The sequence below is a fragment of the Triticum urartu genome, chromosome 1A (assembly GCF_056163025.1).
Source record: "Triticum urartu cultivar PI428250 chromosome 1A, HENAU_Tu73, whole genome shotgun sequence".
Classification (NCBI taxonomy): Eukaryota; Viridiplantae; Streptophyta; class Magnoliopsida; order Poales; family Poaceae; genus Triticum; species Triticum urartu.
Genome location: NC_141873.1, coordinates 407,756,032 through 407,828,120, shown reverse-complemented (window position 1 = coordinate 407,828,120; position 72,089 = coordinate 407,756,032). Strand labels below are relative to the sequence as shown.

The following is a 72,089-nucleotide window of genomic DNA, read 5'->3' as shown; positions in this document are numbered from 1 at the left end:
GCGCCAGAATGCAGTCTTCCTCCAGATCTAACCAACAGACGAACCGATCGACAACCGTACTAATCGTGTGCATGTCGCCTTGAAGCAGTGGCTTCCGAGACTCCGGGAAGATCTGCCACTTCATGGCGTGAGATGAGAAGACGGCCACGCGCGCGCACGCCCATTGGAAATCGTGACGGACACAGACCACACGGGATGGGCTCTGGTGCTCTTGGTCGGGAGGGAGCGTGTGGAACTCAAGGTAGGGTTCATCGTGAGGCTTCTTGGGGAAGATAGCCAGAGACGGCATGTGGGGGTTGTAGGAGACAACCCGCTCGGTGCTCCGGTTGACGAATTGGACGAACTCGTCGGAGTAGGGGATCTGAGAATATGTCCACCACTCGGACGCGTCGTCGTCTCGGAGTAAATCAGCGAAGGCGCCGGCGATGGCCGGGTCGGAGCTGCGGCTTGCGGCAGGGACGACAGCGCTCATGTCGGGTTCGCGAAAGAGGGCGAGCAGGGGCGGTGCGTGGAGATCGCGGAAGCGGCGGCGGAAGGGCGGAGAGGAGCGGACGGCGCGGAGGAAGGCGCGGCAGGTGAAGGCCGCGCACACAAGGCTCGGGAGGTCAGGGAGGCGGAGAAAGACCTCGCGGAGGAGGTCGTCCGTGAGAGCGCTAATGGTGGTCGGAACGGATAGCGGCGGCGAGGGTGGTGGCTGCTGCGAGGCCATGGCTGTGAAGTGGAGGATGCGCGTCTCGTGGGCATTTTTAGTGGTCGGAACAGACAAAGCATGCGCTGCGCGTCTCGTGCTCTTCTTTTTAGTGAGCATTTTTTTAAGGACATCTTTTTCTTAGCAGAAATTCGTGCTAGTGGGCTACGGCCTGTGGGTAATACGGCGGGAACACATTAGTATGCGCTGTATGCCTGTCACCCTTATTTGCAAAGCTCACTTAAACCTTGCGTTCAAATCTCGTATAATTTTCATCACTGGATTACTTGTATCAAGATCTTCAAAACTGAATTTCATGTTGATAGATCTCGACGAACTATTTTTTTCAAAAAAAAAGGACGAAAAAACTCCAACCGAAAGTATGTTTTTTATACTTTTTCCCTTTTTGAAGAGGCACAAATACATTTCTCGCGAAAGTAAATTTGTGCCTCAACGAGAAGCAAATCTCTAGCTCTCGCAGAAGAAGAAAAAAATATTTTTACCTCACATGAAAGCAAAAAATCCAAACAATTCAGAGGCACAGTTCACATAAGTAAATCTGTGCCTCTTGTGAAAGAAAAAAATGTAGTTTTTTCCTTTTTCCGAGAGGCACAGCAAGGAAACAAATATGTGCCTCCACGAGAAGTAAATATGTGCCTCTCATGAAAGAAAAAAAGGAAAACACGTCTTTTTCCTTTTTCTAAGACTAGTCAATGTGTACATGCAATGCACGTTAATTTAAAAGTATATTAAGTTCATGCGGATATTAAGTAGGATATTATGTGCGTGTTATTATGTGATTAGCACTATTTTTTGTATGAAATTAACTGCACGCTAAACGTGTTGAACGCTCGACATTGAAGCAGTATAGGTTGTTGGATTAACATGATTTGATGGCCGAGATTAATTGGATCTGTCCATTTAGGTCTTTTTATATTGATATAGATATAGATATAGATGTGCCTCTCGCGGAAGCAAACGTGTGCCTCCATGAGAGTAAATATATGCCTCTCGTGGTAGAAAAAGAAATATTTTTTTCCTTTTTCCAAGAGGCACATGTGCCTTTCGCAAGAGCAAATTTGTGGCTCCACAAGAAATAAATATGTGCCTCTCTTAGAAAAAAACATGTTTTTCCATGTAATTTATTTTTTGTCAGAAACCTAAGAAAAACGGAGGGAGGGGGATGGAAAGCCGAAAAAAATGTAAAAAATCATCTAAAGGCCAAAAACATGTACAAATAAAAATAAAAAAAATCAAAGGAAGCCCCAATACGCGACATGTGGCGGCGGCTTGGTGCGCTCTCAGCCCATCAATAGTGACTCTAGTGGGGCCTCCCCAAGGAGTACTCGTTGATTAGTTGCTCTCGGTCGTCACATCATCGCAAAAGGTATATCTCGCCTTAAGCGAGACGGAAGAAGCTCTCGCTGAAAGGTGTGAGCATATGGGCCGACCTATCAGCGTAGTTCAATAGCTTCCCTCGATGTAGGTTTGCTCGCTATATGTTTTCTTCTTCTTTTACCTTTTACCTGATTTCTTTTTTTGTCGCTTCTTTTTGTTTTTTATCGGTTTTTCATTTTTCTTCGTTATAACTTCAGTTTTACATCGATTTTTTTGTTATTTTTCTCGGTTTACATGGAATTTTGTTTTCTCCCCTTTTCCTTGTTTTTTTACGGTTTTATTTGTTTCTTTCTGGTTTTTGAGTTTCATTGTTTCTTTTTCTTTGTTCTTTCTTTGGTTTTCTTTTTTTCTCGGTTTTCACTCAATATTTATTTTCTTCTATTTTATTTGGTATTCTTTGGGGTTTTAATATTCTTTTTTTTTGGGGTTTCTTCAGGTTTTTTTGTCATTATACTTTGGTTTTTGTTTCTTCTTTTCTTTTCTTTTTTTCTTTCATGGTTTTATCAGTTCCTTTCTTTCTCATTTTCTTTGGTTTTTTCTTTATTTATTAGTTTTCATTTTTTTGGTTTTCTTTGTCTCTTTATTGGTTTTCACTGTATGTTCATTCTTTTTTCATTTGTTTCTTCAATTTCTCATTTTACTTTTGTTTTATTTCTTTTTTGGTTTTCTTTTTCCTTTTGGTTTTCATTCTTAGTTTTTTATATGTCAACAACAATTTTCTAATACACCTTTAAAATTTACCAATATGAGTTTTAAATTTTATTAATACATGTTAATTTTTTACATATTTTTAACATTTTTCAAATGCTTGATTAACATTTTAAAAACATAATATTAACATTTTTTCAACACATGGTTAAGATTTTTTGTATACACAGTTTTGAACTTTTCAAATGCTGGATTAACATTTTCTAATACATTGTCAACAATTTTTTCTCCACATTAAAAAATTTCAAATTCTTGATTAATATTTTTAGTCAACATTACCATTTTTTAACACATGTTCAATTTTTTCTAAACATATTTAACATTTTTAAATTGCTTGATTAATATTTTGAAATACTTGTTCAACATTTTTTCAAATGCTTGATTAACATTTTTATATACATGATTAAATTTTCCATCATTTTTTAATATATGCTCAACATTTTTTCTATACACATTTAACATTTTTCAAAAACTTGTTCAACATTTTTTCAAATACTTAATTAACATTTGTATATACATGATAAAAAATCATCATTTTTAATGCATGGTCAACATTTTGTCTAAACATATTTAACTTTTTCCAAGTTCTTGATCAACATTTTTCTAACACTTGTTCAACAATTTTTTCAAATTCTTGATTAAATTTTTTTAAATACATGATCAAATTTTTATATACACATGTTAGTTTTTGTATACATTTTCCCGCATGCGTGATAAACATTTTCTCTATACACATTTAATTTCAAATGCTTGGTCAACATTTTTCAAAAAAAAATTATGTAGAGTGATTTTTAAAATATATTTATTTAGAATATTTGAAATAAAAAGGTAAAAAAGAAATCAAAAAACAAAAATAGAAAACATGAAAAAAAACAAAAAAAAAACAAGGTTGTGGCCTCCAACGCACGTGGGCCGATCCATCTCGCGCTGACCTACTGCGAGGGTTCCCTTCGTCTTGCCCTCACACCATTGGGTTGTGTGTGTCTCTTCTCCTCTCGCGCTCAATGTATACAAGTAGTTCCCCTCAAAAAAAAGTATACGAGTAGTTGCCGCCAAAAGAAAAATCTGCATTTTTAAAAGTCCCCTTTTGTTAGGGTTTCCCTTCCTCTCGGCGGCACCTGACCGATTTTGAGATCTCCCTCCCCCACCACCCCCCATCCACTCCCTTGATTCGGACTGGCAAAGGGGTGATCTTGGATTGCTGCCCAGTCTTGGTCTCGCTAGTTCCTCGAGGGGAGTTGTTCTAGGATGTCAACCCGATGATCTGTATTTCGTCGGGTGTGGTTTTAGCGATGGATGAAAAGGCATCAGTGTCTTGGTCTAGCGCGAAGGAGGTTGAGGTCATGATGAAGGATTTGAGGCTTATAGAGGATGATCTTTGTTGATGTGGTCTATGAAAATGAGGAAGCACTGTAGACAGAGGCGGTTAGTTAGACGGCTATAGCGAGGGTGCATATACGATAAAACCTTACAACCAATTCTAGTTGTCGCTCATGAAGTGAAGATCTTTCCTCCTAATGAAACCCTCTGCACACTATTGTTCGCTTGCCTTGGGGATTTGGAGTGTGTGATGGAAGAAAGCTCGTGGACTTACCGGGGTAACCCAGTGGTATTGACAACATATGATGGCTTTACCATGCCCCCAATGATTAGTCTCGACACTATTGATATTTGGATCCAGATACATGATCTCCCGGATGAATTTTATGAAGGAAATATGCCCTAGAGGCAATAATAAAGTTATTATTTATTTCCTTATTTCATAAATGTTTATTATTCATGCTAGAATTGTATTAACCAGAAACATAATACATGTGTGAATACATAGACAAATAGAGTGTCACTAGTATGCCTCTACTTGACTAGCTCGTTAATCAAAGATGGTTATGTTTCCTAACCATAGACAAAGAGTTGTTATTTGATTAACGGGATCACATCATTAGGAGAATGATGTGATTGACTTGACCCATTCCGTTAGCTTAGCACTCGATCGTTTAGTATGTTGCTATTGCTTTCTTCATGACTTATACATATTCCTATGACTATGAGATTATGCAACTCCCGTTTACCGGAGGAACACTTTGTGTTCTACCAAACGTCACAACGTAACTGGGTGATTATAAAGGAGCTCTACAGGTGTCTTCAAAGGTACATGTTGGGTTGGCGTATTTCGAGATTAGGATTTGTCACTCCGATTGTCGGAGAGGTATCTCTGGGCCCTCTCGGTAATGCACATCACCTAAGCCTTGCAAGCAATGCAACTAAATGAGTTAGTTGCGAGATGATGTATTACGGAACGAGTAAAGAGACTTGCCGGTAACGAGATTGAACTAGGTATTGAGATACCGACGATCGAATCTCGGGCAAGTAACATACCGATGACAAAGGGAACAAAGTATGTTGTTATGCGTTCTGACCGATAAAGATCTTCGTAGAATATGTGGGAGCCAATATAAGCATCCAGGTTCCGCTATTGGTTATTGACCGGAGACATGTCTCGGTCATGTCTACATTGTTCTCGAACCCATAGGGTCCGCACGCTTAAGGTTTCGATGACAGTTATATTATGAGTTTATGAGTTTTGATGTACCGAAGTTGGTTCGGAGTCTCGGATATGATCACGGACATAACGAGGAGTCTCGAAATGGTCGAGACATAAAGATTGATATATTAGATGGCTATATTCGGACACCGGAAGTGTTCCAGGGAAGTTTCGGATAAAACCGGAGTACCAGGGGGTTACCGGAACCCCCCCCCCCCCGGGGGGGGGGGGGTTAATGGGCCTCATGGGCCTAAAGTGGAGAAGAGGAGGGGCTGCCAGGGCAGGCCGCGCGCCCCCTCTCCCCCTAGTCCGAATTGGACAAGGAGAGAGGGGCGGCGCCCCCCTCCCTTTCCTTCCTCTCCTCTCTCCCTTCCTTCCCCCTCTCCTACTTGGACAAGGAAAGGGAGGGGAGTCCTACTCCCGGTAGGAGTAGGACTCCTCCTGCGCGCCTCCTATTAGGGCCGGCCGCACCCCCCCCCCCTTGGCTCCTTTATATACGGAGGCAGGGGGCACCCCTAGACACACAAGTTGATCCACGTGACCGTTTTCTTAGCCGTGTGCGGTGCCCCCTTCCACCATAATCCTCGATAATATTGTAGTGGTGCTTAGGCGAAGCCCTGCGACAGTTGAACATCAAGATCGTCACCACGCCGTCGTGCTGATGGAACTCTTCCCCGACACTTTGCTGGATCGGAGTCCGGGGATCGTCGTCGAGCTGAACGTGTGCTGAAACTCGGAGGTGCCGTAGTTTCGGTGCTTGGATCGGTCGGATCATGAAGACGTACGACTACATCAACCGCGTTGTGCTAACGCTTCCGTTGTCGGTCTACAAGGGTACGTAGATCACACTCTCCCCTCGTTGCTATGCATCACCATGATCTTGCGTGTGCGTAGGAAATTTTTTGAAATTACTACGTTCCCCAACAGTGGCATCCGAGCCTAGGTTTTATGTGTTGATGTTATATGCACGAGTAGAACACAAGTGAGTTGTGGGCGATATAAGTCATACTGCTTACCAGCATGTCATACTTTCGTTCGGCGGCATTGTTGGACGAAGCGGCCCGGACCAACATTACGCGTACGCTTACGCGAGACCGGTTCTCCCGACGTGCTTTGCACAAAGGTGGCTAGCGGGTGTCAGTTTCTCCAACTTTAGTTGAACCGAGTGTGGCTACGCCCGGTCCTTGCGAAGGTTAAAACAGCACCAACTTGACAAACTATCGTTGTGGTTTTGATGCGTAGGTAAGATTGGTTCTTGCTTAAGCCCGTAGCAGCCACGTAAAACTTGCAACAACAAAGTAGAGGACGTCTAACTTGTTTTTGCAGGGCATGTTGTGATGTGATATGGTCAAGACATGATGCTAAATTTTATTGTATGAGATGATCATGTTTTGTAACCGAGTTATCGGCAACTGGCAGGAGCCATATGGTTGTCGCTTTATTGTATGCAATGCAACTGCGTTGTAATGCTTTACTTTATCACTAAGCGGTAGTGATAGTCGTGGAAGCATAAGATTGGCGAGACGACAACGATGCTACGATGGTGATCAAGGTGTCGCGCCGGTGACGATGGTGATCATGACGGTACTTCGGAGATGGAGATCACAAGTACAAGAAGATGATGGCCATATCATATCACTTATATTGATTGCATGTGATGTTTATCTTTTATGCATCTTATCTTGCTTTGATTGACGGTAGCATTATAAGATGATCTCTCACTAAATTTCAAGATAAAAGTGTTCTCTCTGAGTATGCACCGTTGCCAAAGTTCGTCGTGCCCAGACACCACGTGATGATCGGGTGTGATAAGCTCTACGTCCATCTACAACGGGTGCAAGCCAGTTTTGCACACGCAGAATACTCAGGTTAAACTTGACGAGCCTAGCATATGCAGATATGGCCTCGGAACACTGAGACCGAAAGGTCGAGCGTGAATCATATAGTAGATATGATCAACATAGCGATATTCACCATTGAAAACTACTCCATTTCACGTGATGATCGGTTATGGTTTAGTTGATTTGGATCACGTAATCACTTGGAAGATTAGAGGGATGTCTTTCTAAGTGGGAGTTCTTAAGTAATATGATTAATTGAACTTAAATTTATCATGAACTTAGTACCTGATAGTATCTTGCTTGTTTATGTTTGATTGTAGATAGATGGCCCGTGCTGTTGTTCCGTTGAATTTTAATGCGTTTCTTGAGAAAGCAAAGTTGAAAGATGATGGTAGCAATTACACAGACTGGGTCCGTAACTTGAGGATTATCCTCATAGCTGCACAGAAGAATTACGTCCTGGAAGCACCGCTGGGTGCCAGGCCTGCTGCTGGAGCAACAACAGATGTTATGAACGTCTGGCAGAGCAAAGCTGATGACTACTCGATAGTTCAGTGTGCCATGCTTTACGGCTTAGAATCGGGACTTCAACGACGTTTCGAACGTCATGGAGCATATGAGATGTTCCAGGAGTTGAAGTTAATATTTCAAGCAAATGCCCGGATTGAGAGATATGAAGTCTCCAATAAGTTCTATAGCTGCAAGATGGAGGAGAACAGTTCTGTCAGTGAGCATATACTCAAAATGTCTGGGTATAATAATCACTTGATTCAATTGGGAGTTAATCTTCCAGATGATTGCGTCATTGACAGAATTCTCCAATCACTGCCACCTAGCTACAAGAGCTTCGAGATGAACTATAATATGCAAGGGATGAATAAGACTATTCATGAGCCCTTCATAATGCTAAAAGCTGCGGAGGTAGAAATCAAAAAGGAGCATCAAGTGTTGATGGTCAACAAGACCACTGGTTTCAAGAAAAAGGGCAAAGGGAAGGAGAAGAGGAACTTCAAAAAGAACAGCAAGCAAGTTGCTGCTCAAGAGAAGAAACCCAAATCTGGACCTAAGCCTGAAACTGAGTGCTTCTACTACAAGCAGACTGGTCACTGGAAGCAGAACTGCCCGAAGTATTTGGCGAATAAGAAGGATGGCAAGGTGAACAAAGATATATGTGATATACATGTTATTGATGTGTACCTTACTAGAGCTCGCAGCAGCACCTAGGTATTTGATACTGGTTCTGTTGCTAATATTTGCAACTCGAAACAGGAACTACGGATTAAGCGAACACTGGCGAAGGACGAGGTGACGATGCGCGTGGGAAATGGTTCCAAAGTCGATGTGATCGCGGTCGGCACGCTACCTCTACATCTACCATCGGGATTAGTATTAGACCTAAATAATTGTTATTTGGTGCCAGCGTTGAGCATGAACATTATATCTGGATCTTGTTTGATGCAGACGGTTATTCATTTAAATCAGAGAATAATGGTTGTTCTATTTATATGAGTAATATCTTTTATGGTCATGCACCCTTGAAGAGTGGTCTATTCTTGATGAATCTCGATAGTAGTGATACACATATTCATAATATTGAAACCAAAAAATGCAGAGTTGATAATGATAGTGCAACTTATTTGTGGCACTGCCGTTTAGGTCATATCGGTGTAAAACGCATGAAGAAACTCCATACTGATGGACTTTTGGAACCACTTGATTATGAATCACTTGGTACTTGCGAACTGTGCCTCATGGGCAAGATGACTAAAACACCGTTCTCCGGTACTATGGAGAGAGCAACAGATTTGTTGGAAATCATACATACAGATGTATGTGGTCCAATGAATGTTGAAGCTCGTGGCGGATACCGTTATTTTCTCACCTTCATAGATGATTTAAGCAGATATGGGTATATCTACTTAATGAAACATAAGTCTGAAACATTTGAAAAGTTTAAAGAATTTCAGAGTGAAGTTGAAAATCATCGTAACAAGAAAATAAAGTTTCTACGATCTGATCGTGGAGGAGAATATTTGAGTTACGAGTTTGGTCTACATTTGAAACAATGCGGAATAGTTTCGCAACTCACGCCACCCAGAACACCACAGCATAATGGTGTGTCCGAACGTCGTAATCGTACTTTACTTGATATGGTGCGATCTATGATGTCTCTTACAGATTTACCGCTATAGTTTTGGGGTTATGCTCTAGAGACAGACACATTCACGTTAAATAGGGCACCATCAAAATCCGTTGAGACGACGCCTTATGAACTGTGGTTTGGCAAGAAACCAAAGTTGTCGGTTCTAAAAGTTTGGGGCTGCGATGCTTATGTGAAGAAAATTCAACCTGATAAGCTCGAACCCAAATCGGAAAAATGTGTCTTCATAGGATACCCAAAAGAGACTGTTGGGTACACCTTCTATCACAGATCCTAAGGCAAGACATTTGTCGCTAAGAATGGATCCTTTCTGGAGAAGGAGTTTCTCTCGAAAGAAGTGAGTGGGAGGAAAGTAGAACTTGATGAGGTAACTGTACCTGCTCCCTTATTGGAAAGTAGTACATCGTAGAAACAGGTTTCTGTGACACCTACACCAATTAGTGAGGAAGCTAATGATAATGATCATGAAACTTCAGAACAAGTTACTACTGAACCTCGTAGATCAACCAGAGTAAGATCCGCACCAGAGTGGTACGGTAATCCTGTTCTGGAAGTCATGCTACTAGATCATGATGAACCTGTGAACTATGAAGAAGCGATGGTGAGCCCAGATTCCGCAAAATGACTCGAAGCCATGAAATCTGAGATGGGATCCATGTATGAAAACAAAGTATGGAGTTTGGTTGACTTGCCCAATGATCGGCAAGCAATTGAGAATAAATGGATCTTCAAGAAGAAGACTGACGCTGACGGTAATGTTACTGTCTACAAAGCTCGACTTGTCGCAAAAGGTTTTCGACAAGTTCAAGGGATTGACTACGATGAGACCTTCTCACCCGTAGCGATGCTTAAGTCTGTCCGAATCATGTTAGCAATTGCCGCATTTTATGATTATGAAATTTGGCAGATGGATGTCAAAACTGCATTCCTGAATGGATTTCTGGAAGAAGAGTTGTATATGATGCAGCCGGAAGGTTTTGTCGATCCAAAGGGAGCTAACAAAGTGTGCAAGCTCCAGCGATCCATTTATGGACCGGTGCAAGCCTCTCGGAGTTGGAATAAACGCTTTGATAGTGTGATCAAAGCATTTGGTTTTGTACAGACTTTTGGAGAAGACTGTATTTACAATAAAGTGAGTGGGAGCTCTGTAGCATTTCTGATATTATATGTAGATGACATATTACTAATCGGAAATGATATAGAATTTCTGGATAGCATAAAGGGATACTTGAATAAGAGTTTTTCAATGAAAGACCTCGGTGAAGCTGCTTACATATTAGGCATTAAGATCTATAGAGATAGATCAAGACGCTTAATTGGACTTTCACAAAGCACACACCTTGACAAAGTTTTGAAAAAGTTCAAAATGGATCAAGCAAAGAAAGGATTCTTGCCTGTGTTACAAGGTGTGAAATTGAGTAAGACTCAATGCCTGACCAATGCAGAAGATAGAGAGAAAATGAAAGATGTTCCCTATGCTTCAGCCATAGGCTCTATCATGTATGCAATGCTGTGTACCAGACCTGATGTGTGTCTTGCTATAAGTCTAGCAGGGAGGTACCAAAATAATCCAGGAGTGGATCACTGGACAGCGGTCAAGAACATCCTGAAATACCTGAAAAGGACTAAGGATATGTTTTTCATATATGGAGGTAAAAAAGAGCTCATCGTAAATGGTTACGTTGATGCAAGCTTTGACACTGATCCGGACGATTCTAAATCGCAAACCGGATACGTATTTACATTAAACGGTGGAGCTGTCAGTTGGTGTAGTTCTAAACAAAGCGTTGTGGCGGGATCTACATGTGAAGCAAAGTACATAGCTGCTTCGGAAGCAGCAAACGAAGGAGTCTGGATGAAGGAGTTCATATCCGATCTAGGTGTCATACCTAGTGCATCGGGTCCAATGAAAATCTTTTGTGACAATACTGGTGCAATTGCCTTGGCAAAGGAATCCAGATTTCACAAGAGAACCAAGCACATCAAGAGACGCTTCAATTCCATCCGGGATCTAGTCCAGGTGGGAGACATAGAGATTTGTAAGATACATACGGATCTGAATGTTGCAGACCCATTGACTAAGCCTCTTCCATGAGCAAAACATGATCAGCACCAAAGCTCCATGGGTGTTAGAATCATTACTGTGTAATCTAGATTATTGACTCTAGTGCAAGTGGGAGACTAAAGAAATATGCCCTAGAGGCAATAATAAAGTTATTATTTATTTCCTTATTTCATGATAAATGTTTATTATTCATGCTAGAATTGTATTAACCGGAAACATAATACATGTGTGAATACATAGACAAACAGAGTGTCACTAGTATGCCTCTACTTGACTAGCTCGTTAATCAAAGATGGTTATGTTTCCTAACCATAGACAAAGAGTTGTTATTTGATTAACGGGATCACATCATTAGGAGAATGATGTGATTGACTTGACCCATTCCGTTAGCTTAGCACTCGATCGTTTAGTATGTTGCTATTGCTTTCTTCATGACTTATACATATTCCTATGACTATGAGATTATGCAACTCCCGTTTACCGGAGGAACACTTTGTGTGCTACCAAACGTCACAACGTAACTGGGTGATTATAAAGGAGCTCTACAGGTGTCTTCAAAGGTACATGTTGGGTTGGCGTATTTCGAGATTAGGATTTGTCACTCCGATTGTCGGAGAGGTATCTCTGGGCCCTCTCGGTAATGCACATCACCTAAGCCTTGCAAGCAATGCAACTAAATGAGTTAGTTGCGAGATGATGTATTACGGAACGAGTAAAGAGACTTGCCGGTAACGAGATTGAACTAGGTATTGAGATACCGACGATCGAATCTCGGGCAAGTAACATACCGATGACAAAGGGAACAAAGTATGTTGTTATGCGGTCTGACCGATAAAGATCTTCGTAGAATATGTGGGAGCCAATATAAGCATCCAGGTTCCGCTATTGGTTATTGACCGGAGACATGTCTCGGTCATGTCTACATTGTTCTCGAACCCATAGGGTCCGCACGCTTAAGGTTTCGATGACAGTTATATTATGAGTTTATGAGTTTTGATGTACCGAAGTTGGTTCGAAGTCTCGGATATGATCACGGACATAACGAGGAGTCTCGAAATGGTCGAGACATAAAGATTGATATATTAGATGGCTATATTCGGACACCGGAAGTGTTCCAGGAAAGTTTCGGATAAAACCGGAGTACCAGGGGGTTACCGGAACCCCCCCGGGGGGGGGGGGGGGGTTAATGGGCCTCATGGGCCTAAAGTGGAGAAGAGGAGGGGCTGCCAGGGCAGGCCGCGCGCCCCCTCTCCCCCTAGTCCGAATTGGACAAGGAGAGAGGGGCGGCGCCCCCCCCCCCTTTCCTTCCTCTCCTCTCTCCCTTCCTTCCCTGCGTGCCTCCTATTAGGGCCGGCCGCACCCCCCCCCCCTTGGCTCCTTTATATACGGAGGCAGGGGGCACCCCTAGACACACAAGTTGATCCACGTGACCGTTTTCTTAGCCGTGTGCGGTGCCCCCTTCCACCATAATCCTCGATAATATTGTAGTGGTGCTTAGGCGAAGCCCTGCGACAGTTGAACATCAAGATCGTCACCACGCCGTCGTGCTGATGGAACTCTTCCCCGACACTTTGCTGGATCGGAGTCCGGGGATCGTCGTCGAGCTGAACGTGTGCTGAAACTCGGAGGTGTCGTAGTTTCGGTGCTTGGATCGGTCGGATCGTGAAGACGTACGACTACATCAATCGCGTTGTGCTAACGCTTCCGCTGTCGGTCTACAAGGGTACGTAGATCACACTCTCCCCTCGTTGCTATGCATCACCATGACCTTGCGTGTGCGTAGGAATTTTTTTGAAATTACTACGTTCCCCAACATTTTATCCTATGGTTAAACCTTTGCAGGCAAAGTAGGTGAGTTTATTTATGCAGATCCAAATTATGATGACTTCAAAGGAAATTTCTATTGTGTCCGCGTCAAGATCAATTTGCACAACCTATAAAGAATTCAGTGGCAATGGTGAAGAACAAGGAACATCACACTTTTAACATCAAGTACGAGCGCCTCCTTGACTAGTGTGTGGTATGTGGCCTCCTTGGTCATCTGTTCAAGAAACATGGGGACGTTGTTCACCCTTCCTCACTGCTTGTGTTCAAGAACCTCTGGGCATCATGGTTCAGGGGTGCATGAATAGGCCCGGGTGAAGGGCATGGTCGTGCGAGTTATGGACATGGACGTGGATCTGGAAGAGGTTTTGGCAGCTTTGAGCGAGGTCCAGGAGGAGACAAATCTGATCTCTGTGAGGAGGAAGACCCCGATGCGGATATGGAGGATGTGAACCCTAGTAGGAAATGCACCTCTTCATAGATTGGAGACCCTATGGCGGGTGTGCATAGGGTGCACCCAATGATCTATTGCCGAGCGGAAGTATTTTAGCCCTAACCCCACCTATTGTACCTCCAAGCCAGCCACCAAAGCAAGATCCAAAGAGGATGTGTGTCTCGTGCTCTTCTTTTAGTGAGCATTTTTTAACAACATCTTTTCTTTTGGGCTACGACCTGTGGAAAATATGGCGGGCTCTATCTCACTCGATGCTCGCTCTCTTTGGTTGCCAAGGCCGTATGGATGGTAGAATTCCTCGCTAGAAAAAGGACACATTGATAGGCCCGTCCATTGGGTTGTGCGTGTCTCTTCTCCTCTCATGCTTGAAAGGAATTCACGGCTTACTAGTCAACTTGCGTGGGAGCGTCGGCGGTGGTCTTCTGTGGTGTGATCGATCCGGGGGCACTCGAACTCATGGTTCAATTGAAAAATTGAAGGGGAGTTTAAAATTATGTTTCTGCAATGTTTCAATGATGTTTTAAAGAAACTTATCATTGCCCTACTGAATGAAGAGGCTACAGGTTCCATGTCGGATTGATCCTAAGATACCTGAATAGCTGAATCATAGTTTCCTACTGACACAGAGGAACTAGCGAAAAGGTTTCTGTAGTACACCAAGTGGAAAATCCAGATGAAGAAACCAGGCTTAACAATAAAAAATGAATAGATGAGGGATTCGGAGAAAAGTTTTGCTTACTTACGAATAATTTACATTGCTTACTATCTGGAATCAAATATGTTCTGTCCAAACAAACATTGGGGATGAGGTTTGCGTCCAATTAAATGATCTGATATACACACATATTCTTATTATTTTCTTGTAACTAGATATACAATCATGCAAATATATGAACATCTAATGAAAAAATCACTCTGAAACATGTACAGCAAAGTACCGCTCATACTATTCAAAATGTGCAATTCAGCATTTTGTCCATCCAAACAGGAATTTGAATTGCTTCTCCCCTTGGATTCCAAGTGCCAAATACATAGGCACCTAAACACTAGAATTGTCTTTGCGGCTCAATATCAACATGCCCTGAGATATTTGGCATTGTATCCAATTCAACGCAAGCTCCTATATACCTACTCCCTCCGTTCGGAATTACTTGTCGCAGAAATGAATGTATCTAAATGTATTTTAGTTCTAAATACATCCATTTTCGAGACAAGTAATTCCGAACGGAGGGAGTACATCGGAGAGATAACTGCTCTCCACCCTTCACGGGTGCTACAACGTCAAAGTAACTTAGCATCTCCCCACAAAGAGAAAAGTAACTTCAAGCATCTGGTGGAGCACTCTACATTGTAAAACAAAATTTCTTCGTTTGAAGAGCTCCTCAATTCGAGAGATAAAAAGTACGCAACCATTGACTAAATTCCTGCACACATACATACTCTACACACCAACTGAACTGCTCCAAAATGACATGGGGGCGGCCATTGCAAGTGAGGAAGCTGTTTTTTTTTTGAAAAGAAGGATAACTCCTGGTCTCCGCATCAATCAACGCATGCATCCATCTTTAATATTATTTAACAGAATCTGACAATATGAATACATGAATCAATCCAAAGCCACCTATCTGACGAGCAAAGTGCAACACCTACGATCTTTATAATGTGTCCGAACCGCATGAACATGCACTATCTAATCCAGTGGCCTCATGCAGCTGCCCCGCATCGGACCGAGAGCACCACCCGGACTGGCTGATCCGCAACGCGCACCGCATGCGCATGCTCTAGATCTGCTGCCGCCATCTTCCACCGTCCGATCTCCAGGATTGAAAGTCGTTCATCCTACCAATCTAGTGAAGTAGCCGATGAAGCCGTTCATCCTACCAATCTAGCATCGCCTCTTGGCGCGACGGCCAACACCTCTCATCAGAGTCCAGGTCTAACATTCCCAGTATCACCTTCGTGCACTTAATGATGAGCTTCTTCCCCCGTGAAAAATAAAAATGATGAGTTTCTTCACTTTTCTTCGAGCCAAGCTGATAAAGCCGCCCATCATCAAGTAACCATTCATATTTAATATTTTCCTTTTCTGAAAGAACTCCCGGCATCTTGAGCCACCAATGTAACAATGTAGTTGTGAAACTAATCGGCTGGAGATCAATAGTGGATCAAAAGTGGGCAGTTACTCAAGCAGACTACAAAGCAAAATAGACCTCATACAATGATTCAGAACCAAGGATGACAACCACTAGGATGAGGCTCATGACTTACATTGATGGTGACACTGAATGGTCAATCTCTGCATGTTAAACATACAAGTCTCTTGCAAACTAGATAGAGGAGGTACTGATGATGCTACACTTTGTTAGACATAGTAGTCAACTAGCACATAATGCGTTCGCACGATCCGAAAACTAAACTACCAATGCATTTCAACTGACGCTTAACTTGTGAGAAGAAAGGCACCAAGATCAATTGGCAAAGAAGTGGGAAGAAACTCTCCCCAACATCCCCTTGCACATTTCCCACCAACTCCTCCTTTCCATCCCTTCCACGTTGATATTGGAATGAGCACCTCTTCTCAGCACACAGTCTCTCCCAGCTGCTAATCCTGCTTCTAAAGTAGAGATTTTGTTCAAAAGGGAGCTAATCTCATCATCAAGTAAGAAAGCGTCCATCTCCACAAATTTTGCGTTGTCATCATCAATCAAAGCTTCTTTGAATAACTGCAATGCCGTGAAGAGGACAGGGGAAGCTTCTTCCGTGCCCACAGGACCATCATCTCCAACAGTGTCCCTGGCAACTTCAGTTTCTGAATCCCCCTGTGGCATTAGAGTATTCATGCATGTAAGAGTGTTCTATAGACAATTTTGTGCAGGACAATAGATTCTAATGATACATATTAATTTATCTGTTTTTTACATAAGCAATGAAACTGAAGATACTGCTACACTGCTGCCATCTCATAGTGATTAGCATTATAAAGTAAGTGTAAGGAGATTTTCAGGGGAGGAAGATTTGCAGTCTAAAATAACGGCAATGTAGCACTTCTTATATTATACTATAATCTGCACAAACCCTGATGCTAAATATCCTTGTGTTAACCTGATGATGAAAATTGAAAACATTGCATCATAACTGATAAAGTCAGACATGTTACTGCATGAAAACTAAAAGTCGATAGCTGATTTTCACAGCAATACAATAACCCAATGCTCACAAGTAAGGCAATTGCTCACATACAAGGAAACATCTTCATACATGGACTCACCTTGTCGTGCATCAAAGAAGGAGGCCAGGCCATGATGTATGGATCAACAGGGCAGTAAATACTGCATGTTTTCTCAAAGAGCAACTTCACCTCTGCTGTTTCCAGGCAGAAGGATAGGAACCACTTAGAAGATTGCTTACCCTTGTCATAGACAACAGACAGGTACACAAATCCATCAGTAACGTTCATATGCCCTCCAGCGTCAACATTGTCCAGGACTGAACGCTTAGTGATCTCCTTAACAATTGTGTGCAACTGAAACATCTTGTGCAGCATAAATCTCTCGACGCCGTCATCGTCGGGTGTCCAGAGCCAAACAGAAAGCGTGAATTCCTGCACATGCACGATACAGAGTTTCCCATCCTTGGTCTGACCAAGCTCAAAGCGCGGTGTACGATACATGTATGTGTATGGCCCTCTCAAGGGCGGTGGCAGATTCATTCGAGAGAACTGAAAGGTGACAGTGTTGAGAGCGAGAATGCAGTTTTCACTCTGTAACCAGCAGACGAACCCATCGACAAGCTTACGAATCGTGCGCCTGTCGCGCTCAAGCAGCAACCCCCTGGACTCTGGGAAGATCTGCCACTTCATGGCGTGAGATGAGAAGACGGCCACACGCGCGCGCGCCCATGAGCGATCGTGACGGACACAGACCACACGGGATGGCCTCTGGCCCTCTTGGTCCGGAGGGAGCGTGTAGAACTCGAGCCAGGCGTCGATGCCTTCGCGGGGCGTCTTGGGGTAGATATCCAGGGCCTGCGCCGGCGCTCCAATATTCAGTGGGCTGTAGGAGGCAGTCTGATCGGTGCTCGGGTTGACGAAGGCGACGTACCCGTCGTAGTAGGGAATTTGGGAATCTGTCCCCCACTCGGTGGCGTCGTCGTCTCCGAGTAAATCGGCGAAGGCGGCAGTGGTGTCCGGGTCGGGGCTGCGGCTGGCGGAAGGGATGACGGCGTCCATGTAGGGTGTGAGAAAGAGGGCGAGGAGAGGCGGCGCGTGGAGCTCGCGGAAGCGGCGGCGGAAGGCCGGGGAGCAGCGGACCAGGCAGAGGAAGGGGCGGCAGGTGAAGGCCGCGCGGACAAGGGTCGGGAGGTCCGGTAGGCGGAGGAAGATCTCACGGAGGAGGTCGTCGGTCAAAGAGCTAATGCTGGTCGGCTCGGGCGGCGGCGGCGGCGGCGAGGGTGGCTGTTGGGACTGGGAGACCATGGCTGTGGAGCTCGAAGAATGGGGAATGTGTGCGAAGTCTGGTGCTGTGCTTATTTTATTTTCTTCTTTTCTGGTACTCCCTCCTTCCATTTATACAAGACCTAATCTCAAATTTCATTTTTTTCATATATACAAGGTCAAATTAGCTAATTGATCCATGCAGCCTTTAATTCTCTCTCGTAAGGAGTGAGTGAGCCTTTAAGTATAGAGACACTTAATGGCATGCATGCATGCAAGCCGTTTTCTTTTGGTCTCCACGCCAATGCATGTCAGATTTGACCCGTAAGAGGATAAAAATGCAATACGTGTAGCGTAATTATAGGAGTGAAATTAATATGAGGAAAGAGGAAGAGATCGATGCTTTGATGATGGGTGAATCCCTAAATTTTCTCTAGTTTTCATAGAGTGCCTTGGTATGATATTCAAAAGTTAAGCCCTCTAAAAGTGGATGGAGGGAGTAGCATTTTTTAGAAAAAAAATTAGGATTATTTTCTAGAACTTTTTATAGACCCAGTAGAACGTTTTTTTTAGAATGTCACCTAAATTTATTCAACTAAAATGTTGCGTGGCACACCAATAAAATTAGAGGATCTAACAACCACACATGACGCCCTAAAGTAAGGGTAACATAAGCTTTTACAAACACTCTGAAAAGGGTGCTTGAGATATATTGTTCTTACCATGACAAATTGTCAAATTATGAGTAATGCTAAGTCCAGTATCTTCTTCAGTCCAAATACTAGTGTCATCACAAGGGGGAATTGATGTAGAGAGCTTAATATTGTGACTGAAGCATTTTCAGATACTTATTTGGGTCTACCAACAATGGTCGGGCTGGACAAATCAAATTATTTTCAACACCAGATTGACAGAGTATGCCAGAGATTGAAGGGATGGAAAGAAAAAAAACTTTGTCCATGCAAGGTAAAAAAAAATACTAATTAAGTCCATTGCCCAACCTATTCCTTCATATGTTATGTATGCCTTCAAGCTGTCAAAAGGAATTTGTAAGGCAATTACATATGGATTTTTTTTTATTTTTTGTGGGGAGACAATGAGGATCAAGAAAATGCATTGATTTGCATGGTGAAAGTTGTGTACCCCGAAGAAGAAATTGGGATTGAGGATTAGGGACCTTCACAGTTTTAACCTAGCTATGTTAGCAAAACAGTGCTGGCGACTTCTCTAGAACCAAGATTCTTTATGTGCACAAGTTCTTCGTGCTAAATATTACCCAAATGGAAATTTACTTAAAGCTGGTCCTAAGAAAGGATCATCTTACACTTGGCAAAGCATTGTGGCAGGCATTCAAACATTCCAGCGATTATGTATTTGAAGGGTTGGTTCTAGAACACACATTAACATTTGGCAGGACCCTTGGATCCCAACCAGTGCAACTCAGAAGGTAATACCCCAAGAAGGACAATAATGTTGTCAAAAGTGGAGGAGCTTATTGATCCTTACACTGAAAATTTGGATGATGTGCTTTTGAGAGACTATTTCTATCCAGTAGATGTGCAAAGGATATTGCAAATTTCACTTAATACACATATGACAAAGGACTTTGTTGCTTGGAACCATACAAGGTCTAGTACCTTCTCAATACGATTAGCTTATTACAAGGAGTTGGAACACCAATTTGGTCCTCGTCCTATAAGAGCCGATGGGCATGATAATGTCCATATGTCCATATAAATAAGGTATTGAAAGATGCATGGAAACTTAAGGTGCCTGGCAAAGTAAAACACTTCGCAAGGTGTTGACTGACATATCCCCATATCGCCACAGTGTTCTCGATGCTCAATTGATGCAGAAGATGTGCAACACACACTCTTTGGTTGTTGTAAGGTAAATGAACTTTGCAAATGCTTAGGCCTTGATACGTCTCCAACGTATCCATAATTTTTGATTGCTCCATGCTATATTATCTACTGTTTTGGACAATATTGGGCTTTATTACCCACTTTTATATTATTTTTGGGACTAACCTATTAACCGGAGGCCCAGCCCAGAATTGCTGTTTTTTTGCCTATTTCAGCGTTTCGAAGAAAAGGAATATCAAACGGAGTCGAAACGGAATGAAACCAACTGGAGAAGTTATTTTTGGAAGGAAAGCTACCGGAAAAGCTTGGAGTGCACGTCAGGAAAGGAACGAGGGAGCCACGAGGCAGGGGGGCGCGCCCACCCACCTAGGGCGCGCCCTCCACCCTCGTGGGCCCCTCGTGGCTCCCCTGACGTATTTCTTTCACCCATATATACCCACGTACCCTAAAACTATCGAGGAGCAAAATAGATCGGGAGTTCCGCCGCCAGAAGCCTCCGTAGCTACCGAAAGCCAATCTAGACCCGTTCCGGCACCCTGCCGGAGGAGGAATCCCTCTCCGGTGGCCATCTTCATCATCTCGGTGCTCTCCATGACGAGGAGGGAGTAGTTATCCCTCGGGGCTGAGGGTATGTACCAGTAGCTATGTGTTTGATCTCTCTCTCTCTCTCTCATGTTCTTGAGGTGTTACGATCTTGATGTATCGCGAGCTTTGCTATTATATTTGGATCCTATGATGTTTTCTCCCCCCTCTACTCTCTTGTAATGGATTGAGTTTCCCCTTTAAAGTTATCTTATCGATTTGAATATGTCTTGTCGTGCGTATCTGTGGTGACAATGGGATATCACGTGATTCACTTGATGTATGTTTTGGTGATCAACTTGCGGGTTCCGCCCATGAACCTATGCATAGGGGTTGGCACACGTTTTCGTCGTGATTCTTCGGTAGGAACTTTGGGGCACTCTTTAAGGTTCTATGTGTTGGTTGAATAGATGAATGTGAGATTGTGTGATGCATATCGTATAATCATACCCACGGATACTTGAGGTGACATTGGAGTATCTAGGTGACATTAGGGTTTTGGTTGATTTGTGTCTTAAGGTGTTATTCTAGTACGAACTCTAGGGCTGTTTGTGACACTTATAGGAATAGCCCAACGGATTGATTGGAAAGAATAACTTTGAGGTGGTTTCGTACCCTACCATAATCTCTTCGTTTGTTCTCCGCTATTAGTGACTTTGGAGTGACTCTTTGTTGCATGTTGAGGGATAGTTATGTGATCCAATTATGCTATTATTGTTGAGGGAACTTGCACTAGCGAAAGTATGAACCCTAGGCCTTATTTCAACACATTGCAAATACCATTTACGCTCACTTTTACCATTACTTACCTTGCTGTTTTTATAATTTCAGATTACAAATACCTTTATCTACCATCCATATTGCACTTGTATCACCATCTCTTCGCTGAACTAGTGCACCTGTACAATTTACCATTGTATTGGGTGTGTTGGAGACACAAGAGACTCTTTGTTATTTGGTTGCAGGGTTGCTTGAGAGAGACCATCTTCATCCTACGCCTCCTACGGATTGATAAACCTTAGGTCATCCACTTGAGAGAAATTTGCTACTGTCCTATAAACCTCTGCACTTGGAGGCCCAACAACGTCTACAAGAAGAAGGTTGTGTAGTAGACATCAGGCCTCTTGGACACTATGAAGAAAGCAATGGCAGAAGATAGATCTGGCGCCATCAGCTTGGAAATACTACTCAAACTTACAGAGATAGTCGATGGTCTCCCGGTGGCAGAACTGGCAACAATTGCAGCGTGGTTTATATGGTGGCAACGATGCCAGCTTGTGAAAGGAGTGGAGATCCAAGGCCCAGATAAAACGGCGTTGTCAATAAAGTCCTTGTGGCAAACTATATCGATTTTGATGCCCAAGTTGCCAATGAGGAGTGGTAATCATTTTGTTGAAAAAAACCTCATGGTGTGGTGAAGGTGAACGTTGACGCATCTTTTCATGTGGACACACCGTTGGGAGCTAGTGGTGCAGTTCTACATGATGACCGTGGCAATTTCATCGTTGCGGCATCCTCATTCTTCCCACATGTCCATGATGTTGATGCCGCTAAACGATTAGCAATGAGAAATGGTATGTTCCTTCTGGCAAGTATGGATGCAATTCGGCAGAGGTGGAATCGGGCAACTATTTTGCAGTTGAATTAGTTAATTGGATAGATGAATATTTGGGACCTGATGCCGCCGTTGGTGCTTAATGTAAGCAGTTATCTCTCGATTTCTCAAAGTTACCTTTCAAACATTGTTTCAGAGAAGCGAATCAGGTGGCTGACTAGTTAGCAAGACACTCCTTTAGTACTAGATATCTTGATTTTTGGGATGTTGTTATCCCTGATTTTATTTCTCATTTCCTTGTAAACGATATGACTATTATGTGAGAAATAAAGTCTAGTTATTGTAAAAAAAGCTTTAGCAATGTCATGAGCCTCCAGACATGCTCTCTTTTTTCATGATCGAAAGTATGTTTGGAGTTCTTGTACCCCTTTGTCTCTTGTGTCTCACGCGAGGGTGTAGGGATTTGACGCCTCCTGTCGGCGGCGTCGCAGGTTGGCTTCGTCTTCTGTGGTCTTAGGGTCATGAAGGTGTGGTGGATCTCGGCCCTTTCCGGTGGGAGGGCTCCTGCTTCCTTTTTAGGTGTTTTTTGTTTGTTTAGGTTTTGTGTCCTGCTTAGGAAGATGAGATATCAGCGGCTCTTTGCAATTGGAATAAGATTCTTCCCATCCATCCTTCATTCTAGTGGCATGTCTTGTGCCATCGGAGGGCGCATGGAGGTGTCTCTTTTGTGGATCTCATGAGATTCGATTGGCGTTTGTCTTCGATGGATCCACTTGGATCCGGTCTTTATTTGTCTTTTTTCGTGTGTCTTCAGATTGGATCCTTCCGATCTACACTTCTCTTCGTCGGGGGAGGTTGTTGTTTTGTGTTGGGGAACGTAGTATTTCAAAAAAAATCCTACGATCACGCAAGATCTATCTAGGAGAAGCAAAGCAACGAGCGGGGAGAGTGTGTCCACGTACCCTCGTAGACCGAAAGCGGAAGCGTTTAGTAACGTGGTTGATGTAGTCGAACGTCTTCACAATCCAACCGATCCAAGTACCGAACGTACGACACGTCCACGTTCAGCTCAATGATGTCCCTCGAGCTCTTGATCCAGTTGAGGCCGAGGGAGAGTTCCGTCAGCACGACGACGTGATGACGGTGATGATGAAGTTACCGGCGCAGGGCTTCGCCTAAGCACTACGACGATATGACCGAGGTGTGTAACTGTATGGGGGGGCACCGCACACGGCTAAGAAAAGACTTGGTGTGCCTTTGGGGTGCCCCCTCCCACATATATAAAGGAGGGAGGAGAGGTGGCCGGCCCTAGGGGGCGCGCCATGGGGGGAGCCCCCCTTTCCTAGTTCAAGTAGGAGAAGAAGGGAAGGAGGAAGAGAAGAGAAGGAAGGAGGGGGGTGCCGCCCCCTCCCCTTGTCCAAATCAGACTGGGCAAGGAGGGGGGGCGCCACTGATACGTCTTCGTCGTATCTATAATTTTTGATTGTTTCATGCCAATATTATTCAACTTTCATATACTTTTGGCAACTTTTTATACTATTTTTAGGACTAACATATTGATCCAATGCCCAGTGCCAGTTCCTGTTTGTTGCATGTTTTTTGTTTCGCAGAATATCCATATCAAACGGAGTCCAAACGGGATAAAAACTGGCAGAGATTTTTTTGGAATATATATGATTTTTGGGAAGAAAAATCCACGCGAGACAGTGCCCGAGGTGGCCACGAGGCAGGGGGGCGCGCCTGCCCCCCCGGGCGCGCCCCTGACCCTCGTGGGCCACCCGTAAGGCGGTTGATGCACTTCTTTCGCCGCAAGAAAACTAATATCCGGATAGAGATCGTGTTAAAATTTCAGCCCAATCGGAGTTACGGATCTCTGGAAATATAAGAAATGGTGAAAGGGAAGAATATGGGAACGCAGAACCAGAGAGAGACAGAGAGACAGATCCAATCTCGGAGGGGCTCTCGCCCCTCCCGTGCTATGGAGGCCATGGACCAGAGGGGAAACCCTTCTCCCATCTAGGGAGGAGGTCAATGAATAAGAAGAAGGAGGGGGGCTCTCTCCCCCTCACTTCCGATGGCACCGGTGTGCCACCGGGGGCCATCATCATCACCGCGATCTACACCAACACCTCCGCCATCTTCACCAACATCTTCATCACTTTCCCCCTTTATCTATAGCGGTCCACTCTCCCGCAACCCGCTGTACCCTCTATTTGAACATGGTGCTTTATGCTTCATATTATTATCCAATGATGTGTTGCCATCCTATGATGTGTGAGTAGATTTTCATTGTCCTATCGGTGGTTGATGAATTGCTATGATTGATTTAATTTGCTTGTGGTTATGTTGTTGTCCTTTGGTGCCCATCATATGATTGCGCACGTGGTTCACACCCTAGGGTTAGTTGTATGTTGATAGGACTATGTATTGGAGGGCAAGAGTGGCAGAAGCTTCAACCTAGCATAGAAATTGATGCATACGGGATTGAAGGGGGACCAATATACCTTAATGCTATGGTTAGGTTTTACCTTAATGAACATTAGTAATTGCGGATGCTTGCTAATAGTTCCAATCATAAGTGCATAGAATTCCAAGTCAGGAATGACATGCTAGCAGTGGCCTCTCCCACATAATAATTGCTATCGGTCTAGTAAAGTAGTCAATTGCTTAGGGGCAATTTCACAACTCCTACCACCACTTTTCCACACTCGATATATTTACTTTATTGTTTCTTTACTTAAACAACCCCTACCTTTTATTTACGTACTCTTTATTATCTTGCAAACCTATCCAACAACACCTACAAAGTACTTCCAGTTTCATACTTGTTCTAGGTAAAGCGAACATCAAGCTTGCGTAGAGTTGTATTGGTGGTCGATAGAACTTGAGGAAATATTTGTTCTACCTTTAGCTCCTCGTTGGGTTCGACACTCTTACTTATCGAAAACTGTTGCGATCCCCTATACTTGTGGGTTATCAAGACCTTTTTTTGGCGCCGTTGCCGGGGAGCAATAGTATGGGGTGAATATTCTCGTGTGTGCTTGTTTGCTTTATCACTAAGTAATTTTTATTTGCTGTTCTTAGTTGTTTTCTATCTTTAGTTATGGGTAGGAAATGCAAAATACCAAAAAAATTAGTTGTACCTACTAAACCAATGGTTGAAAAACCACTCAAAATCTATCACCCTGTTGAAGCTTATTACTTGGATCATCTTTGATCCCTATGTGCTCGTGCTGAAACCCCAACTAACTTAGTTAAGGAAAAATCTTTAGATGAGCATGCTTGTTATGTGCAACACCGAATATCTGAAAAAGAAAAACTTTTACTGGATCAAATTCATCGTTCGCAATGCTATGCTTGGAATTTATGTGAAATATATGATTATACTTGTTGTTCTGAAGACCCTAAGAAACACCTTCCCTAACAATGTTGTTTAATGATAACTAGATGACTCATTGCGCCAATGACGCAAAGGCCAAGAGGGAGGCAAGTATTGTGAAAATATTTAGACACCCACGTCAAAAACCAAATGTGGCCAACACTCCCGCATCCTCTGCTTGGAAGCCGCCTTTTCTCACCGGATCTAACATAGATACATGATTCACCACTAACACACCCTCTTCCACCCCCGCTTCGTCGCCCTCTTCCTCGGCCTCCACCCCATGTCGTCACCCTCTTATTTAGGCAGCTCTCGCAGCTTCCAGCTTCCGTGTCGTCACCCTCTTATTTAGGCAGCTCTCGCAGCTTCCAGCTTCCGTCGTGATCCAGGATGCCTGATTCGCTCCCAGACCATGAGACCATGACCATGCTCTTGATCTATGCCACGGTCGTCGTCGCGCCGTGCCTCCGTCCTCCTCGATCTGTTGCTTGCTTGGATAGGTTGTGTTGGCAGCGAGGATGTCTAAATAATCAGCACACGACAAAAACAAATCTCAGAGAAAACGGATGTTCGAGACAAAACTAAACCGGCTGCGGGAAACAATGGCTAATCAGTCAAAGGAGATATGTGTTGCAATTGGCGCCAGGAAGGGGACTCGACACTATTGGAGATGATGGCAAGAGAAAAAACAGTGAGCTGCACAACATGTCCAATAAGGCAAGCGCGCCACCAAGAATCTCTCTTCCTCCCGCCGTCTCCTTGCTCATCCTCCCCGCCACCTCCTACTGCTCTTGCTGGCCAAGAAAAAAACGGAAGCATAAAGTTAGAAACTAAAGAAGATGATAGGAAACATACCACCATGAGAACCAAATCGGACTACCAAACTCTTTTTTTAACAAGCACCATACTCTGAAGAACCATATGGCTGCAGCAAGCTCATGCTATCATGGTGCAGAACAGATATTTGTGGGTACGACACAACACGTACACTACCAAAAAAATCTACAGCCCCCAAGAATCACAGACTGAAGAAGACTCCTAAATTCATCTCTCTTTTCCCCCAAATTAGGTACGGACGAGATTTACTTCTGCTTGTCTGTACAAGGCTACAACTTATGGTTTATCGTGTCTAGAACTGATTGTGTCTTGCTTTCTCTCTATCTATTCTCAGCTAGAAAGTGTAGGATTCATACTCTTAATCTGCAAATCTTCTCTCTATTCTAATTTCTTTACTCTCTCATTCTTTTTACTCTTAAAACTATGACTTGCTGTTCTATTCTATTCTTCGCTGCTTCTTACCTTAGTGCTCTCTCTTCTAAACACGTTTAATCTCTTATTACTGCATATTTCAATAGTCCAATAAGGAGCGCGTCCCAAGATCCTCTCTTCCTCCTGCTGGTCTACTTCCTCATCCAAACACGGAGCAAATCATGGCACAAGCAATCAGGGCAGGAGGGGGGTTAAACGGGATCTTACCTAGATCGGGGAGAGAGGAAGAGGAACTCGTCGCGGAAGCAACAATGAGACCATATTTCCTGGCAAAATATTTACAGTGAAAGATTTACACAAAGCAGAATGGAAGTCATAGTAACTCAATTGATTTTAAATTAAATTAAATATGATTCTGTAAATAGTTTTGCTGCAAACCAAGCTATCTAAGAATCAAGCAATCACATTTACATTACCATAATAATTACATCAAAAAGGCAGGCACAAGCTTGAATGTGTTCAAAAGCGAGAGATATGACCTTGTTCTTCTTCACCAAACTCTTCTGCTGGATTATCCATCTTCTTTCTCAGATCTGCCCACATCGTATTCAGCAAAGCCACATATCAGAAATCAAATCAGTGCTATAGGATGCAAGAGGTGAGAGAGGAGCACCTAGCAGAGGTTTGTGGACTACCTCTTTATGCCACACCATATCCACATCCCTAGCGCTTGACGTACTTGCTGCTATTGCCGTCTCTACCTTATTTCCTCCATTGCCGGTTCGTGGACTACCTCTTCAGGACACTCCGAATACATATCCTCTCCCTCACCAGCTGGTAGTCTCGCCCTTCAATCATGCCGCTAACAAATAAAAAGAGAACACTATGATCAAGTTGATAAGGCTTACAACTGTATGTGAGGACAACAAATAATTCATGCTTATCAACACCATAGTGTACAATTTTAGCAGAAAGCACATCATCGTTCTGGAAGAAAATAGGTGGAAGCATAAGAAAGCAATTAAACAATCTCTCCAGAGGCACTCACATGGTAAAATCCAAAACATCGAAAGGAATATATTATTTTTGCGAAATGTACAGGATTAAAGAAACTGAGTACCATGAAAAGTAGTCTGCTATCCATATCCAGAACTCCAATTCTTACATACTCGCTAAAAGTTTTATTGGTTGAGATCATTTTTGGATCAGCCACCAGCAAGTATGCATGGTTCATATGTGAAGAGAAACTGACAATTACAACCAATAACCAATTAGCCAACACATGAAAAACTATCCTAAACCACTATGACTACTATTCACCAATACCATAGATGATAGAACTATGCTATAAGTTTCTTCATGATTCACCATATATAAAAATTATACCTCTTCTACATAGCATCACAAGAGGTTTAATTTACACAAGGAAGGAAAAGAGTAAGTATAATTTCTTTTCACCTATTTCTTATCAATGGAGATGGAAAATGCTCTAGTCTATTTTAATGTTTTATCTTGTCCACCTATTTGTAGATAGGCCTTTTTGTAACATGACAACCTGAAATTTATTAAGAGACAAGAAACTTCTGTTATCTGATCGAAAGAACAAAAGTTAGTAAATATTTGCTACAAGTACCTGACAGGAACAAGTGCAGCCTCAGTCTTTTTCAGAAGGCTAGTACATATTACAAACCAGGAAACGATGGTTGAAATATGTGCTATGATGCAGTTTCTGAAACACGGTTTCATGGTTGGCCACGATAAGTGTCAAATGTTTTCTCCTTTTTATTTGGGGTCCATTAGGGTCATAGCTGATGGTACCTTATAAACAGAATTTTTAGAATAGATTGCAGCTTGTATAAGATAGACAGGATTAGTTAGTATCATATTTAATCGAAAAGCAAAATAATCATTTAACTATTTACATGTCTAGATCCAAGGTTTGAGAAATCAATAAAGTGCCCTCCCCAGAAATCATAGTGGAAGCAAGTAAATAACCCAAGTTTGGTGTCGCACCACAATAAAGAGGATCATAAAGGAAAAAATAGAAGATCATACAGAATAATCAGGAATCTGTACACACAGCTTACTACAGTTTACTCATGCTTCAGAATCAATCAACATGCTTGATGCCGCACCACAATAAGTAGCACATGGATATTCTAACTCACAGGACAACCTATATAATGTCGTCTTGCCTTGCATTTGCACCTCTCATTGCATCGACCACCAAGGTAACATAAAAAAGCACGCCAACCAAGATAAACCAAATCATGGACTTGGACAGGAAAATCAAAGAGTAGGAAAACCTGTGGATGGGTTAGATAGCAAGTCGCCGGCGAGGGCGCCCAGGTCTGGCAGACAACACCCGGCCCCACACACAGTTCCGAAGCACTCTACCACATAATCAGATGGCATGGAAGTACCAGCAGCGACCAACCAAACCGAAGAAACCACATGAATGGTTGTGAATGAAGCCAGAATCATATGCATCTCACAACTAACAAATTTAACTGATAATTCAAGATACTAAAGATCTGCTCTGCATTTTCGACAGTGAAAATAGTAAAGATCTCAAATGCAATAAAACAACAAGGAAGCAAACAAGTTGCACATGGTTTAAATTACATCGCGTAACTTCTAAAGTTTTCCCCTTACATGACAACCTTCTTCCCAGCAAGAGTAATTACAGTATTTAGATATCTTGTATAAAAAAGATCAAGAACTAAAAACTACATTCGACAAGACATCCTCTCTACAAAAGGAAATTCCCAGAGCAAACATTAGCCGATTCAGTGCATATCTCCAAGGCTCAAGTAAGAAAATTGTCAAAAAGGAGTAAACTGGATTGGAAGGAGCTGCAATACCTAAGGATGGGTTGGAGACTGCGAGGTCGACAAGGACGCCTATCCAAGCATGTTTCTTCTGTCATAAGCTTTTATTTTAGTTCGTCATGAAGCTGTGAAAAAGCCATCTCGGTATGAGCTTTCGAGCTTTAAACCAACCATTTTCATGAATAAATTAGTTGCTTCAGTTCTGTTGGGATGTATCATATAACAAAGAACATAAGAAAATAGAAGTTTCTCTACCAATGTTGTAATTCTTGAGTAAATGGAAGTTAAGATAAATGAGAATCCTTGAGGCAAACACAAATTAAAAAAATCAGCCACCGCAATTCTCAATGTCCGTTGTTCCTCTCTCTATGGTCAGGCATTACAACCAAAACAGAAGGTATCACAACTCATAGGCACCTAAAGTTCTGAACTGTAAGCAAAGCATAGCTAGCCATCAACGTCTTATCTGACACACCAAAACTATCCAAAGACCAGCTCCAAATTATACCCCATAAATAATGAAGGCCCACCAAAGAGAAAAAGCAATGCAGCTAGCAATAAGATATAATCCAGGAACAACAAAACTATTGAGACCATGGATCTAAAGCCGGTGAAGCCACTCTGTAATCCAAACACATTCTGACAAGATGGACCAACCCGGTGAAGCACGACAGGAGGTAACGGCTATGTCAGCATGTCACCAGACATAATTATCGTTGCATCCTTACAATTCATATTCATATGGAGTTATTTATGTTAGAAAGCCGATTCCAAAGTCAACACCTCTCCTTTCACATCTGTATCTACCACCTCTCCTTTTGAATATGTATCGACCATCAACCAAAATAGCTAAAAGGGTAGATTGAGCACATTGCACACCCAAGGAGCATAAACAAAAGTGTGGGTTGAGCAGAAAAATCAAAGAACAAGCAGGAAGAAGTTACAATACCTGCTGGCGGGTCGAAAGCATCAGAATGAGGGGAGGCATACTGGGATGGCGGGCACCATCTACACAAATATAATGCCTCTTGATTCAGTTTTAATGAGGTGTGTACAAAGCAAAGGCAACATAAATTTGAGCTAAAGAAAATAGTGAAGATTAACCTGGGAAGAATGTGAAAACCAAGCTGCAAGTAAAACCATAGCTTCGTTCTGCTTTTGTTTTTCTGAAAAGTTACAACTTCACATTAGCATGTGTTGAATCGAAGGACACAATTGAACAAAATTTAAAAGTATCACTCATGCTATTAGCATATAAAAGCAGATCATTCCAATGGCAACAAACTATCACGTCATACTAACCATTATCCATTCCAACAGCAACAAATCTGCACTGGAGATCCATAATGAATTAACCATACAAGGCAAGTTGGGAATATTTTCCAGGGGTACCAATATCGAACAGGTTAAACACGACCTGAAAAAGAAGAGCGAGTCTGGACAAAACATACCTGCTCCCAATGTATTGTGCCAAAAACAGGGTCCACGAGAGAAGTTTCACCTTGTTCCGGACTCCTCCTTAAGATCCTCCCTCTTCTCTTCTTCATAAGATCTGCACATATCATGTTCAGGAAAATTGTAAATCGAGAAATCAAAATCAGGAACCAAAGAAATCAAGAGGCAAAAACTTGGGAGGAAGAAGAAGATGGAAGGGCCAAACATGTACAACCTAGATTGGGGATGAGGAACGACAACCAGTGGTCGGGAGTGATGGTCGGCCCCACACCACCGCGACCCGAGCGCCGCTGGATCTCCGGCCTCGCAGCACCTTCCCCATGTCCGTCCTGCTCACCCTCCCCCTGGTCCTCGTCCTCCATACCCATCACGGAAATCACACCGCCCCTGCTCTACCATAGTGTGACCTACCCACAGCAACACCAGATCAAGAACATGGGGAGGTGAAACCACCGTGCACGGCAACGCCGGATCGAGAACGTGGGGAGGCACTGCGTTGCGGGGATGGGATAAAGAGGTAGGGAGATGGTCAACGATGCGGCTGGAGGAGAGACAGTTAGAAGAGGGGAGGAGCAGGGGCGTGGGGACGAGCAGGGGCATGGCGGCGGCGAACTGCACGGGCGGAGATGGAGCGGGGCGTGGGGCGCGGGGCTCGGGGCAGAAGGGGATTGGGGGCTAGGTTTGGACCGCTCGCTCGCTGTGGCGCCCGCCTCCCGATTTATACCCTGCACGTGAAAAGACCAAAATGCCCTCGGCGGGGAACGAAAATTACGGGCGGTGGCAGTTCGTTCTGACTACCACTCTAGGAGGGTTTATATGTTCAATGGAATCATATCTTCACATGCTAAAGGTGTTTATAATTACTAATATGTTTAACAAATTGAAGAATTTGTTGTTTTTAAAGGTGCTTATGAAATTGCTTTTTTAATTGAAAAGTATGATGCTATTCTTTATAAATCTGAAAATTTTGCCATACTTAAATACTGCTATGATAATTATGCTTCTAATGCCTATGTTGAACCATATATTGAGTACTACTCCGCTGTCCAAAAAGAGACTAATATTTTGCAGAAGTCTATGAAAGAAGAAATTGATGAAACTGTGAGCTCATTGGATGAAAAAGATGACGAGGAGAGTGAAGAACAAAAGGAGGAAGAGCGGATTAGCTACCCGTGCCCACCTTCTAATGAGAGTAACTCTTCAACTCATACATTGTTTAATTTCCCTTCGTGCTTACCGGAGGATGATTGTTATGATCCCGTTGATTCTTTTGAAATATCCCTTTTTGATGATGGTTGCTATGCTTGTGGCCAAGATGCCAATATGAATTATGCTTATGGAGATGAACTTGCTATAGCTCCTTATGTTAAACATGAAATTGTTGCTATTGCACCCACACATGATAGTCCTATTATCTTTTTGAATTCTCCAAACTACACTATATCAGAGAAGTTTGCTCTTATTAAGGAATATATTGATGGGTTGCCTTTTACCGTTGCACATGATGATTTTGATGAATATAATATGCATGTGCTTGCTGCTCCTACTTGCAATTATTATGAGAGAGGAACTATATCTCCACCTCTCTATGTTTCCAACATGATAAAATTGCAAGAAACTGTTTATACTAAGCATTGGCCTTTACTTTGTGTGCATGAATTGTTCTTTTATGACATGTCGATGCATAGGAAGAGAGTTAGACTTTGTTATTGCATGATATATGTTACTTCGTGCTCACTACTAAATTATAAATCATTGTTAATTAAAATTGGCTTTGATATACCTTGGAATCCAGGTGGATTCATTACTTGAGCACTATATGCCTAGCTTAATGGCTTTAAAGAAAACGCTGCCAAGGAGACAACCGGGAAGTTTTAGAGAGTCATTTATTTCTGTTGTGTACTTTTATGAGGTTTAAAAATAAAAATAATGTGCCAAGGTTTGCCTTTAGGATGTTTACTTTGCTTGTTGGTTTGTACGGCGCAGGACAGAAACTTTGGCTGTAATGCGCGATTTTACATTTTTTACTGAAACATCAAATGATTCTGATTCTTTTACAATGTCTTTATATACGAATTGTTTATTTTTAATAATTTTGGCAGAATTTTTTAAGTATCAGAAGTATGGTGAATGTTCAGATTATTACAGACTGTTCTGTTTTAGACAAATTCTATTTTTGATGCATAGTTTACTTGTTTTGATTAAACTATCAATTTGTATCAGTGGATTAAGCCATGGAAAAGTTATATTACAGTAGACACAATGCAAAAACAAAATATGAATTGGTTTGCAACAGTACTTAGAGTAGTGATTTGCTTTATTATACTAACGGATCTTACCGAGTTTTCTGTTGAAGTTTTGTGTGGGTGAAGTGTTCGATAATCGAGAAGGTCTCTATGTGAGGAGAATGAAGAGAGGCAAGAGCTCAAGCTTGGGGATGCCCGAGGCACCCCAAGTAAATATTCAAGGAGACTCAAGCGTCTAAGCTTGGGGATGCCCCGGAAGGCATCCCCTCTTTCTTCAGCAAGTATCGGTATGTTTTCGGATTCGTTTCATTCATGGGATATGTGCAATCTTGGAGCGTCTTTTGCATTTAGTTTTCATTTTTTTTATGCACCATGCTGGTATGAGATAGTCCTTGATTGATTTATAGAATGCTCTATGCACTTCACTTATATCTTTTGAGTGTGGCTTTATAGAATGCTTCATGTGCTTCACTTATATCATTTGAAGTTTGGATTGCCTGTTTCTCTTTACATAGACAATCGCCATTTGTACAATCCTCTTTTGCTTCATTTATATTTGTTAGAGTGTGGGCATATCTTTTATAGAAAGAATTAAACTCTCTTGCTTCACTTATATCTATTTAGAGAGATGACAGGAATTGGTCATTCACATGGTTAGTCATAAAATCCTACATAAAACTTGTAGATCACTGAATATGATATGTTTGATTCCTTGCAATAGTTTTGCGGTATAAAGATGGTGATATTAGAGTCATGCTAGTGGGTAGTTGTGGATTAGTAGAAATACTTGTGTTGAGGTTTGTGATTCCCGTAGCATGCACGTATGGTGAACCATTATGTAACGAAGTTGGAGCATGAGGTATTTATTGATCGTCTTCCTTATGAGTGGCGGTCGGGGACGAGCGATGGTCTTTTTCTACCAATCTATCCCCTAGGGGCATGCGTAGTAGTACTTTGCTTCGATGGCTAATAAACTTTTGCAATAAGTATATGAGTTCTTTATGACTAGTGTAGAGTCCATGGATTATACGCACTCTCACCCTTCCACCATTGCTAGCCTCTCTAGTATCGCGCAACTTTCGCCGGTACCATAAACCCACCATATACCTTCCTCAAAACAGCCACCATACCTACCTATTATGGCATTTCCATAGCCATTCCGAGTATTTTTTCATCATCATCATATACATGACTTGAGCATTCATTGTCATATTGCTTTGCATGATCATAAGATAGCCAGCATGATGTTTTCATGGCTTGTCTGTTTTTTGATGTCATTGCTATGCTAGATCATTGCACATCCCGGCACACCAGCGGAGGCATTCATATAGAGTCATATCTTTGTTCTAGATATCGAGTTGTAATATTGAGTTGTAAGTAAATAAAAGTGTGATGATCATCATTATTAGAACATTGTCCCATGTGAGGTTATCAAAATAAAAGTGGCCAAAGAAGCCCCCCCCCCCCTCAAAAAAAGAGAGAGGCCAAAGAAGCCTACAAAAAAGAAAAAAAGAAAAAAAATGAGAGAAAAAGAGAGAAGGGGCAATGTTACTATCCTTTTACCACACTTGTGCTTCAAAGTAGCACCATATTCTTCATATAGAGAGTCACTTGAGTTATCACTTTCATATATTAGTGGGAATTTTCATTATAGAACTTGGCTTGTATATTCCAACGACGGGCTTCCTCAAATGCCCTAGGTCTTCATGAGCAAGCAAGTTGGATGCACACCCACTTAGTTTTAGTTTGAGCTTTCATATACTTATAGCTCTAGTGCATCCGTTGCATGGCAATCCCTACTCACTCACATTGATATCTATTGATGGGCATCTCCATAGCCCGTTGATACGCCTAGTTGATGTGAGACTATCTTCTCCTTTTTGTCTTTTCCACAACCACCATTTTATTCCACCTATAGTGCTATGTCCATGGCTCACGCTCATGTATTGCGTGAAGGTTGAAAATGTTGAACCGCGTTAAAAAGTATGAACCAATTGCTCGGCTTGTCATCGGGGTTGTGCATGATGTGAGTATTTTGTGTGGTGAAGATGGAGCATAGCCAGACTATATGATTTTGTAGGGATAACTTTCTCTGGCCATGTTATTTTGAAAAGACATGATTGCTTTATTAGTAGGCTTGAAATATTATTGTTTTTATGTCAAATGATAGACTATTTCTTTGAATCACTCATGTCTTAATATTCATGCCATGATTAGACATATGATCAAGATTATGCTAGGTAGCATTCCACATCAAAAATTATCTTTTTATCATTTACCTACTCGAGGACGAGCAGGAATTAAGCTTGGGGATGCTGATACGTCTCCGTCGTATCTATAATTTTTGATTGTTCCATGCCAATATTATTCAACTTTCATATACTTTTGGCAACTTTTTATACTATTTTTGGGACTAACATATTGATCCAGTGCCCAGTGCCAGTTCCTGTTTGTTGCATGTTTTTTGTTTTGCAGAATATCCATATCAAACGGAGTCCAAACGGGATAAAAACTGACGGAGATTTTTTTTGGAATATATATGATTTTTGGGAAGAAAAATCCACACGAGACGGTGCCCGAGGTGGCCACGAGGCAGGGGGGCGCGCCCCTGACCCTCCTGGGCCACCCATAAGGTGGTTGATGCCCTTCTTTCGCTGCAAGAAAGCTAATATCCGGATAGAGATCGTGTTAAAATTTCAGCCCAATCGGAGTTATGGATCTCCGGGAATATAAGAAACGGTGAAAGGGAAGAATCTGGGAACGCAGAACCAGAGAGAGATAGAGAGACAGATCCAATCTCGGAGGGGCTCTCGCCCCTCCCGTGTCATGGAGGCCATGGACCAGAGGGGAAACCCTTCTCCCATCTAGGGAGGAGGTCAAGGAAGAAGAAGAAGGCGAGGGGATCTCTCCCCCTCGCTTCCGGTGGCACCGAAGTGCCACCGGGGGCCATCATCATCACCGCGATCTACACCAACACCTCCGCCATCTTCACCAACATCTCCATCACCTTCCCCCCTCTATCTATAGCGGTCCACTCTTCCTCAACCCGCTATACCCTCTACTTGAACATGGTGCTTTATGCTTCATATTATTATCCAATGATGTGTTGCCATCCTATGATGTCTGAGTAGATTTTTGTTGTCCTATCGGTGGTTGATGAATTGCTATGATTTATTTAATTTGCTTGTGGTTATGTTGTTGTCCTTTGGTGCCCATCATATGATTGCATGCGTGGATCACACCTTAGGGTTAGTTGTATGTTGATAGGACTATGTATTGAAGGGCAAGAGTGACAGAAGCTTCAACCTAGCATAGAAATTGATGCATACGGGATTGAAGGGGGACCAATATACCTTAATGCTATGGTTGGGTTTTACCTTAATGAACATTAGTAGTTGTGGATGCTTGCTAATAGTTCCAATCATAAGTGCATAGAATTCCAAGTCAGGGATGACATGCTAGCAGTGGCCTCTCCCACATAATACTTGCTATCGGTCTAGTAAAGTAGTCAATTGCTTAGGGGCAATTTCACAACTCCTACCACCACTTTTCCACACTCGCTATATTTACTTTATTGTTTCTTTACTTAAACAACCCCTACCTTTTATTTACATACTCTTTATTATCTTGCAAACCTATCCAACAACACCTACAAAGTACTTCTAGTTTCATAATTGTTCTAGGTAAAGCGAACATCAAGCTTGCGTAGAGTTGTATTGGTGGTCGATAGAACTTGAGGGAATATTTGTTCTACCTTTAGCTCCTCGGGGTTTGACACTCTTACTTATCGAAAACTGTTGCGATCCCCTATACTTGTGGGTTATCAGACACCTCTGGCTGACCCTATCTCTTCTCCACTAAGGCCCATGGTGGCCCATTAACTTCCCGGGGGGGTGAGGGAGTCCTGGACTAAGGGGTCCTCGGGCGTTCGACCTATTGGACATGGGCCGGACTCATGTGCTGTGAAGATACGAAGACCGAAGACTCTACCCGTGTCCAGATGGGACTCTCCTTGGCGTAGAAGGCAAGCTTGGCGTCCGAATATGAAGATTCCTTTCTCTGTAATGGACCTTATGTAACCCTAGATCCCTCCGGTGTCTATATAAACCGAAAGGCTAGGTCTGTAGACAGACATCCTCATAATCATAGTCAGACAGGCTAAACTTCTAGGGTTTAGCCATTACGATCTCGTGGTAGATCAACTCTTGTAATACTCATATTCATCAAGATCAATCGAGCAGGAAGTAGGGTATTACCTCCATAGAGAGGGCCCAAACCTGGGTAAACATTGTGTCCCTTGTCTCCTGTTACCATCGACCTTAGACGCATAGTTCGGGACCCCCTACCCGAGATCCGCCGGTTTTGACACCGACATTGGTGCTTTCATTGAGAGTTTCATTGTGTTGTCGTCAAAAGGTTTGATGGCTCCTTCAATCATCTACAACGATGCTGTCCAAGGGGAAGTCTTCCTCCCTGGCCAGATCTTTGTGTTCGGCGGCTTCACACTACGGGCCAACTCGCTTGGCCATCTGGAGCAGATTGAAAGCTACGCCCCTGGCCATCCGGTCCGATTTGGAAGCTTGAACTACGTCACGGATATCCGCGGAGACTCGATCTTCGACGGATTCGAGACCACAGCAGCCGCTCCCTGCCACCACGATGAACATGACGTAAATCTGTCATCGTACCATACCCAGGAAATAGTACCTGTAGCTGCTCTGGCCCTAGATCCGGAGCAGATTGCGCCATCCTAGGAAGGGAAGCTCAACCCCGCCACGGAAGCCGCAGACTCATTGGCGTTGGAGCCGCACACAGGTCTAACTACAAGTAACATATGTGTCACTAGAACCATGGACTCGTCTCCGGCTACAGGTTCCGAACCTTGTACGTCCGCATACGCCGAGCTTGATCGACCATCAATCGCCGAATTCAGCTCCGCAGACATCTTCCGGCACTCGCCCTTGGGCGACGTGTTAAACTCGTTCAGAGCACTATCCTTAGCGGGGGGCTCACAGCCGAATTATATCTGGTTCAAACTGGAGGCCGATGACGGAGAATTTTGCTTCCCACCCACCGCCCACTTCATAGCCACTATCGAAGATTTAACCAACACGCTCGATTACGGCTCCGACGACATCGATGGTATGGACGACGATGTCGAAGAAGAAGAGGCCCAAAACCCGCCATTTACGGACACTGGACGGCCACTTTCTCATATGACGTATACATGGTGGATGCACTAAAAGAAAATAGCGGTGATGACAAAGAGAATCCAGTTGAGGATGAACCTCCCCGGACAGAACCAAAGCGCCACCGTCAGCGGCACCGCTTTAAATCACGTCGCAGCAAAGACAACAACACCGACACGGGAGACGATAACACTCCGTACGGTGCCGAAGACAGAGAAGATCCTGGCGAACGAACTGCCAAATAGGACGATCGGGAAAACGGGCAAGTTAGCCCTAACGAACTGGCCATAATCGATGACTCGGAGGACAGTAATTATCTTCCACTCTCCAAGGGCGAGGTGAGCCTCGGTAGCGAGGATTTTATCGTGCCTGAGGAACCTCAGGAGCAGGAGCGCTTTAAGCGTCGACTAATAGCCACTGCAAGGAGCTTGAAAAAGAAGCAGCAGCAGCTTCAAGCTAACCAATATCTGCTCAACGATAGATGGGCTGATGTCCTAGTAGCCGAAGAATACGGCCTCAAGCGCCCAGCCAAAATTTACCCGAAGCGCAAGTCGCCACCTCAGTTCGATGACAAGGCGCCGGAGCCCATACCATCATCGCACAATGCGGCTAACCGACCACCGCACGGTCGGGACAAAGCGGCAACTCAAGCCAAACACCAGCCCGCCCCACCTCACCGTAAAGGCAGAGACACCACAACTCATGGTCACACATATGACCTTCGGCAGGACCTGAACAATAGAGCAGGACATACCAGATCGATCTACGGATCGTGAGGACATGCCCCGACACGTGACCACGGCTATCTATTCGGACGTGACAAGCCTAGTCACACTCGGGCCGAAAACCGCAAACGGACTCCATCAGAGCTACGTCGCAATGTGGCCCAACATAGAGGTGCCGCACACCCTCTTTGCTTCACAGACAAAATAATGGAGCATGAATTCCCAGAAGGGTTTACACTCGTCAATATCAAATCATATGATGGAACAACTGATCCCGCGGTATGGATCGAGGATTTCCTTCTCCATATCCACATGGCCTGCGGAGATGACCTTCATGCCATCAAATACCTCCCACTAAAACTCAAAGGGCCAGCTCGGTACTGGCTAAACAGTCTGCATGAAAACTCTATTGGTAGTTGGGAGGATCTGGAAGACGCTTTTCGCGACAACTTCCAAGGTACATATGTCCATCCACCAGATGCCGATGACTTGAGTCACATTGTCCAGTAGCCCGGAGAGTCAGCCAGGAAGCTCTGGACTAGGTTGTTAGTTAAAAAGAATCAAATCGTCGACTGTCCGGATGCGGAAGCCCTAGCGGCCTTCAAACACAGCGTCCGGGACGAGTGGCTCGCCCGCCACATCGGTCAAGAAAAACCAAAATCCATGTTAGCCCTTACCGCTCTGATGACCTGCTTTTGCGCGGGAGAAGACAGCTGGCTCGCTCGTAGAAGCAACAACGCCAGCGATCCGGGCACTTCCGAAGTTCGAGATGGCAATGGCAAACCACGACGGAGCAAACACAAACGTCGTAATGATAAAGAAAGAACGCACGACACAACAATCAACGCCAGATTCAGCGGCCCCAAACCCGGTTAACGGAAAAAGCCATTCAAGGCAAACAGAGACGGACCATCCAATTTAGACAAGATATTGGATCGGCCCTGCCAGATTCATGGCAACCCTGATAAACCAGCTAACCACACCAACATAAGCTGTTGAGTCTTCAAGCAGGCCGGCAAGCTAAACGCTGAACACAAGGGGAAGAGGCCGCCCGGTGATAGCGATGACGAAGAAACTCACCAACCGAATACCGGGGGTCAGAAGCAATTTCCCCCTTAGGTAAAAAATAGTGAACATGGTATACGTGACACACACCCCTACAGGGGAGCATGAGAAGCACTCCTTCCGGACTGAGGATCATACTACGTTTCCTTCAGCCGAAGTACAAAGCGGTCTTATTAAACCTCATACCTTGTCGGCCATTAAGACGCCGGTCTCCATTCAGCAGGACCGACCAATTCTGGAGCTGGACTAGCAGTTCGGCTTCCGTTGTCCGCCTCATATACCCATGAAATTTGTACCACACATACATAACTATGCACTTAAAATACCATGGGCATCGGGGGAAGCACAACACGGACGGGCCTACAAGTACTCCCATACCCTCCTTCTTTTCTTTTCTAACTACTCTTTTTTTCATTATCCTTTACCGCAGGCGACTCGCAGGCTGGTCATCTCGTCGACTCTATTGGAGTCCCGGTTTGTACATTCACCCAAAGGCTACTGCTTTTAAGGAGCCCCTTTGTCTGTGTCAAAACCGGCGGATCTCGGGTAGGGGGTCCCGAACTGTGCGTCTAAGGCGGATGGTAACAGGAAGCAGGGGACACGATGTTTACCCAGGTTGAGGCCCTCTTGATGGAGGTAATACCCTACGTCCTGCTTGATTGTTCTTGATGATATGAGTATTACAAGAGTTGATCTACCACGAGATCAGAGAGGCTAAACCCTAGAAGCTAGCCTATGGTATGATTGTATGTTGGCCTACGGACTAAAACCCTCCGGTTTATATAGACACCGGAGGGGGCTAGGGTTACACAAGGTCGGTTACAAAGGAGGAGATATACATATCCGCATTGCCTAGCTTGCCTTCCACGCCAAGTAGAGTCCCATCCAGACACGGGACAAAGTCTTCAATCTTGTATCTTCATAGTCCAACAGTCCGGCCAAAGGATATAGTCCGACCATCCGGAGACCCCCTAATCCAGGACTCCCTCAGTAGCCCCTGAACCAGGCTTCAATGACGATGAGTCCGGCGCGCAGTGTTGTCTTCGGCATTGCAAGGCGGGTTCCTCCTCCGAATACACCATGGAAGAGTTTGAATACAAGGACAGTGTCCGGCCCTGCAAAATAAGTTCCACAGACCACTGTAGAGATAATAATATTTCCACAAATCGAATCTGCTGACACGTTTTGACAGCATGACATCACACCATGGCCTGGTCAAAATTTGAACCATTTTTCTTAACCAGCTCTGCACATAACGTGAGGCGGTTTTCTTGACACGTCTTGTCAAAGCAGAGATCGTGTTCCCCTTATCACGGGATTCTCATCAATACAAACATGGGTAACCCAACCGTGCCTATTGGTATGACTCCTAGATCTTAGGTAAGTCTCAAACGGCCACGAGGAGGATGCCTGATATTCACCCACTTTATAAAGGGGACAAGGCTTTTTCTTTTTCCCTCCCGCGCTCAATCGAATCCTTCCCCCGTGTCGAGTTCTAACACCCAAAGATCAGGTCAGGTGCTTCGGACCTTCAACTATGTCCGGATCCAACCTTCAAGGTCAGTGGATGCCCTCCTCCGTCACAGAGGAGGACATCAAGAAGTTGAGAGAGGCCAGATATCTGACCGCCAAAATTTCACATAGGCTGCCCGCCCGAGGGCAGGTCGTCCCTACTCCCGAACCCAACGGGAGCGTTGTGTTCATCTCCTACTTCCTCCGACGACTAGGCCTCGCTCTGGATCCCTTTGTTAGGGGTCTTATGTTCTATTACGGGCTGGATTTTCACGATCTGGCCCCGGATTCCCTTCTTCACATCTCGTCATTTATTGTCGTATGTGAGGCCTTCCTCCGCATTACCCCCCACTTTGGCATGTGGCTCAAGACCTTCGATGTGAAGCCGAAGATGATCGAGGGGCAGCATGCAACATGCGGAGGTGCTTTAATAAGAAAAATCGCTGACGCTCCATGGCCAGAGGGTTCCTTCCCAGAGGTGTCCGGATTGTGGCAGCGGGAGTGGTTTTACGTCACAGCTCCCCGAAGTGCCAAGTGGGTAGCTACCCCCACCTTTCGCTCGGCCCCCCCACTGCAACTAATGTCATGGATCGGCAGGGGGCTGAGCTGGGGTCCAGCCAAGGACGTGCCAATACTGCAAAGCCATATCCGAGATCTCTTTGAGAGAGACTTCGGTCTGGTTATGGTAATGCAAGTTATGCTAGTTCGTCGAGTCCAGCCTTGCAAACGCCGGCCCCTCCGCATGTGGGAATTCAACCCGGAAGGACCGCGTACTATTCAGCATTTCCTCGGCATGATGCATGAAGAGATGTACAAATCGTTCTTCGGACCCCAAATAGAGTGTCCGGACACCACCGAGGACGTGGGCCTGAGCTGTAACCGCCCCGCTGCCCAAGTAAGTAATCACATGACCGAACACACTGTCCTTTTATTTATCATGACATCATTCTGAAGAATCGCTCTTTGACCAGGACTGGATAACAAAGGCGAAGATGATCTGGTGTTCGGTCCCCCTTCCTGAGGGCTTGGACAATCCGGTGCTGGAAAAGATGCTCGAGCCAGCACCTTATCTAGTGCCCTCAAAGGAAGATGAAGGGGGGAATAAAGAGGGCGAAAGCGGGCCTCCTTCGATACTTATTCCAACCGAGGGAATGAGCGCCTCCGCGAGGGAGGATAACCAAGGGGAAGAATCTGACATTCTCTCTCCCCGGGGAAGGAAGAGGACTACCTCTGAAGATCCGGAAACTAAGGTTTCCAAACGGGAGAAGAAATCTCCGCCAGAGGGTCCTGCCTCGGAGGGTATTCTTGTCGCACAATGTCCGCGCGGGGATCAGCCCTCTACCGAGCTGTAAGTAATCAAAAAGTACTTAATAGTGAAGATATCCTTCCTTACTTCCGAAGACAATAACCGATGCTTATAAATTGCAGTCCGGATCATAGCCCTTCTCGACAAAGTTCATCTTCGGGGGATCTTCTTCCAGAGATGATGGAGAGCGAAACGCCTCCCCCGGACACCCCAGCTCAAGAAGCGGGCGACCTTGAAGTGTCATCGCGAAGGGTATCTCCGGATCCACTAGGGCCAGAGGATAACCCTTTGGCTGCCCGGAATCCCCAGTATCCGGCTCCGAAGGAGAGTGACAGCAAGGGTCCGTACAGTTTGCGGTCGGACGCGCTGAAGGATCTTCTGGGGCAAGCTGCCGTCTCGGAAGCGCATCGTACACTGATGGGTATGGTAATTGAAAGGATTTCATCCGCTGAAAGCGGTTTGCATGAAGCTTTTATGAGTCTGCTGAAAGGCTTTGAGGTACGTGAAATAATGTATGTTTTTAACGGTACCGCATACGTTAGGTATGCCCTATGCAGATAGTAGCCCCTGAGACTCTGGTTGTCGTCGAAAACGGCGGCAAAAAGAGGATCATAATCCCAGGTAATAACCAGACCGCATTTATGTGCAGGTGGCTGAAGCTCCGGTGGATAGCCGGACTGATGGGTTTGCCGAGCTAAAGCGGAAGCTAGATGCGGCAGATGCCGACATCGTGCTTGTCAACAAGCGGCTTGACGAGGCACAGGGTGAGTAATTGTTCTGGTGATCGTCACATAATAAGAGTAGCATGGTGCTAGTATCTTTAATATGTTATGACTGCAGATGGAGCTGCCATCGTGGAGACCCTTCGGGCGGAGCTTGCCCGAGCCAAGGAGCAAGCAAGGAGTAGCGATGCAGCCGCTTTAAAGGCGGCCAAAGAATTAAGGGCCGAACAGGCCGCGCATTGCGAGAGCAAGGAAAAAATAGCCAAGATGGTTGTAGAGTTAAAAGATGCCACTGACCGTTACCAGCTTCTTGAAGAAGAAAACTGAGCGAAGGCGACGGACCTGGAGAAGGCCCGGGTGGCTGCCAAGGAAGCCCACTCCAAAATTAGAGCGATGAAGGAGGAGCTGAATCAAGCTGCAGATATCGTGTCTGGGAAGCCCTTCTTGTTGCGGACTAAGTTCGAAGATCCGAAGTATGCTCCTCTGGACCGGCTATGGAGTTCTGCGGACGCGTACATGGATTTGGTTGCAAGTGCTACTGATGTGGCCGAGTACTTCAAGGATCAGAAAGGTCCCGAAGTGGAAAAGTTGTTCTGTTCACAGTTTCACGCGCCAGTCCATCCGCTGCTGCTGAATGAGCGATTAGCCGAGTGGGCCGAGCTCCATAGGTTGTCCGAACTTGCCATGAGGTCCGTTGTGGATCACCTGTGGCCGGGAGGGCCAGTGCCGAATAGATACTTTGGCTTAGTGCAACAATTCCTTGGTGTTGTGCTACGCATCGATGCTTTAAAGAGATCAGCGTGCATAAAGGGTGCGCGGATGGCCTTTGCCCGTGTGAAGACATACTGGGCGGAGATGGAGGTCACCACTGTTGCGACACAGGGTTCGGCCGTAGGCCGAGTGGCTGCCGAGTACTACTTTGAAGAAGTTCTTGAAGGCGCTCGTTCGAGAGAGGCTCAATGCTCGAAGAATGTTATGTTCAGTGACATGTATTCCCATTGTAAAAACAATGTTTTATTGAATTATCAAGGCTATATTTATACTTTTGCCCGAAAGTACTATGGTGCCTCTTGTGCAGTCGTATATGTATATATGTGTATAACCTGAAAGTTTGCAGTCGTCGGCTTCCGCCCCACGCATATAATGCGGGGGTGTTCGCAAAAGATGCATATCCACACTTGATCCAGCGTCTTGGTTCGTTAAGGAGGTGATAGCGTAGCGAACGAGGCAATCAGACTATATTGCTTTATGCTACCTCTTGAGCACTGCGTTGGTTTTCCCCGAAGAGGAAGGGAGGATGCAACAAAGTAGCGTAAGTATTTCCCTCAGTTTTTGAGAACCAAGGTATCAATCCGGTAGGAGGCTACGCGCGAGTCCCTCGTACCTGCACAAAACAAATAAATCCTCGCAACCAACGCAAATAGGGGTTGTCAATCCCTGTAAGGCCACTTACGAGAGTGAGATCTGATAGATATGATAAGATAATATTTTTGGTATTTTTGTGATAAAGATGCAAAGTAAAATAAAGGCAAATTAATAGCAAAGGAAATAACTAAGTAGTAGGAGATTAATATGATAAAGATAGACCCGTGGGCCATAGGTTTCACTAGTGGCTTCTCTCAAGAGCATAAGTATTCTACGGTGGGTGAACAAATTACTGTTGAGAAATTGACAGAATTGAGCATAGTTATGAGAATATCTAGGCATGATCATGTATATAGGCATCACGTCCGAGACAAGTAGACCGACTCCTGCCTGCATCTACTACTATTACTCCACTCATCGACCGCTATCCAGCATGCATCTAGAGTATTAAGTTAAAAACAGAGTAACACCTTAAGCAAGATGACATGATGTAGAGGGATAGACTCATGCAATAGGAAGAAAACCCCATCTTGTTATCCTAGATGGCAACAATACTATACGTGCCTTGCTGCCCCTACTGTCACTGGGAAAGGACACCGCAAGATTGAACCTAAAGAGCACTTCTCCCATTGCAAGAAAGATCAATCTAGTAGGCCAAACCAAACTGATAATTCAAAGAGACTTGCAAAGATAACCAATCATACATAAAAGAATTCAAAGAAGATTCAAATATTGTTCATAGATAGACTTGATCATAAACCCACAATTCATCGGTCTCAACAAACAAACTGCAAAAAGAAGATTACATCGAATAGATCTCCACAAGAGAGGGGGAGAACATTGTATTGAGATCCAAAAAGAGAGAAGAAGCCATCTAGCTACTAACTATGGACCCGTAGGTCTGAGGTAAACTACTCACACTTCATCGGATGGGCTATGGTGTTGATGTAGAAGCCCTCCATGATCGATGCCCCCTTGGCGAAGCTCCGGAACAGGCCCCAAGATGGGATCTCATGGATACATAAAGTTACGACGGTGGAATTAGGGTTTTAGCTCCGTATCTGACCGTTTGGGGGTACGTAGGTATATATAGGAGGAAGGAGTACGTCGGTGGAGCAACAAGGGGGCCACGAGGGTGGAGGGCGCGCCTGGGGGGGGAGGGTAGGCACGCCCCCTACCTTGTGGCCTCCTCTTTTCTTTCTTGACGTAGGTCCAAGTCTCCCGGGTCTTGTTCGTTGAGAAAATCACGTTCCCGAAGGTTTCATTCCGTTTGGACTCCGTTTGATATTCCTTTTCTTCGAAACCCTAAAATAGGCCAAAAACAACAATTCTGGGCTGGGCCTTCGGTTAATAGGTTAGTCCCAAAAATAATATAAAAGTGGATAATAAAGCCCAATAATGTCCAAAACAGTAGATAATATAGCATGGAGCAATAAAAAATTATAGATACGTTGGAGACGTATCACTTTAACACTTTCACTTAGCCATAGGAGTTTGACAGTGGGGCTACTATATAGCCCCTGGTACTTCTGCACTCGTCCAAATACGGGGCGCGTACGTACATGACCAGGAAACGACCCTTCGTTAATGCGGAGGAATCCCGAAGATTCCGATGAGTCATCGAGTGGTTGACCAGTCTCTCGCTATATCATGACAGTCAGTTTTCGGCTTTCTCTACTGAGGTGCTCATCCGGATGAACCAGGACACAATCGCAGTAGTTCTCCCAGTGCTACCTTAGCCGATATAACGGAACGTAAGGTACCAAAACGTGGGAGCCGGGCAAACCCAACATTTGACCAAAGACATGATTCGGAGCTGATGCATATAGGGCCAAACTCACGACGCCGAACACTCCCTAAGGTGTTCGGTCTTTATAACATATACCGGGCTAAACAATGAAGGAAATATGCCCTAGAGGCAATAATAAAGTTATTATTTATTTCCTTATAATCATGATAAATGTTTATTATTCATGCTAGAATTGTATTAACCGGAAACATAATACATGTGTGAATACATAGGCAAACAAAGTGTCACTAGTATGCCTCTACTTGACTAGCTCGTTAATCAAAGATGGTTATGTTTCCTAACCATGAACAATGAGTTGTTATTTGATTAATGGGATCACATCATTAAGAGAATGATCTGATTGACATGACCCATTCCATTAGCTTAGCACCCGATCGTTTAGTATGTTGCTATTGCTTTCTTCATGACTTATACATGTTCCTATGACTATGAGATTATGCAACTCCCGTTTGCCGGAGGAACACTTTGGGTGCTACCAAACGTCACAACGTAACTGGGTGATTATAAAGGAGCATTACAGGTGTCTCCAAAGGTAGATGTTGGGTTGGCGTATTTCGAGATTGGGATTTGTCACTCCGATTGTTGGAGAGGTATCTCTGGGCCCTCTCGGTAATGCACATCAATTAAAGCCTTGCAAGCATTGCAACTAAATGAGTTAGTTGCGGGACGATGTATTATAGAACGAGTAAAGAGACTTGCCGGTAACGAGATTGAACTAGGTATTGGTATACCGACGATCGAATCTCGGGCAAGTAACATACCGATGACAAAGGGAACAACGTATGTTGTTATGCGGTCTGACCGATAAAGATCTTCGTAGAATATGTAGGAGCCAATATGGGCATCCAGGTCCCGCTATTGGTTATTGACCGAAGACGTGTCTCGGTCATGTCTACATTGTTCTCGAACCCGTAGGGTCCGCACGCTTAAGGTTACGATGACAGTTATATTATGAGTTTATGCATTTTGATGTACCGAAAGTTGTTCGGAGTCCCGGATGTGATCACGGACATGACGAGGAGTCTCGAAATGGTCGAGACATAAAGATTGATATATTGGAAGCCTATGTTTGGATATCGGAAGTGTTCCGGGTGAAATCGGGATTTTACCGGAGTACCGGGAGGTTACCGGAACCCCCCGGGAACCATATGGGCCTTGATGGGCCTTAGTGGAAAGGAGAAAGGGGCAGCCCAAGGTGGCCGCGCGCCTCCCCCCTTCCCCTAGTCCTATTAGGACTAGGAGAGGTGGCCGGCCCCCCTCTCTCTCTTTCCCCCCTCAAGGAATCCTATTCCAACTAGGATTGGGGGGAATCCTACTCCCAGAGGGAGTAGGACTCTCCTGGCGCGCCTCCTATGGCCGGCCAGCCTCCCCCCTCTAGTCCTTTATATACTGAGGCAGAGGCACCCTAGAACACACAAGTTGATCCACGTGATCTATTCCTTAGCCGTGTGCGGTGCCCCTTGCCACCATAGTCCTCGATAATACTATAGCGGAGTTTAGGCGAAGCCCTGCTGCTGTAGTACATCAAGATCGTCACCACGCCGTCGTGCTGACGGAACTCTTCCCCGACGCTTTGCTGGATCGGAGTCCGGGGATCATCATCGAGCTGAACGTGTGCTCGAACTCGGAGGTGCCGTAGTTTCGGTGCTTGATCGGTTGGATCGTGAAGACATACGACTACTTCCTCTACGTTGTGTCATCGCTTCCACAGTCGGTCTGCGTGGGTACGTAGACAACACTCTCCCCTCTCGTTGCTATGCATCACATGATCTTGCATGTGCGTAGGAATTTTTTTGAAATTACTATGAAACCCAACAGTGGCATCCGAGCCTAGGTTATTTATGTTGATGTTATATGCACGAGTAGAACACAAGTAAGTTGTGGGCGATATAAGTCATACTGCCTACCAGCATGTCATACTTTGGTTCGGCGGCATTGTTGGACGAGACGACCCGGACCAACCTTACGCGTACGCTTACGCGAGACCGGTTCCCCCGACGTGCTTTGCACATAGGTGGCTTGCGGGCGACTGTCTCTCCAACTTTAGTTGAACCGAGTATGACTACGCCCGGTCCTTGCGAAGGTTAAAACAGAGTCTATTTGACAAACTATCATTGTGGTTTTGATGCATAGGTGAGATTGGTTCTTGCTTAAGCCCGTAGCAGCCACGTAAAACTTGCAACAACAAAGTAGAGGACGTCTAACTTGTTTTTGCAGGGCATGTTGTGATGTGATATGGTCAAGACATGATGCTGATTTTTATTGTATGAGATGATCATGTTTTGTAACCGAGTTATCGGCAACTGGTAGGAGCCATATGGTTGTCGCTTTATTGTATGCAATGAAATCGTGATGTAATGCTTTACTTTATTACTAAGCGGTAGTGATAGTCGTGGAAGCATAAGCTTGGCGAGATGACAACGATGCTATGATGGAGATCAAGGTGTCACGCCGGTGACAATGGTGATCACGACGGTGCTTCGGATATGGAGATCACAAGCACAAGATGATGATGGCCATATCGTATCACTTATATTGATTGCATGTGATGTTTATCCTTTTTATGCATCTTATCTTGCTTTGATTGATGGTAGCATTATAAGATGATCTCTCACTAAATTATTAAGAAGTGTTCTCCCTGAGTATGCACCGTTGCGAAAGTTCTTAGTGCTGAGACACCACGTGATGATCAGGTGTGATAGGTTCTACGTTCAAATACAACGGGTGCAAAACAGTTGCACACGCGGAATACTCAGGTTATACTTGACGAGCCAAGCATATACAAATATGGCCTCGGAACACGGAGACCGAAAGGTCGAGCGTGAATCATATAGTAGATATGATCAACATAACGATGTTCACCATTGAAAACTACTCCATCTCACGTGATGATTGGTTATGGTTTAGTTGATTTGGATCACGTAATCACTTAGAGGATTAGAGGGATGTCTATCTAAGTGGGAGTTCTTTAATTAACTTGATTAACTGAACTTAAATTTATCATGAAACTTAGTACCTGATTAGTATCTTGCTTGTTTATGTTTGATTGTAGATAGATGGCTCGTGTTGTTGTTCCGTTGAATTTTAATGCGTTCCTTGAGAAAGCAAAGTTGAAAGATGATGGTAGCAATTACACGGACTGGGTCCGTAACTTGAGGATTATCCTCATTGCTGCACAGAAGAATTACGTCCTGGAAGCACCGCTGGGTGCTAGGCCTGCTGCAGGAGCAACGCCGGATGTTATGAACGTCTGTCAGAGCAAAGCTGATGACTACTCGATAGTTCAGTGTGCCATGCTTTACGGCTTAGAATCGGGACTTCAATGACGTTTTGAACGTCATGGAGCATATGAGATGTTTCAGGAGTTGAAGTTAATATTTCAAGCAAATGCCCGGATTAAGAGATATGAAGTCTCCAATAAGTTCTATAGCTGCAAGATGGAGGAGAACAGTTCTGTCAGTGAGCATATACTCAAAATGTCTGGGTATAATAATCACTTGATTCAATTGGGAGTTAATCTTCCAGATGATAGCGTCATTGACAGAATTCTTCAATCACTGCCACCAAGCTACAAGAGCTTCGTGATGAACTATAATATGCAAGGGATGAACAAGATTATTCCCGAGCTCTTCGCGATGCTGAAAGCTGCGGAGGTAGAAATCAAGAAGGAGCATCAAGTGTTGATGGTAAACAAGACCACTAGTTTCAAGAAAAAGGGCAAAGGGAAGAAGAAGGGGAACTTCAAAAAGAGCGGCAAGCAAGTTGCTACTCAAGAGAAGAAACCCAAACCTGGACCTAAGCCTGAAACTGAGTGCTTCTATTGCAAGCAGACTGGTCACTGGAAGCGGAACTGCCCCAAGTATTTGGCGGATAAGAAGGATGGCAAGGTGAACAAAGGTATATGTGATATACATGTTATTGATGTGTACCTTACTAATGCTCGCAGTAGCACCTGGGTATTTGATACTGGTTCTGTTGCTAATATTTGCAACTCGAAACAGGGACTACGGATCAAGCGAAGATTGGTTAAGGACGAGGTGACGATGCGCGTGGGAAACGGTTCCAAAGTCGATGTGATCGCAGTCGGCACGCTACCTCTACATCTACCTTCGGGATTAGTATTAGACCTAAATAATTGTTATTTGGTGCCAGCGTTAAGCATGAACATTATATCTGGATCTTGTTTGATGCGAGACGGTTATTCATTTAAATCAGAGAATAATGGCTGTTCTATTTATATGAGTAATATCTTTTATGGTCATGCACCCTTGAAGAGTGGTCTATTCTTGTTGGATCTCGATAGTAGTAACACACATATTCATAATGTTGAAGCCAAAAGATGCAGAGTTGATAATGATAGTGCGACTCATTTGTGGCACCGCCGTTTAGGTCATATCGGTGTAAAGCGCATGAAGAAACTCCATTCTGATGGACTTTTGGAACCACTTGATTATGAATCACTTGGTACTTGCGAACCGTGCCTCATAGGCAAGCTGACAAAAACGCCGTTCTCCGGTACTATGGAGAGAGCAACAGATTTGTTGGAAATCATACATACAGATGTATGTGGTCCGATGAATATTGAGGCTCGTGGCGGATATCGTTATTTTCTCACCTTCATAGATGATTTAAGCAGATATGGGTATATCTACTTAATGAAACATAAGTCTGAAACATTTGAGAAGTTCAAAGAATTTCAGAGTGAAGTTGAAAATCATCGTAACAAGAAAATAAAGTTTCTACGATCTGATCGTGGAGGAGAATATTTGAGTTATGAGTTTGGTGTACATTTGAAAAATTGTGGAATAGTTTCGCAACTCACGCCACCCGGAACACCTCAACGTAATGGTGTGTCCGAACGTCGTAATCGTACTTTACTGGATACGGTGAGATCTGTGATGTCTCTTACTGATTTACCGCTATCGTTTTGGGGATACGCTCTAGAGACGGCCGCATTCACGTTAAATAGGGCACCATCAAAATCCGTTGAGACGACGCCTTATGAACTGTGGTTTGGCAAGAAACCAAAGTTGTCATTTCTGAAAGTTTGGGGCTGCGATGCTTATGTGAAAAAGCTTCAACCTGATAAGCTCGAACCCAAATCGGAGAAATGTGTCTTCATAGGATATCCAAAGGAAACTATTGGATACACCTTCTATCACAGATCCGAAGGCAAGACTTTTGTTGCTAAATTCGGAAACTTTCTGGAGAAAGAGTTTCTCTCGAAAGAAGTGAGTGGGAGGAAAGTAGAACTTGACGAGGTAACTGTACCTACTCCCTTATTGGAAAGTAGTACATCACAGAAAACTGTTTCTGCGACACCTACACCAGTCAGTGAGGAAGCTAATGATGATGATCATGAAACTTCAGAACAAGATACTACTGAACCTCGTAGATCAACCAGAGTAAGATCCGCACCAGAGTGGTACGGTAATCCTGTTCTGGAAGTCATGTTATTAGATCATGATGAACCTACGAACTATGAAGAAGCGATGGTGAGCCCAGATTCCGCAAAGTGGCTTGAAGCCATGAAATCTGAGATGGGATCCATGTATGAGAACAAAGTGTGGACTTTGGTTGACTTGCCCGATGATCGGCAAGCAATTGAGAATAAATGGATCTTCAAGAAGAAGACTGACGCTGACGGTAATATTACTGTCTACAAAGCTCGACTTGTCGCAAAAGGTTTTCGGCAAGTTCAAGGGATTGACTACGATGAGACCTTCTCACCCGTAGCGATGCTTAAGTCTGTCCGAATCATGTTAGCAATTGCCGCATTTTATGATTATGAAATTTGGCAGATGGATGTCAAAACTGCATTCCTGAATGGATTTCTGGAAGAAGAGTTGTATATGATGCAAACAGAAGGTTTTGTCGATCCAAAGGGAGCTAACAAAGTGTGCAAGCTCCAGCGATCCATTTATGGACTGGTGCAAGCCTCTCGGAGTTGGAATAAACGTTTTGATAGTGTGATCAAAGCATTTGGTTTTATACAGACTTTTGGAGAAGCCTGTATTTACAGGAAAGTGAGTGGGAGCTCTGTAGCATTTCTGATATTATATGTGGATGACATATTGTTGATTGGAAATGATATAGAATTTCTGGATAGCATAAAAGGATACTTGAATAAGAGTTTTTCAATGAAAGACCTCGGTGAAGCTGCTTACAGATTAGGCATTAAGATCTATAGAGATAGATGAAGACGCTTAATTGGACTTTCACAAAGCACACACCTTGACAAAGTTTTGAAAAAGTTCAAAATGGATCAAGCAAAGAAAGGATTCTTGCCTGTGTTACAAGGTGTGAAATTGAGTAAGACTCAATGCCTGACCAATGCAGAAGATAGAGAGAAAATAAAAGATGTTCCCTATGCTTCAGCCATAGGCTCTATCATGTATGCAATGCTGTGTACCAGACCTGATGTGTGTCTTGCTATAAGTCTAGCAGGGAGGTACCAAAATAATCCAGGAGTGGATCACTGGACAGCGGTCAAGAACATCCTGAAATACCTGAAAAGGACTAAGGATATGTTTTTCATATATGGAGGTAAAAAAGAGCTCATCATAAAAGGTTACGTTGATGCAAGCTTTGACACTGATCCGGACGATTCTAAATCGCAAACCGGATACGTATTTACATTAAACGGTGGAGCTGTCAGTTGGTGTAGTTCTAAACAAAGCGTTGTGGCGGGATCTACATGTGAAGCAAAGTACATAGCTGCTTCGGAAGCAGCAAACGAAGGAGTCTGGATGAAGGAGTTCATATCCGATCTAGGTGTCATACCTAGTGCATCGGGTCCAATGAAAATCTTTTGTGACAATACTGGTGCAATTGCCTTGGCAAAGGAATCCACATTTCACAAGAGAACCAAGCACATCAAGAGACGCTTCAATTCCATCCGGGATCTAGTCCAGGTGGGAGACATAGAGATTTGTAAGATACATACGGATCTGAATGTTGCAGACCCATTGACTAAGCCTCTTCCATGAGCAAAACATGATCAGCACCAAAGCTCCATGGGTGTTAGAATCATTACTGTGTAATCTAGATTATTGACTCTAGTGCAAGTGGGAGACTAAAGAAATATGCCCTAGAGGCAATAATAAAGTTATTATTTATTTCCTTATTTCATGATAAATGTTTATTATTCATGCTAGAATTGTATTAACCGGAAACATAATACATGTGTGAATACATAGACAAACAGAGTGTCACTAGTATGCCTCTACTTGACTAGCTCGTTAATCAAAGATGGTTATGTTTCCTAACCATAGACAAAGAGTTGTTATTTGATTAACGGGATCACATCATTAGGAGAATGATGTGATTGACTTGACCCATTCCGTTAGCTTAGCACTCGATCGTTTAGTATGTTGCTATTGCTTTCTTCATGACTTATACATATTCCTATGACTATGAGATTATGCAACTCCCGTTTGCCGGAGGAACACTTTGGGTGCTACCAAACGTCACAACGTAACTGGGTGATTGTAAAGGAGCATTACATGTGTCTCCAAAGGTAGATGTTGGGTTGGCGTATTTCGAGATTAGGATTTGTCACTCCGATTGTCGGAGAGGTATCTCTGGGCCCTCTCGGTAATGCACATCAATTAAAGCCTTGCAAGCATTGCAACTAAATGAGTTAGTTGCGGGATGATGTATTACAGAACGAGTAAAGAGACTTGCCGGTAACGAGATTGAACTAGGTATTGAGATACCGACGATCGAATCTCGGGCAAGTAACATACCGATGACAAAGGGAACAACGTATGTTGTTATGCGGTCTGACCGATAAATATCTTCGTAGAATATGTAGGAGCCAATATGGGCATCCAGGTCCCGCTATTGGTTATTGACCGGAGACGTGTCTCGGTCATGTCTACATTGTTCTCGAACCCGTAGGGTCCGCACGCTTAAGGTTACGATGACAGTTATATTATGAGTTTATGCATTTTGATGTACCGAAAGTTGTTCGGAGTCCCGGATGTGATCACGGACATGACGAGGAGTCTCGAAATGGTCGAGACATAAAGATTGATATATTGGAAGCCTATGTTTGGATATCGGAAGTGTTCCGGGTGAAATCGGGATTTTACCGGAGTACCGGGAGGTTACCGGAACCCCCCGGGAACCATATGGGCCTTGATGGGCCTTAGTGGAAAGGAGAAAGGGGCAGCCCAAGGTGGCCGCGCGCCTCCCCCCTTCCCCTAGTCCTATTAGGACTAGGAGAGGTGGCCGGCCCCCCTCTCTCTCTTTCCCCCCTCAAGGAATCCTATTCCAACTAGGATTGGGGGGGAATCCTACTCCCAGAGGGAGTAGGACTCTCCTGGCGCGCCTCCTATGGCCGGCCAGCCTCCCCCTCTAGTCCTTTATATACTGAGGCAGAGGCACCCTAGAACACACAAGTTGATCCATGTGATCTATTCCTTAGCCGTGTGCGGTGCCCCCTGCCACCATAGTCCTCGATAATACTGTAGCGGAGTTTAGGCGAAGCCCTGCTGCTGTAGTACATCAAGATCGTCACCACGCTGTCGTGCTGACGGAACTCTTCCCCGACGCTTTGCTGGATCGGAGTCCGGGGATCGTCATCGAGCTGAACGTGTGCTCGAACTCGGAGGTGCTGTAGTTTCGGTGCTTGATCGTTTGAATCGTGAAGACATACGACTACTTCCTCTACGTTGTGTCATCGCTTCCGCAGTCGGTCTGCGTGGGTACGTAGACAACACTCTCCCCTCTCGTTGCTATGCATCACATGATCTTGCGTGTGCGTAGGAAATTTTTTAAATTACTACGAAACCCAACAAACAATGCCCTTAATAAGAAACCCCATGTGCCCAGGTACGTGCAAAATTCTAGCGTGGCCACATGCCAATAACGCCAGCATCCTTCTCGGTTGTGTGGAGTATCCGGAGGATGTGAGCAACAAGAGACAATAAAAAAGGTTTACGCAGGGTCTTAATCTAAAAGGAAACCTTTGGGCGGGTCCCTGCTGCACGTCTGCGCCTGTGTCTCCGTTGTGCCGTGTCCTGGACGGGTGTAGCACGATTGTCATCTGCAAGAGGAAAGAACTTAATTGAAAGTTGCCGTGCCAAAAAAGAAGAATGAATTATCAAAATTCAAGAGAAGCCTAGTTGAGCCGGGCTAGCCTTGATTACACGCGGGAAGCCCCTGGTATCATTTTATGAGGGTTCAAAAACCAATCTCATGCATGTATGATGGAACGCCGGACTCATCTAACTGTGTCCGTGGTCTTGACGACCTGCCATTTTTCCTGGTTGGTGAGGCCATCTAGTGCGCGGCTGTTAGAGCCGCCGCGTCCTCTTTCGTACGTAAAAAACGGTTGGTATTTCCGCTAACTGTGATGATGCCTCGTGGACCGGGCATCTTGAGCTTGAGGGAAGCATAATGCAGTATTGCGTTAAAACGAGCGAAAGCCGCCCTTCCGAGTAGTGCTTGATAATCACTTCGGAATGGAGCGATGTGAAAAGTTAACGTTTCGCTTCGGAAGTTATCGGGAGAACCGAATACCACCTCTAGTAGTAGAGAGCCCGTGCAGTGGGCCTCTTGGCCTGGTATTACTCCCATGAAGGTAGTATTACCGTGGCTTATTTGTGTTGGGTCTATCCCCATTTTGCGGACTGTGTCCTGATATATCAAATTTAGATCACTGCCGCCGTCCATGAGGACCCTTGTGAAATGGTACCCATTTATTATTGGGTCTAACACCAAGGCCGCCAGTCCTTCACGCCGGATATGTGTATCGTGATCCCTACGATGAAAAGTGATCGGGCAGGCCAACCAGGGGTTGGACCTAGGGGTGACGGGCTCTATGGCGCGTGTGCATCGGAGTGCGTGATTGCTTCTCCTCTTTGTCACATGGATCACGTTTACTATTTTAACCTCTGGTGGGAACTTTTTCTGTCCTCTGGCGTTTAGCTGGCGAGGTTCGTCCTCGTCTTCGCTTGGTGTCTCTTCCCCTTTGTGTTCGGCGTTTAGCTTACCGGTCTACTTGAAGACCCAACATTCTCTGTGGGTATGATTTGCAGGTTTGTCTGGGGTGCCGTGAATCTGACAGAGTTTGTCAAGAATTTTGTTTAGGCTAGATTGTCCTTCTCTGCTGCCTTTGAAAGGCTTTTTCCGCTGACCTGGTCGGGAGCCCCTGAATCCGGCGTTTAACACCGTGTTATCTGGGCTACCTTCTTTATTTCGATGCTTGTTTTTGTTGCGTCGTGGTTTACCATTGCCATCCCTGACTTCGGATGTGCTTGGGTCGCTGGTGCTGCTACAGGCCAACCAGCTGTCCTCACCCGCACAAAAGCGGGTCATGAGGCTTGTTAGGGCTGCCATTGTTCTCGGTTTTTCTTGACCGAGGTGTCTGGCGAGCCATTCGTCTCGAACGCTGTGTTTAAAAGCTACTAAGGTTTCGGCGTCCAGACAGTCGACGATTTGGTTCTTCTTGGTGAGGAACCTGTTACAAAGCTATCGGGCGGACTCTCCAGACTATTGGATTATATGACTTAAATCGTCTGCATCCGGAGGTCGGACATAAGTCCCTTGAAAATTGGCCCGGAAAGCGTCCTTGAGCTCCTCCCAAATTCCAATTGAGTTTTCGGGGAGGCTTTTCAGCCAGTGCCTAGCTGGCCCTTTAAGCTAGAGGGGCAAGTATTTAATGGCACGGAGATCGTCTCCACGAGCCATATGAATATGGAGGATGAAGTCCTCTATGCAGACTCCAGGGTCTGTGGTTCCGTCGTACGCCTCTATGTTCACTGGTTTGAATCCCTCTGGGAATTCGTGATCCAGCACCTCATCAGTGAAACATAAGGGGTGTGCGGCACCCCTGTATTGGGATGTGCCATGGTGTTCGAACGGTTGTAGTATTCGGTGTTGGTTGTGTACCATAGCGCGCTTCCTAGATCCATAGATAGATCAGGTCGCGCCGGATTTTTGACGCAAGTTCTCACGTAGATCGTGTGTTGACTTATGCGCGACTTTGTTAGCCGCTCTATCGCGTTCATAGGGTGGTGGATCCGGCCGGTTGGCCGTATCACTTTTCGGCTGTATGGGCTCTAAGGCCTCCTCGTCGAATTCCGGTAATAGCTTGCGCTTTGGATAGCTATTTTTATGGTAACTTCCACCATACTTTGTTACTTTGTTCCACTTGCTGTTGAGCGTATCTTGTGCGACCTTGAGCCTTTGCTTCTGTTTCTTCAGGCTCCTCGCTGTGGCAATAAGCCTTCTGCGGAGGCTCTCTTGCTCCAAGTGTGCTTCCGGGATGATGCGTGCATATTCGTCCGGACTGTTTTCTTCCCTAGACGGGGACTGATGAGGCTTATCTTTGGCGTCATCGTGTTCGGACATCGGATCCGTACTATGTTTGCAGTTTGCATCTTGATCGTGTTCTGCCACCGGGGTGGTGCAGTTGTCGTTTCTTCCAGAGTCACGTGGACTATTATTATCGCTGTTTTTGCTATGGCGGGACTTAGAGCGGCGCCGCTGACGTCGGCGCTTGGGTTGCTTGGAGGGTGCATCCTCCGCTGTCTCTTCGCCATCGCCCTCTCTGGGTGCATCCACCATGTATACGTCATGTGATGAAGTAGCGGTCCAGCGCCCTGTGGGCGGTCGTTCCGGTTCGTCTCCTGCATCGTCGTCCATACCGTTGATGTCTTCAGAGTCGAAGTCGAGCATGTCGGTTAAGTCGTCGAAAGTGGCTACTAAGTGGGTGGTGGGTGGGCAGCGAATTTCTTCGTCGTCCGCATCCCATTCTAGCCGGACATAGTTCGGCCAAGGTTCTCCTGACAGGGAGAGAGACCTTAATGAATTTAGCACATCTCCGAAAGGTGAGTGCTGAATGATATCCGCGGAGGTGAACTCCATGATCGGTGCCCCGTCGGATTCGACAGGCACGGATGTAGACGGCTCGGAGTCCGTGGCCGGGGATAAATCCAGTGGTTCGGTGACACGGCTCTCGTAAGGGGTGAAGTCAGCATTTGGCTCTATCACCACTGAGAGTGCGGCCTCCATGGCGGGGTCCATCCCTCCGCTCTCGGATGGTGTGATTTGCTCCGGGTTAAAGGCCGGAGTAGCTGCGGATGCGATCTCCCGAACACTGTCCGACGGTAGAGTTACGTCTTGCTCGTCGCGACTGTGCGGCGCGTCCGACATGGGCTCGAATCCGTTGAATATCAAGTCTCCGCGGGTGTCGGCTGTGTAGTTCAAGTTTCCAAATCCGACCTGATGGCCAGGGGCGTAGCTTTCGATCTGCTCCAGATGGCCAAGCGAATTGGCCCACAGTGCGAAGCCGCCGAATACGAAGATCTGTCCGGGGAGGAAAGCCTCACCCTGGACCGCCTCGCTAGCGATGATCGAAGGAGCCATCAAGACTTATGGTGACGACACAGTGGAACTCTCAATGAAAGCACCAATGTCGGTGTCAAAATCGGCGGATCTCGGGTAGGGGGTCCCGAACTGTGCGTCTAAGACGGATGGTAACAGGAGGCAGGGGACACGATGTTTACCCAGGTTCGGGCCCTCTTGATGGAGATAATACCCTATGTCCTGCTTGATTGTTCTTGATGATATGAGTATTACAAGAGTTGATCTACCACGAGATCAGAGAGGCTAAACCCTAGAAGCTAGCCTATGGTATGATTGTATGTTGGCCTACAGACTAAAACTCACCGGTTTATATAGACACCGGAGAGGGCTAGGGTTACACAAGGTCGGTTACAAAGGAGGATGTCGGGGATATACCCCGCGGCGTAAACCGGCCGGAAGTATAACCCGGCCGGACTAGGCGTTTCATTGGTAAACCGCCAGAGGATTGGCGGTTTACGTGATTGGCGGTTTACATGTTTGGCGGTTTACGTGTCTAGCGGTTCACTGGTAGGACGATTCACGAGCCTGAAGACTCATTGGTGACCCGGCGCGTGTTCTGGACGGATGACAAGGCCCAAGGCCCAGCATGCCGGTTTATGTTAATGGTGGGCCGGTTTAAGAGGAAAGGCATGAGGAACATTATCTTACAAGGAGCTAAGACCTGGACTTGTATCCGGTTTGTATTAGAGATAGACTGGTCCTAATCCTAATAGGACTCTACATGTAACCCGCCCCTCCAACATATATAAGGAGGGGCAGGGCTCCCCAAAAGGGGGGAAGATGGACAAGTTCCACAAGTTGGACAAGTTAGGTTTAGACAATAGCTCTCAATATAGAGCACTCTTGTAACCGTGATCATCATCATCAATATCAATGAAGCAGGATGTAGGCTTTTACCTCCACCGTGAGGGGCCGAACCTGGGTAAAACATCGCGTCTCTCGTCCCGCTCAACCCCTCTCAAGCTATCACATAGATGCGTTGGCCTCGCGACTAAGTCCTGACACTAAGGACATCTGCCGTGACAATTCCACGACAGTTGGCGTCCACCGTGGGGCCTGCGCACGGTGGTGTTGAGTTCTTGGAGGGATCTTTCCCAGGGTTTTGAGAAGCTTGCAAAATCCCAGTTGAAGAAAAAGATGGTTTTTGAAGAATTTACATCAACGTTGAGTTCACTAGTTAGCAAGATCAACAGAGAAGATCATGACGACTTGGCCCTGTCGAAGTCTCCGTTTGTGTTCAATGTGGATTCGCTGGATCCAATGCATGCAGATCGTCAACACGTATAAAGCCAAAGGCTATTTGTGGATTTGCTTGCACGATCGGAAGGAGAAACAACAAAAAAGAGGATCTCCGTGTTGGTAGGAAAGTTATTGCTGACGGATCAACAAAGGACAATCACGTAAACCGCCGGACGACCATGGGCGGAGCCGCTGAAATTGTCATTAGGAAATCGGAATTGTAATTAATTTTAGAGTTGGCAGTATGAGGTCTAAAGTCGATGAGACCAGAGTTGCATCACACACGGTCGCCGCCTCGAAAATCGCCAAGACTGACAGGAGTACGATCTGTCTAATCCATTTAGCCACAAGTTTTTCCGAGACCGACGGAATCAGATTCAATCACGGCAACCGAAGACAGTAAAATTTTCTCTGCCCGTGCCGACGCTGGTGGCAAGTCCCGAGGGCATCAACCGATAGCGCATCACACACATCAAATTCATTAAGCTGTCGGGTTGCACTTGAGAGGACCAATTCTACCAGTAGCCTTGCTACTCTTAACGAGAAGCCAAAGTCAGTTTTTTTCCTCTGCTTGGTGTGTGCACGTGAGAAAACTACCAGGAAAACAAGTCAAACCAGAGATGACTCGGAAGAGGATAAGGTCGTGGGCACGGACTCCATTGCTGCTCCGGGCCGGCTCTCGCCTTGCGCCTCTGCCTCCGGTCATCATTGCTCCGGGCTGGTTCCCGCGTCGTCGTGCCTCGAGCGGCTGCCTCCGTTTCCTCGCCTGCCTCCACCGGTGTGGCTCTTTGAGCCGGCGCCTCGCTGGCCGTTTCCCCCTCGCGCTAAAACCGCCCGTTCCCGAGTCGCCACCGAGCTTGCCTCCTCCTTGTTGCTGCAAGCCGCCCCGGCCGAGGGCAACCTGTGGGCCACCGCCCGGCCCCCGCCTCGTCGCTGCCTTTGCCTTCACATCCACAGCCGTGGCCTTGCTCCGTCTCAGCCGTGGCAGAGCCGCTGCTGCGGCCTCCACCTTTGCCACGAGCGCTTCTGCTGCTGTTGTGCTTTGCCAATGTTTTAAAAACAAGGGTCGAATATTTTAACTGGCCAAGGGAACTTAGAAAGAGGGTCTGCGTACGGAGCTTTCGCCTAAATAAATCAGGTGATATTTGTCCTATATATTTCTTGCTAAGTACATGTTGATTTCTTTGGTCAAACAACTACTTTGCCCTGATGTATGTTTTGTACGCAGGATAACTGTGTTTATACCGCGGGTTTCGTCCGTGTTATGCCACCTGATGAATGAGCGTGAGCAAGTCACCGTCCCTGTGGTCCGGTTTACATCAGCTTGCCGGGACCGCGCCCGTGATTAACTCAACCGTCTGCGCCGGTTTACAACACCCATGGCCGACTCAACCGTCCACGCCGGTTTACAGCACCGTGGCCGACTCAACCATCCACGTCAGTTTACAACGTCGTGCTTGACTCTCCCATCCACACCGGTTTAAAAAACGCCGTGACCGGAAAATCTGTCAGCACCCGCGGCCGACTCGGCCGCGGTTGTTTTCAGTTTCACCACGGTGATCATCAATTCTGCGGTAGATGTTTCTTGGCTAACATATCAGGTGAAATACATCCATTATATTTTCATATTATATATTGCTTTCTTTAAAAAGAGCAATTACTCTGGCTTGCAAGTTTTTCAATGCAGGACAAATGGTCTATTGCAAAAAGGGATTACTATATCGCTGAGCTATTGGATAACCCATGCCGGTCTATATCGCGATCCAGTCCGCATTAATTCGTGAGGACTGTGCGAATTACCCAATAAAGCATGCACAAAGCTGCCGCCTCTGCGGACCCGGTCTACATTAATTCGTCTGTCCGTGCCGGTTTACAACACTGGCACCGATTTTCCCCGTCCGCACTGGCTTGCAATGCCATGACATGCAGCTGACTCATCTGTCCGAGCTGCCTCTGATACTGTGGTCGTCTTTGCTGTCCATCTCTCGCGGCCTGGTCTACATCAACATACCGGGCCGCACCTGTCTGCATGAGCTGTTTATTGGGTATGAGCAAGTCACAGCTTGGGTAGCCCAGTTTTTTTTCAAATTGGAGACAAATTATCATCAACCGCCGTTTGCACTGGATGGTTCAATGGGCAGGCGCACAAGTCGCCGCCACTACAGTTTTGATTAACTTCAAATCGCCAGTTGGAAGGAACCATTGGCTGAGTTGCTGACACGGCTCATATGGGATCATTTACAACCCGCCGCAGTCACCTCAACCTTCTATGGATTCACATCGTGCTAACAACGCCAATGATATACAAGTTATGCCGGTTTATATCACGGTCAAATATGGAGAGTCTCAAGCCAACTCCTCGAGTCACCTTTGAGACTCGGGGGCTACGATGACATGACTCAGCGAATCTTGCCAGTTTCAGCAAATTTAAGAACCCCAAGACGATGGAGGAAAGGATAACCCGGTCCCGGAGGCTACTGTTATATTGATGAAAGTTTAAAGGCCGTCAGAAAATTTCCGGTTTAGAAAGTATACGACAGTTACAAAATCCCGGTTCAATGAAGAAGATCTGGGTCATTAGAAAGGATTCCGGTTTAAAATCCGGCTCAAGGGAAGTTAGTCTGACTGCAGCTCTCAAATATCCGGTTTACAGTCCGGTTCAAGGGAAATTTATTCTCCCACAAAGCTCTGAAGCGTTCAACTCCGGTTTAACAATGTCCGGTTCAAAAAGGAATTAACCTCTCGCAAGTTCGAGTTTAAAGGCCGTCAGAAAATTTTCCGACTGAAAATGAAGATTCCGGTTTAAAATCCGGTTCAAGGGAAAGATGTCTCCCACAAAGCTTTGAAGCTCTCAATATCCGATTCAAAATCCCAGTTCAAGAAGGATTTATCTCTTACAAAAAGTTAAAAATTGCCAAAGAGGACCTGCTGCCATGATGCGCGGTTCAAGCATGGGTATCCCGCCTTACTGGCCTGACATATTATTGATCACATGGGGGCTTCTGCTTCATAAAGCGGGGTCTCTGTTCTTTTACATCATGTGTGGTTACACGGAGTTGTTCTAAAGCAGTCTCCGTTTTACCCCTTGAGTTAGCTTTTCAAAAGGATCATGTTATATCACTTGGGGGCTTGGTCGTGTCCGAACCAATGCAATACCTCTTGATAGGCGAGAGCCACCAGATCACTTCGGGACTTGGTCACGTCTGAACCAGTCATGCCTCTTGATCGGCCTAAGGCCACAGAATCACTTGGGGGCTTGGTTGAACCCGAACCATTGCCATGCCACTTGATCGGCATAAATGCCACGGTTTCATTTGGGGACCTGGCTGACTTGAACCATAGCTACACCTATCGGGAGCTTGGTCGTGTCCGACCATGGTAACGCCATCTGATCAGCTCAAATAAGCCTCTTTTTGCAAACGGTTTTGTCATTACCTTTGCTTCACATTTTTCTTTGGAAGATATTTCTTTCTTTTTGTTGCGTTTTTTAAACCGGCAAAATTTTAAACCGGTTCACACTGTCAAATTGGCGGAACATGGTCAAATCTTAATCCGGAGACTATCTGCCCAGTTTGATTTTCTGTTACCATCCTACTATGGAGTAAACCGGTATTTATCAACCCGGCTCAGCTTTCAACTACAAGTTGTCAGTACACGATCAAGTTATAATCCGGAGTCTATCAGCCTGGTCTGGTTTGATTATAAGTCACCAATATTATATATGGTTAATCCGGTGTCTATCATAACCCGGTACAGTTTTATCATAAACCGGCACAATATGGAAGGAGTTATCAGTACTCAAGATTTGGGTTATCACCCTTACTACAAAAAGTTGGTAAAACCAACAATATGATTCAATGTCACGGGTATGATATATTTCATATTTGATTATTCTTAAGTGCAGCCTTGGTTATAAACCCGGGTTATATGTTGGGCATTATGACCCATCCGGCGGTAAACCGCCAGGACACTTTGAACTTGTTGTATGCAGAAACAGGTTTGTTAAACCGGCCTAGCTTTGGACTATAAGTCGCCAGTATATATATATATATATATATATATATATATTTGGATTGCACCATTGGAATCATGCGCTTATAAATCATTGGGTTATATTATTCAAATAGCCAAACTTGGCTGAATTTTCATTATGATATTGAATGAATAAGGTTTTCACCGGATTATATTATCTTGAATAGCCAACATGGCTGGATTTTTATGGTTATTAATAACCGGTATTATCGAGTTTTCAAAGTCGCTTTAGCGCAATGGCTATTATTTTATCGAAGGATATGATTTATTCTACAATGGAAGGAATAGTCCCGAGTCGTTGCAGGCTTACAACCCGGCACTTGGGGGCTACATTATTCAAATTGAGATCACATGCAAGTCTCATGTCACTGCAAGCATGCACCATGACACTTGGGGGCTAATGCAAAGTCATTTTTACTAGTCTTACTGAAGACCCGACTCATCATATTATAATGAGCCGGCCCTTGGGGGCTACCAATTGCTCCTGTCAACAATTCAAGGTACACAAGTTTTCGTCCATAATATTGAAGAATCCATTGCTCAGTTGGTAAAGCACAAAGCTCTTAACCTTGTGGACGTGGGTTCAAGCCCTACGATGGAAGCTACATTATAATATGTTATTTTCATTAAAGTATATATATCAAGTCCCGGTTCAGTATTATCTTACTAAGCCGGCCCTTGGGGGCTACACGTTGCTGTTCAAAGTTTACAAGATTATATTTACAAAGTCCCTGCTCATTATTGCATAATGACCCGGCCCTTGGGGGCTACACTGGTTGAAGTTTTTATGAGCATCAAGCAATTACAAGTCCCAGGTTGCTGCAAACATGACAACCCGGCACTTGGGGGCTACGTATATGGAGCATTCAGTTTATATGATTGAGACGAACAAACCGGATTTCTTCAAGGTTGAAACACTTATTGGAGCAAGTCTTAAGTTATCACTATGTTGTCCTCTTAAGACTTGGGGGCTACATGTATTATGCATATATAAGGAGGAACATCTTCATGTTATCAGTTTTGAGCAAATCAGGAAGATCAATTACATGACCCAGTGTCGACAACAATTATGACCCGGTGTCATCAATATTTATAAACCAACCAGTTTGGTAATAGTAAACCGGCAAGTTTTACATCTTCAAACCGGCTGAATATCAGATAAGTATTTGAAGACCCATATTTCTTAAACCAGCGCTTTGGGAGCTAAGTCAAAGGAGTTATTCTTCACAATATTTCTCGATGACAAACCAATGTCGGCAAATTGATTATGAAGCTGGTCTGTTGACCCGGATTTCCCAGAAGGAGGAAATAATAAGGACTTAAGGATGATCAGGTACCGGTTTACAAAAATTCTTAACCCGGAGCATAACCTGTCAAATTTGTTCTTGTGTTTATTTTGCAGCATAAGTTTACCATGAATAAATCCAAGCTAAACTTGGGGGATAATGTCGGGGATATACCCCGCGGCGTAAACCGTCCGGAAGTATAACCCGGCCGGACTAGGCGTTTCATTGGTAAACCGCCAGAGGATTGGCGGTTTACATGTCTGGCGGTTTACGTGTCTGGCGGTTCACTGGTAGGACGATTCACGAGCCTGAAGACTCATTGGTGACCCGGCGCGTGTTCCGGACGGATGACAAGGCCCAAGGCCCAGCATGCCGGTTTATGTTAATGGTGGGCCGGTTTAAGAGGAAAGGCATGAGGAACATTATCTTACAAGGAGCTAAGACCTGGACTTGTATCCGGTTTGTATTAGAGATAGACTGGTCCTAATCCTAATAGGACTCTACATGTAACCCGCCCCCTCCAACATATATAAGGAGGGGCAGGGCTCCCCAAAAGGGGGGAAGATGGACAAGTTCCACAAGTTGGACAAGTTAGGTTTAGACAATAGCTCTCAAGATAGAGCACTCTTGTAACCGTGATCATCATCATCAACATCAATGAAGCAGGATGTAGGCTTTTACCTCCACCGTGAGGGGCCGAACCTGGGTAAAACATCGCATCTCTCGTCCCGCTCAACCCCTCTCAAGCTATCACCTAGATGCGTTGGCCTCGCGACTAAGTCCTGACACTAAGGACATCTGCCGTGACAATTCCACGACAGAGGAGATATACATATCCGTATTGCCTAGCTTGCCTTCCACGCCAAGTAGAGTCCCATCCGGACATGGGACGAAGTCTTCAATCTTGTATCTTCATAGTCCCACAGTCTGGCCAAAGGATATAGTCCGGCCATCCGGAGACCCCCTAATCCAGGACTCCATCACCCTTCATCGAGGAAAGGCGGCGCAAACGTGCGACAGGAGGTCCAAAACTACTTTTTGTAGACTGTCGGTGTCAAAACCGACGGATCTCGGGTAGGGGGTCCCGAACTGTGGTCTAAGGCGGATGGCAACAGGAGGCAGGGGACACGATGTTTACCCAGGTTCGGGCCATCTTGATGGAGGTAATACCCTACGTCCTGCTTGATTGTTCTTGATGATATGAGTATTACAAGAGTTGATCTACCATGAGATCAAAGAGGCTAAATCCTAGAAGCTAGCCTATGTTATGATTGTCTGTTATCCTACGGACTAAAACCCTCCGGTTTATATAGACACCGGAGGGGACTAGGGTTACACAAGGTCGGTTACAAAGGAGGAGATATACATATCCATATTGCCTAGCTTGCCTTCCATGCCAAGTAGAGTCCCACCCGGACACGGGATGAAGTCTTCAATCTCGTATCTCCATAGTCCAATAGTCCGGCCAAAGGATATAGTCCGGCTGTCTGGAGACCCCCTAATCCAGGACTCCCTCAGTAGCCCCTGAACCAGGCTTCAATGACGATGAGTCCGGCGCGCAATATTGTCTTCGGCATTGCAAGGCGGGTTCCTCCTCCGAATACACCATGGAAGAGTTTGAATATGAGGATAGTGTTTGACCCTGCAAAATAAGTTCCACATACCACCGTAGAGAGAATAATATTTCCACAAATCTAATCTGCTGACATGTTTTGACAGCATGACATCACGCCATGGCCCAGTCATTATTTGAACCTTTTTCTTTAACCAGCCCCGCACATAACGCGAGGCGGTTTCCTTGACACGTCTTGTCAAAGCAGAGATCGTGTTCCCCCTTATCACGGGATTCTCATCAATACAGACGCGGGTAACCCAACCGTGCCTGTTGGTATGACTCCTAGATCTTAGGTAAGTCTCGAATGGCCATGAGGAGGACGCCTGGTATTCACCCTCTTTATAGAGGGGACAAGGCTTTTTCTTTTTTCCCTCCCGCGCTTAATCGAATCCTTCCCCCGCCTCGAGTTCTAACACCCAAAGCTCAAGTCAGGTGCTTCAGACCTTCAACTATGTCCGGATCCAACCTTCAAGGTCGGTGGATGCCTTCCTCCGTCACAGAGGAGGACATCAAGAAGTTGAGAGAAGCTAGATATCTGACCGCCGAAATTTCTCATAGGCTGCCCGCCCGAGGGCAGGTCGTCCCTTCTCCTAAACCCAACGAGAGCGTTGTGTTCTTCTCCCACTTCCTCCGAGGACTAGGCCTCGCTCTGGATCCCTTTGTTAGGGGTCTTATGTTCTATTACGGTCTGGATTTTTACGATCTAGCCCCGGATTCCCTTCTTCACATCTCGTCATTTATTGTCGTATGTGAGGCCTTCCTCCGCATTACCCCTCACTTTGGCCTATGGCTCAAGACCTTCGATGTGAAGCCTAAGATGATCGAGGGGCAGCACGTAGCGTGCGGAGGTGCTTTGATAAACAAAATCGCTGACGCTCCATGGCCAGAGGGTTCCTTCCCAGAGGTGTCCGGATTGTGGCAGCGGGAGTGGCTTTACATCACAGCTCCCCGAAGTGCCAAGTGGTTAGCTGCCCCTACCTTTCGCTCGGGCCCCCCACCATAACTGATGTCATGGATCAGCAGGGGGCTGAGCTGGGGTTCAGCCAAGGACGTGCCAATGCTGCAGAGCCGTATCCGAGATCTCTTCGAGGGAGATTTCAGTCTGGTTATGGTAATGCAAGTTATGCTGGTTTGTCGAGTCCAACCTTGCAAACGCCGGCCCCTCCGCATGTGGGAATTCAACCCGGAAGGACCGCGTACTATTCAGCATTTCCTCAGCATGATGCACGAGGAGATGTACAATCATTCTTCGGACCCCAAATAGAGTGTCCGGACACAACTGAGGACGTGGGCCTGAGCTGCAACCGCCCCGCTGCCCAAGTAAGTAATCCCATGGCCGAACACATTGTCCTTTTATTTATCATGACATTGATGTCTACTACACAACCTTCTTCTTGTAGACGTTGTTGGGCCTCCAAGTGCAGAGGTTTGTAGGACAGTAGCAAATTTCCCTCAAGTGGATGACCTAAGGTTTATCAATCCGTAGGAGGCGTAGGATGAAGATGGTCTCTCTCAAGCAACCCTGCAACCAAATAACAAAGAGTCTCTAGTGTCCCCAACACACCCAATACAATGGTAAATTGTATAGGTGCACTAGTTCGGCGAAGAGATGGTAATACAAGTGCAATATGGATAGTAGATAATAGTTTTTGTAATCTGAAATAATAAAAACAGCAAGGTAGCAAGTGATAAAAGTGAGCGTAAACGGTATTGCAATGTGTGGAAACAAGGCCTAGGGTTCATACTTTCGCTAGTGTAAGTCCCCTCAACAATACTAACATAATTGGATCACATAACTATCCCTCAACATGCAACAAAGAGTCACTCCAAAGTCAGTAATAGCGGAGAACGAACGAAGAGATTATGGTAGGGTACGAAACCACCTCAAAGTTATTCTTTCCAATCAATCCGTTGGGCTATTCCTATAAGTGTCACAAACAACCCTAGAGTTCGTACTAGAATAACACCTTAAGACACAAATCAACCAAAACCCTAATGTCACCTAGATACTCCAATGTCACCTCAAGTATCCGTGGGTATGATTATACGATATGCATCACACAATCTCAGATTCATCTATTCAACCAACACATAGAACCTCATAGAGTGCCCCAAAGTATCTACCGGAGAATCATGACGAAAATGTGTGCCAACCCCTATGCATAGGTTCCCAATGTCACAAACCCGCAAGTTGGTCACCAGGACATACATCAAGTGGCACATGGTATCCCATTGTCACCACAGATATCCACGGCAAGACATACGTCAAGTGTTCTCAAGTCTTTAAAGACTCAATCTGATAAGATTACTTCAAAGGGGAAACTCAATTCATTACAAGAGAGAAGAGGGGGAGGAGAAACATAAGATCCAACTATAATAGCAAAGCTCACGATACATCAAGATTGTGCCAAATCAAGAACACGAGAGAGAGAGATCAAACACATAGCTACTGGTACATACCCTCAGCCCCGAGGGAGAACTACTCCCTCCTCGTCAGGAGAGCACCGGGATGATGAAGATGGCCACCGGTGAGGGTTCCCCCCTCCGGCAGGGTGCTGGAACGGGTCTAGATTGGTTTTCGGTGGCTACGGAGGCTTCTGGCAACGGAATCCCCGATCTATTGTGTGTTCTGGAAGTTTTAGGTCACGTAGGTATATATGGGTGCAGGAGGTACGTCAGGGGAGCCACGAGGGTCCCATGAGACAGGGGGCGCCCCCACCCTCGTGAGCACCTCGTTTCTTCCTTGACGTGGGGTCCAAGTCCATCACGTGTGTTTCCTTCAAAAAATAACTTCTCCAGTTGATTTCATTCTGTTTCGACTCCGTCTGATATTCCTTTTCTTCAAAACACTGAAATAGGCATAAAACAATAAATCTGGGTTGGGCCTCCAGTTAATAGGTTAGTCCCAAAAGTAATATAAAAGTGGAAAATAAAGCCCAATATTGCCCAAAAAAGTAGATAATATAGCATGGAGCAATAAAAAATTATAGATACGTTGGAGACGTATCAAGCATCCCCAAGCTTAATTCCTGCTCGTCCTCGAGTAGGTAAATGATAAAAAGATAATTTTTGATGTGGAATGCTAGTTGGCATAATTTCAATGTAATTCTTCTTACTTGTGATATGAATATTTAGATTTGAAAGATTCAAGACAAAAGTTTATATTGACATAAAAAATAATAATACTTCAAGCATACCAACTAAGCAATCATGTCTTCTCAAAATAACATGGCCAAAGAAAGCTATCCCTACAAAATCATATAGTCTGGCTATGCTCCATCTTCACCACACAAAGTATTCAAATCATGCACAACCCCGATGACAAGCCAAGCAATTGTTTCATACTCTAACTTTTTCAATCTTCACGCAATACATGAGCGTGAGCCATGGACATAGCACTATAGGTGGAATAGAATGGTGGTTGTGGAGAGGACAAAAAGGGGGAAGATAGTCTCACATCAACTAGGCGTATCAACGGGCTATGGAGATGCCCATCAATAGATATCAATGTGAGTGAGTAGGGATTGCCATGCAACGGATGCACTAGAGCTATAAATGTATGAAAGCTCAACAAAAGAAACTAGTGGGTGTGCATCCAACTTGCTTGATCATGAAGACCTAGGGCACTTGAGGAGGCCCATTATTGGAATATACAAGCCAAGTTCTATAATGAAAGATTCCCACTGGTATATGGAAATGACAAAACAAGAGACTCTCTATATGAAGATCATGGTGCTATTTTGAAGCACAATATATGAGACTCGCTATATGAAGAACATGGTGCTACTTTGAAGCACAAGTGTGGAAAAAGGATAGTAGCATCGCCCCTTTTTATATATTTTTTTATTTGGCCTTTCCTTTTTTATGGCCTTTCTCTTTTTTTTGGCCTTCCTTTTTTTATTTGGCCTTTCTCTTCTTTTTTATTTTTTATTTGTAACAATGCTCTATTAATGATGATCATCACACTTCTATTTATTTACAACTCAATGATTACAACTTGATACTAGAACAAAGTATGACTCCATATGAATGCCTCCGGCGGTGTACCGAGATGTGCAATGATGCATGAGTGACATGTATGAAAGAATTATGAACGGTGGCTTTGCCACAAATACTATGTCAACTACATAATCATGCTAAGCAATATGACAATGATGGAGTGTGTCATGATGAACTAGATGGTGGAAAGTTGCATGGCAATATATCTCGGAATGGCTATGGAAATGCCATAATAGGTAGGTATGGTGGCCGTTTTGAGGAAGGTAAATGGTGGGTTTATGGTACCGGCGAAAGGTGCGCGGTACTAGAGAGGCTAGCAAGGGTGGAAGGGTGAGAGTGCGTATAATCCATGGACTCAACATTAGTCATAAAGAACTCATATACTTATTGCAAAAATCTAGAAGTTATCAAAGCAAAGTATTACGCGCATGCTCCTAGGGGGGTAGATTGGTAGGAAAAGACCATCGCTCGTCCCCGACCGCCACTCATAAGGAAGACAATCAATAAATAAATCATGCTCCGACTTCGTTACATAACGGTTCACCATACGTGCGTGCTACGGGAATCACAAACTTCAACACAAGTATCTCTCAAATTCACAACTACTCAAC

The 72,089-nt window shown here is 44.8% G+C and overlaps 2 protein-coding genes and 1 pseudogene across 29 annotated transcripts in view; all 3 read right to left on the bottom strand.

The window, feature by feature from the left end:
• LOC125534722 (uncharacterized) overlaps positions 1 to 776 on the bottom strand; it is a 2,546-nt pseudogene extending 1,770 nt beyond the window's left edge. The window contains exon 1 of the transcript XR_015603429.1: positions 1 to 776. This exon is cut by the window's left edge and continues 453 nt beyond it. The product of XR_015603429.1 is annotated as an uncharacterized LOC125534722 (transcript).
• Positions 777 to 15,793: 15,017 nt separating this feature from the next.
• Positions 15,794 to 18,245, bottom strand: LOC125534711 (uncharacterized). The gene is made up of 2 exons (XM_048697856.2): positions 16,950 to 18,245; positions 15,794 to 16,500 (listed from the first exon to the last, which is right to left on the bottom strand). Exons 1-2 carry the CDS (start codon positions 18,243 to 18,245, stop codon positions 16,150 to 16,152), a joined length of 1,647 nt encoding a protein of 548 aa, XP_048553813.2. The 3' UTR covers positions 15,794 to 16,149.
• Positions 18,246 to 25,252: 7,007 nt separating this feature from the next.
• Positions 25,253 to 31,668, bottom strand: LOC147991455 (uncharacterized). 27 transcript variants are annotated; one of them, XM_087523136.1, is made up of 12 exons: positions 31,204 to 31,668; positions 30,986 to 31,086; positions 30,837 to 30,867; positions 30,639 to 30,700; positions 30,484 to 30,542; positions 29,568 to 29,659; positions 28,337 to 28,521; positions 28,162 to 28,258; positions 27,399 to 27,565; positions 27,243 to 27,296; positions 26,971 to 27,029; positions 25,422 to 26,288 (listed from the first exon to the last, which is right to left on the bottom strand). In XM_087523136.1, exons 1-5 carry the CDS (start codon positions 31,355 to 31,357, stop codon positions 30,504 to 30,506), a joined length of 387 nt encoding a protein of 128 aa, XP_087379262.1. In that variant the 5' UTR covers positions 31,358 to 31,668; the 3' UTR covers positions 25,422 to 26,288; positions 26,971 to 27,029; positions 27,243 to 27,296; positions 27,399 to 27,565; positions 28,162 to 28,258; positions 28,337 to 28,521; positions 29,568 to 29,659; positions 30,484 to 30,503. The 27 variants fall into 27 exon arrangements, 26 of the variants coding, with proteins under 26 accessions (XP_087379215.1, XP_087379262.1, XP_087379266.1 ...); XM_087523140.1 differs by having other exon boundaries at positions 28,337 to 28,511; XM_087523089.1 differs by lacking the exon at positions 30,837 to 30,867 and adding an exon at positions 25,253 to 25,420 and having other exon boundaries at positions 25,503 to 26,288; positions 28,337 to 29,736.
• Between the last annotated feature and the right edge of the window lie 40,421 nt (positions 31,669 to 72,089).

Coding starts and splice junctions, on each gene's coding strand:
- LOC125534711 (XM_048697856.2), bottom strand. CDS start 18,245: ATGGAAGGAGGGAGTACCAGAAAAGAAGAAAATAAAATAAGCACAGCA. Junction 16,501..16,949: donor CTTCTTTGATGCACGACAAG/GTGAGTCCATGT, acceptor CTAATGCCACAG/GGGGATTCAGAAACTGAAGT.
- LOC147991455 (XM_087523089.1), bottom strand. CDS start 31,357: ATGGGTATGGAGGACGAGGACCAGGGGGAGGGTGAGCAGGACGGACAT. Junction 31,087..31,203: donor GTTCCTCATCCCCAATCTAG/GTTGTACATGTT, acceptor TGATATGTGCAG/ATCTTATGAAGAAGAGAAGA. Junction 30,543..30,638: donor GGTTTTCACATTCTTCCCAG/GTTAATCTTCAC, acceptor ATATTTGTGTAG/ATGGTGCCCGCCATCCCAGT.